This window comes from Tenrec ecaudatus, chromosome 14, assembly GCF_050624435.1.
Source record: "Tenrec ecaudatus isolate mTenEca1 chromosome 14, mTenEca1.hap1, whole genome shotgun sequence".
NCBI classification, from domain to species: Eukaryota; Metazoa; Chordata; class Mammalia; order Afrosoricida; family Tenrecidae; genus Tenrec; species Tenrec ecaudatus.
In genome coordinates this window covers 80,324,883-80,396,971 of record NC_134543.1, presented here as the reverse complement: position 1 = coordinate 80,396,971, position 72,089 = coordinate 80,324,883, and positions in this window count along the sequence as shown.

The window sequence follows — 72,089 nt, the reverse complement described above, 5'->3', positions numbered from 1 at the left end:
ATGTTCCCCTTGCATAGTCCGATCCCAGGAGTTCAACTGGAAGTCACAACTACCGTGTCTGTAAGAACCATATGAAGTATTTCATTGCACTCCAAATGGTCATACTGCATGCTTCTAGAAGGACTCAGTAACATCACCAAGCAGAAACCAAGTCCCCCCACCCACTATTATGACCCCAATTCTACATTACAAGTCTGGCTAGATCAGAGCACGTACACTGGTACAGATAAGATAAGAGCTGGAAACACAGGGAATAGAGGACAGGTAAACCCCTCAGGACCTATGTTGAGAGTTATCATAGCAAGAGGGTAGGGGGAAGGTGGGGAGCAAGATGGGGAACCAATCACAATGATCTATCTATAACCCCTTCCCAGGGGGACGGATAACAGAAAAGTGGGTGAAGGGAGACATTGGTCAGTGTAAGACATGAACAAATAATTTATAAATTATCAAAGGTTTATGAGGGAAGGAGGGTGGCAGAGGGAAGGGGAAAATGAGAAGCTGATACCAAGAGCTCAAATAGAAAGAAAATGTTCTGAAAATGATGATGACAACAAATGTGCAAATGTGCCTGACACGATGGATGGATAAATGGATTGTGATAAGAGTTGTATGAGCTCCCAACAAAATGATTTAAAAATATATATATATTGGATTCTGCCTCATGAGGTAAGTGGATAATATATATTCAGATTTAAAACCCAAGTTTGAGTTCTGGGATGGCAGTGGATTTTAAATTCTCTTCCTCATCATGGAGACAAGCCTCTGCTTTTCTCTTGCTCCAGTGGGTGGATTTTGCCTCCTTTTAAGTGAAGTCGTGCAAGGGTCATGGCTTTTTCATTGGGATTTCATCAGTAAATATTTAGGATGAAAGCACCCATTGCTTTATCTCTCACCCTCAAGTGAGGGGAAGCCAAAGCTTCTAGTTCTCTTCTAAGAATCCGAATTCCTCTTTCAGCCTCTCTGGACTCCAGTGTTCCTGAGGGTTAAGATACACTCCTGTCCATAAGAGTGATGCTTGTTGTTGTTGTTGTCGTTAGGGACCATAAAGTCAGTTCCAACTCATAGTGACCCTGGGAAGAGCAGCATGACACAGAGCCCACACCTGTGCCATCGTCCTCATCGTTCCTATGTTTGAGCGCATTGTTGCAGCCACCATGTCCATCCACATCACTCAGGGGCTTCCTCTTTGCCGCTGCCCCTCTGCTAACTAAGCACGATGTCCTTCTCCAGGAACTGGTCTCCCCTGACAACGTGTCCAACGTACGTGAGATGAAGTCTTGCCATCTTTGATTGGTGGGGGATACATTTTGTTCATATAGGGCACAGATACTTACAAAAATGCCTAAGACAGTGACTTGCACTCAGTAATGGGCTCAGAATCCATTTGGAGATCGTGTTAAAATGTAAGTCCTGCTTCAGGACGTGAATCATTTGTTACCAATGGATACTTGCAGCTATATTTAGGGTGAGGACCGTATTAGGCCACCAAAATACTAATTTATTTCTTTAATAGCATTGTCTAGTTCTTTCTTGGATATGTTGATGTTGTTTTCATATTATTTTATATCTTAAATACTTAATTCGAGTTAGCAATGTTGCTTTTTCATTGATCTTCTCTATGCCTTATTTCCCCAAAATTCTGTGTTAAGTAAAATTTTAATTTTGAAGTAACCATATCATTCCTGGGTTATAATTGCTGATTTATGGATAACTCCTACTTGCCCTTTAATATTATGTAAATTTGACTTCACTTTGAAATAATTGAAACAAGTCATATTCACTGCATATCACTATAAAAATTTTGTTTACCACAATTTGCTGCAAAAGCAGTTTTAAGACTAAATAAGAACCAAAAACTTCAGGTCCCAGCTATCTACAAAAATCTGAAAGTTGTGCATTTTTCTGTAAGCCGGGGACTGCTTATAGCTCTGATTTTCCATCCTTAGCATTGCATACTCACTCAGTGCCCACTTTCTGGTTTTGAGAAATGAGAAAATGTACATAATTCAGAGAAGGAATTACTGCCCTTGACTTTGTTCTACAGTTTTATGAAAAGAGAATTGCTTACCACCAGAAGACTAGTTCCAATCCATTAACTCTGCTGAGTACTTTAAAAATGAGGTAGAGTCCAGAGCGTAGGCATTGTGGGGAGTGATTCTGCCCTCCTCACACATTGTCTGTCGGAAAGTCTTCAACGTGAAATCCATTGCCTGACCAAATCCACACGGATCAAATTGCTTCTGACTCAAAGCTACTCTTAAGGATAGAGTAAAGTGGCCAGAGAGATTCTAAAGATGCAAATACATGCAGAAACAGAAAGCTACCTGGTTCCCCTATAGAGTGGCTGGTGGGTCTAAACAATGATACTTTCATTTAGCAGCTGAGAACTCTCATCACTGCTTCCCCGGCTCTTCTCCGTGTTCCTGCAGGGAAGCATAAGAACGGGCTTGGCTAGCTGAGATGCTGTATAAGGATGAAGTGCCTATGTCGACTACTTTTGCTCTTCTCCAATCTGGTTGAAAGAGACCTCAAAATGGATTGTATGGGAGTCCCTCTGCTCTTTTATATACTGTCAGGTATGTTACTGCCTCTACTGGAAAGTATAACATTAGAACAACGTTCAGTACACCCAGCTGCACGTGGGCTCCTGCAAATAACTTGTGTGCTCATACTAACAGTAGGTGAATGGTATCTCACCCTCTAACTCCAAGCTCAATTTATACTGCCAGGTTCTTGAAGGTTACACACAGAGACATTCATGCACACACATTTTGTGTGGATATCACATGAAAACATATGTATTCATATGAGTATCTTCAAATATGTTCATGTTTGGATACGTGAGTACAGAGAACAAGTCAGAGAATGAGAGAGATAAAGATAGAGATACAGAGAAGAGGATGACTTTAAATAAATTAATCATGGTTCTCATTTATTTTAATTCCTCCTCTGCATGTATGAAAAAATGCCTGTAACACACACACACAATCACACACACTAAAAGAGCCCATCTAATTTAACCTGCACACACAGACAATATCAAGCTACATGCTACATGGGGTCTAGTGTAACTAACAAAGTAAGCAGGTGTTGGAGAAGTTAGAATGGGCTTCTCTTCATTCCGATAGACACAGGGCCCACCCAGCAGGAGTGTTCACCTCTTGATTAATGTCCTAGTACATCATTACCTCTCTCTTCCAGGTACACTTTCCATCAAAGCATAAAGGACTGTGGCCACCCTGTTTCCCAGGGAGGGAGTCTGAGAGGATGTCACTTACCAAGGAGCACTTTGGGCTATACTGGAAAAGTATCCCATAAGCAAATTCTACTTAAAGATATTTGATTTTTACTTAACAATCCAAGAGTGTGTTATCATGAAGGACTACTTTTTCTTAATCTAGTCAGCATTCCAAACATCATGATTACTTCTCCTTTACTGTAGTTGTACTTATGGGCTATAAAACTTTTTCTTCTCAAAACCAAAGTTCAAAGAAGGGGAAACTCCAATCGGCACATTATTTTTCACGTTGAAGTGCCCTGAATAAAGCTAGCAAAGAACACCGGGTCTTAGAACCAAGAGTTAACCTACTAACCTTTGATGGCTTCATTTTTCACAGACTGCCAATTCCATGTGCCTGGAGCAGGAAGAAAATGGAGCATTGGCATATGGACAATTCCCAAATCCCATTTGAGTCAATAGTTCCTACCCAAGTCTTCAACAGAAGAAAGCCGAAGTGACTGATGGAATGTAATCTCTTCCCCATCCCACCATATGGTGGAAATCTTGGGAGAGTAGAACTTCCCAGAGGTGGGCAGCCCCCCAAATGAGAGATCTGGACATGCAGAGAGAACAAATGACTCCCATCTTCACAAGAACAGACTGAACTCCGTGTGTAGCGTAGTCTGGAGTCTTGGAATCCTTCAGTCTACGAACGAGCCCATTTAGCAGAAAGCTCAGTAGAAACAACTTCCCTGGACTGTGTGCTCCAGAGGACAGGAATGGGTGTGCTTTGTTTCACTGCACTGCCTGGCCTCATATAGAGTTGAAATGGTTACACACTTAACGACTAACAGAAACGTGTGCAGTTCGTATGCACCCAGAGGCAACTTGGAAAACAAGCCTAACAATCTACTTTCAAATGGTCCCAGCCTTGAAAACCAGTTCTACTCTGCATGCATGGCTCTGCCGTAAGTCAGAATCGGCTGGAGAGCAACAAACAGCAACCTCGCCCCATGTCTATCACAGGATCGGCACTCGGTAATCAGTGCCACTTTCCAGAAGGAGGGAAAGAAAAGAAGATCTTAGACATACGGGGCTGACTAGACATAATGTTTTGTTGCTTCTAATTGATGGAAACAGTGTGGTGACCTCTATTTTTAATTTCACAAAGCTGCTGGCATTTATTGAACATTACAATGTACTCTTGACTGATCCTTTATCACCATATGCCCCAGTCACCCATTGAGGTCGGAATTGGCAGTTACTCAGTGTGCCCCAAGTATAACTTTGTGTCCACAGGAGCCAGTGTTTTCTGTAATTATGCTCTTGGGCTGTGGAGTCTGCTCCCCATTGAGATTGAGAGAGGAAGCATCTGTTACAGAAATTGGGATAAAGTAAAGGCGGTGTGTGTATTTATTGACATCTTTAGTCTTTATATTGTTTCCATTTGATTTTTAGTCCCATGTTAGAGTGATAATACTTATAGCGATTAACATTACCTAATTTGACTGAGTACCAATGTTTAATCCTCACATAAACTCTATAGAAGGCAGTCTAAACAGCTTCATGTTATAGATACACACTGAGGAAGAGAAAGCTTAAGTCACTTCTTCATGTTCACAGAGTTCTTTAGACTCACAGTCCAGTTAGTCTTTAAGTCCAACGATAAACGCATTTTCACTATATAAATTTGTATTGTGCATAAACATGTATGAGTATATATATATATATATATACATGTTTAATAATGTTTTCTCTTTATTTGGAAACCGCTGTGATTTTGGACAATGATTTAGGGCACTAGAGACTAGATTTTATAGCAATATATAAGCAATTATACAGACACCACACTGTCTCTTTATATACACTGCCTTAAAGATACAAGGCAAAGTAAAAAAGTATTATTATTTGGGTCCCAGTTCTTAAATGTATTTCTCAGAAATGCGCTAGTCTTCATTAAGTTGTTATCATCAGAAAAAAAGGGGGCGGTTCCAATCAAGCGAGTGACTTCTTGGGGGATTTGCTTGGTCAGTTAAATTCAAAGCAGAGGAGTTAGCCAGGAAGGTCATGGCCACTCTTTAGGGGGATCCCAAATGGAAAATCCGGACATATATATTTCTAAGGATGCAGGACAATAATGGAGACTTATTGGGACAAAGCTGCAAGACAATTTAAAACTGCATTGATGTGCAAAATACCAGGAAAGTTATGTTGAGGAATTTTTCCCATCACAGCAATATAACCTGCGCATTCTTTGAGGGTGGTAAGGGGTATCTATGAGAATTAGTTTGGCAAAATTTTCATTGGAAAACCCCATCCACCCTACAGCCTTGATATGCCCTTTCAGATTGAAAGGGCTTTAAAAAGGAAGATGATTCAAGACCTTGCAGGGTCCCCAAACTGCCATCTTGAAGTAGTATAAATAGAAGAGCACAGAATACCTTGAAGAAAGATTAAAGAGATATAAACACCATTTTCCGAAGTACTGAGACCCAGACAGACCGCTCAACTGGCATCTATGTGTCTCTATAAGGAGCCCTGGGAGAAGCCAAGGGCCGGTTTATGGAGAGAAACAGCATCTGTGTTTGAATGTACTTGGCATATCTGCCAGTCCCCAACTTAATTTAACATGCCAGAGAATCTTTGTGTTTGTGTTTGAGTCTGCACTTCCTTTCAGCCAATCCAAGTGGCATCAGATAGAAGGAACAAATGTTGTAAGGCCCTGACTGGTGGGAATATTTGATTAATCAGGAAAAGGAGCCCATAAAACCATCACCACAATCAAGATAATAGACATAATAATCAATCGCACAACTTTCCAGACAATGTAATATACAATCACTGCTTTCTCTCACTAGTGATTGGGTTGTGTTTACCATAAATTTATAAATGGAATCATACAAATTGTACACTTTTGGTCAGATTTTCATTCAGTATTATGATTTTTAGAGCCATCCATTTTGTAGAATGTACTGATAGCTCATTCTTCATTAAAGGTATGCCGTATTCCATTAATTGGATATACTATTTCCTTATTCATTCATTTATGGACATTTGCAATTTTTGCCAGTACTTTGTACATCAAAGCACCATTGAGTCAGTTCCAACGCATGTCACTCTGTTTAGGGTGTTTGAGACTGTAAATATTTATGGCAGCCGATAGCCTCATCTTTCTCCCATACGAAGGCTTGTGATTTTGAACCACTGACCTTGTAGCCCAGACCTAATCCACAGTATTCACTGTTTTTTCTAGAATATATTGGCTATATCATGTTGACTTCATATCTTGCTTTGAGAGTGTTCAGCCAAACTCAATGGAATTCTAATTTTCTTATGAATTATTATTACCCGAGAAACTCAAATGACTGAGATATTACTCTTGGAAATGGATTCCCTTTTATCAGAATCCCATTAAAGTTCACCACTGGAGGGCAAGTTTTAAGAATCCTACCATTAACTCATGCCACAGCCTGAAATAGTGCTAACCGAATCAGTTACCTCTGCTACAGGGTAGAACTGCTTCACCCCATTCTTCTCTTTAACAGTTTCATTGGCATGCCACCCACATATCATGCAATTCAATAGTTCAAGCATATCAAGAAGAGTCGTACAATCATTTACACAATTAATTTAGAACATTTCATCTTCTTGTACTCATTTTTTGTGTGCAACCATTGTTTTAATTGTGGCAAAAAATATACACAGCAAAGCATACTCTAATTCAACAACTTCTACATATATAATTCAGTGCCATTGTTTATATTCTTCGTGTTTCACGACCATTTTTGATATCTATTTTGGAATTAGTCCACCACCATTAACATACACTCCAGGCTCCGTGAGCAAATACTCTTCCTCCTTCACCCATGGTGACCATAGGTCAAGTTCGGTTTCTTCTTTGGGTTGTCACTTTCATGGAAGTAGATCCCTAGGTGTTTCTTCTGTGATGCTGCTCTATGGGTTCAATCCACCACCCTTTAGGTTAGTAACCAATTACAAACCATCTACACAGCCCTACTGACCACAAATCAAGTGTACCTATTGCAAATGTTTGACCTCACCCCCAAATCACACTTTTAAATAAAATCATAGCACCACACCTGTCACCAGTTATCTTGAAACAGGATGGAGAGGAAGCAGATTCTGAGATGGAGATTCATATGCAGGAAATTTACTAAGTGATGATCTTTGGGACAATAACCACGGGAATTAGTGGAGCAGGACTGGACACAGGGAGATAGGAGCTGAGAAACATTCTCAAATTAATATCTAATCTAATCATCTACAGAATTGCTTTTCATAATTTTATTGAATTGAGGCAATGTGGATGGACCTTTGTTTCTTTTAAAAAACAACAACAATGAGAGAGGGAAAAAAAACCGTTCACAGGCTATAGGCTGCCCTTGGGGAAGGAGAGTGTAACCTTGAGTCAGGCAGCTCCCTTTTGCAGAGGTCAATTCCCAGGAAATTATTTACTTGTGAACAACACATGACTGACATTCCTATCAGCCCAGGAAATGAGGCTTGGGTCTTGAAGGGAAGTACTGGCTAGCAGCAAAGCATGAACTCTCATTTATCATTTCGTATTCTTTTTTAGTGTTTCCTGAATTTCTGATACATCTTCTCCCTTCCATTCTCCACCCCTCACCCTAATTGTTGCAGTTCCAACTACCAGCATCTGTTTCGTGGGAACATTGTGATGTTTTGCTCTTTCTGGCGTTTACCTCTACTGTCTTCAGTGTGGTGTCCACGTTTCCACCATGAGGCGCCTTCTAAAGTGGATTCCTGCAAACACTGCATAAGTCATGTTTGTTCATTAATAGTCCCGCTGCCTACGAATGCCAAATGAGTCAATAAGACATGAAAAATTCATTTAGGTCCTAACTACCTTTATTAATTCATTCCCAAAGATTCTCTCAAACTTGCTCTGAGGTTTTAGCCAAATCTAAAGCACCTAGTATTTCACCACGCTTTCACAATGCTTGAGATATTTCACCTGGTAAGCTTTCTATGGCAGTCCTGGTGATGCAGTTGTAAAGCACTCCACCAGTGGTTTAAATCCACCAGCTGCCTCACAGAGAGCGATGAGGCATTTGTCCCTGTAATGATCATAGCCTTGAAAACTCAACAAGAGAGCTTTATTCTGCCATATAGTGCTGCTATGAGTGAGAATCGACTCAATGTCAATAGGTAGTTGTGTTAGTCTGGGTACAAAAGAGAAACAAAGCCACAGAAACTCATGTATGAGAGAGTTTTATATAAAGGCTAAGCGCACATCAAGAAAACCTCCAAACCCAGTGCTGCCCAAGCCCACAAGTTCAACATTAACCCATATGTCTGACACCAATTCACAAAGTCCAACTCACAAAACACACGCAATGAGACTGACTGAAGAAAGGAAGCCAAATCACTGAGGGTATAAGCATCTCAGCGCCTCAGGGGTCTCCACCCGGCTGCTCCAGAGCCCAGGGCTGCATCAGGGTAGCTCCATGTGGCTTCTCCTCAGGGATGTCTTGCAGGAAAGTGAACCTTGCCAGTTGAAGCAGGGAACTGGAGAAGGCAGCTGCATCCTGGTCCGACCATCACAAAGCAAGAGACCCAGAACTAGCAAGATGAGGCTTACTGAACCATTTATCCCTCTTCCCTTTAATTAACCCCACATGTGTTTTTAGGCCAGGTTGGCATAATAAACTAACTACCTCAGTAGTTTTGTTGTTATTGTTTTTAAAATCTCTGCAAGAAATGACTTTCTTCCTATCCTCCATTGGGTGAAAATCTGCTAATTGCTCAAGACCCAGATCAAATGTATGACATATTTATGCAGCGTGAATGTAACCCACCAGCCACTTCATGGAAAAATTCTTGGCAGTCTGCTTCCAAGTAGATTATTGTGTTAGCACCCCTATGGCACAGGTCTACTGTGTTCTAGAAAACAAGCACACACACAAACTTACTGCCACGATTTATAGCCCTCCAGTAGGACAGGGCAGAACTGCATCCGTGGGTTTCCAAGACTGTGGCTCTTTAGAGAATTAAAAAGCCTCATCTTTCTTCCTTAGAGTGACTGGTGGTTTCAAACTGCTGCCATTTCTGATTGCTGCCCAATGCATAACCAGTAAACTACCACAGCTCTAGCGTATTCTAGAAGGTCGTTATGTTAGAAATGACTCAACCAAAGGTTTGGGAATTTCCAACCATGAGTTAGTTTCTAGAAAGTCAGGGACCATATCTTATTCTTTGATAACTCCAAATCCCTGTCATTATTTGGTGCTTGGAAATGTTTCTTGCATAAATACATTAGTAAGTGAATTGGTGAATGAATGTGACTTCCTTCCTCTTTGTGCTAGTCTGAGAAACTAGAGAAACAAGTCCATGGACACACATATGTGTATAAGAAAGATTTATATACAAGAGCATATGAAAATTGAGAAAACATCCCAGCCCAGTCCATAAGTCTTATACTAGCCCATATGTCCGATAGCAATCTATAAAGTCCTCTTTAGACTCATGAAATGCATGCAATGACACCAAATGTGGACAATCACAGGCCAGTGGAAACATCTCAGCACTAGCAGGGGGTCTCTGCATCAGGGTGGATCCATGTGTCTTGTCAGCTGCTATATCTCCCAGGGTGTGAGCACAGAGTCTCCCACCTCCAAGAGGAAGTGCTGGATTTCCCAGAATTCTCAGGAGAAGGTCATGCCCACATAGAGAACTCATTTGCTATGATCTGGTTGACAAGCTAGACTCCACCCCTACACTCTTAATCCTCAAATTGATAAATGATTATATATGTATATACCACACTTTTCTTGGTATATAATTGTACTCTTTATGTCTCTTGGCATTTTTATATAAATAAGACCAGCCTTATAGGCAATCAGATACATTGCCTTTCCAGATATTTCTATAAAGACTGTCCTATAGAACCTTCTCCATTTCTTTCCTTCCAGATTCTACTGGCCTTTATAGTGTGTGTGTGTGTGTGTGTGTGTGTGTGTGTGTGTGTGTGTGTCTGTGTGTGTGTTTGTGTGTGTGTGTGAGAGAGAGAGGGAGAGAGAGAGATACAGAGATAACATAAGTAAAGCAGATGAAAATTCATTTTCCAAATGCAGTTCATCATACAAAGATAACCACTATCCCCCCTTAATAGGATTTCTTCCAGTCTTTGAATGTACTCACATATATTTATTTCTGTGAAGTGTGGACCATATTCTGCATACTGTTCTATATCCTACTTTACTTATCATTTTATCATGACCATTTCATTTCATTCCAAACACGAATTTTAATGGATACATAATTTTTCTTTATGGATTCTGTGTAATCAATTCTTGATTTTCTAAGCTAGTGGAGTCAAATCCTAGTGAGAACCAGATGGATATCTAAGAGCAGGAAAACTCATATCTGTCAAGTCTTTCCTGCAATTTAAGGAGCTGAAAGGCAAAGAGAAATGTTGAATCTAAACACACAATAGTTGAGGGGTTTTCTCCCACAGAAAGGATTTATTGCTTAGATATTCTTTGATATTAAATAATGAAGACTACATTAGCAAGTTACCTAAAGGTCTTAACTTGAGTTGATTGATTAATATTTCTATGTCACTTTCCCCCATTCCACTTCATTTCATCAACGTGACACACTTCAGGTCTTTTCTCTTTGGCATCATTACGCACTGACCTTTCCATTGTTCATGCTTCTATTCTGCGCCTGAGCACAGGGAATTTTTCCCCCTCTTTTCAGAGATTACCTGTGAAGAAAATTTACGTGACATTCAAAAGAATTATTTCCAACCTACCCTTTCAAATGCCTTACTGACATCTAATGATGTCATTGAGCTACATTAATTTTGGAGAACATCTAGATATGCATAATAAAAATTTTAATTGTCATGTTCCAAAAGTATGCAGTGCTTCAAAATTAATGCAGTATTTTCTGCAAAAGTGACTAAAGTATATTTAGCTTTGTGACTCTATTACAGTACATTTCACATCTCATTATTCTTATCAAATTTCAGTGTATGTCAATATTGTAGGATTCACTCTATCCTGTTACCAATGTGTAACTTTTCTCACTAAGGACATTTAGTAATGTCCAGGGTGCTCAATAGAATATTTTAAATATGAGTTGAATACATAATAGCATTGATAGTCTAAGCCCAAAATTTTCAATATCTATTCTGTATAATTCTAGGTTTGGGGATTATACAAGGGATTATGGGAAATGGGTATTTTTTTACATAGTAATTGAAGGAAATTGGAAAGCTATACGAGCTTACATTGCGGATATCTGGTTTGCAGAAGGCTATGGATAGGAGGGGAAGGGTAACAACATGGATTCAGCCTCCAAAGAACCCTCTCTGATCATAGTTTAGGGTTAGGAATAGCCCTGTTATGAGACAAAGACCATTGTAAGAATAAACATAGTCAAATCGAAATGTAATCGTTTATCATTCTATCAACCTTTCAGCCCATTTTTAATCTGTTTTGGTATTTAGAAAAAAAGTGAAGGGGAAGTCACATGGATAAATCCCATGTGGTCATGGACCAGGGATCTAAATAGCTTGCTAGCATGCAAAATGCATTGGAGAGTGGATACTTGCAGATACAATTAGGGTAAATTTTAATACCCTGTCTTTTGATCTCCCTTATGATCCATTTAGATTTGTTCTGGTTTTTAATAATTTCTGCTTCTTTTATATTGAAGGTTTTTATCTGGCTTACTTTATTCTTCTTATTAGTTTTATTAGCTTGTTGTTTAATGTTTTCCTGTCTATGAAATCCAGGATAGGTAAATCTATAGAGGCAGTAACCAGATGAACGGTTCCTTGGGAGTATGGCAGGGGAGATTGAGGGAGACATGGGCAGCTAATCACCAGGAGTACAAAACTGAAGAAAATGTTCTCACACTGGTTGTGGTGGTGATTGTGTAATTCTTCTTGATGTGATTTAACATTACTCTGTATATTAGTTATATGCAAATAAAACTGGGAAAAATTACATATCACTTTACTGTAGTACTGTTTGGAGAAATTAAAGGAATAATTGACTGACTAGAATAACACTCATGTTTAACCTCAAAGACGATGTGTTGCTTCCTCTTCTCTAGCCGCTGCCCTTCCCATGTGCCATACGGCTCTTATACAAGGTCACTGTGTGTTGGCATCACTTGGATGGCGGTGGCCATACCACTTGAAGCACTTTTTAAATAACTATTTCAAACTACATTGTAATTTGTTCAGTTTGATTTTCAATATCCCAATGAAATATTTAGGGGCCTTGTGAAAGGAGGAAAGAGAAGTAGGTTAATTGAGCCACACCCAAAGTGGATGGCCAAATTTGCATAGAAGAAACATTCATTCTTTAGTATGTCTGAAAAAGACTGTCACCAGCCTATATTCCCCAGGCCATTTGACAAGCCCCTGCCCAGGATTACATTGAGATATTTCCCAGTTTCCAGTAGCTTTAGACTTTAGATTTTCCCTTCTTTGTTTAAAGAATTAACCTTCAACATATATCTGGAATTTGATCATTTCTTTTTACCCAATCACTGCAGTTCTAGACCAAATAATCATTATTTCTCTCTGGACTATGATTGTAGCCTCCTAAAGGGTCTCTAAACTCTATGCTAACCTATGTGGACTATCCCTTAACTTGACCCCAACCTTGTTGTTGCCAGGTGCTGTCTAATCCATTCCGACGGATAATGTAGCCATATGAGACAGAACAAAACACTGCTGGATCTTGAGCCATTCTCACAAGTTTACTTTCACTCAGTTTATTGGCGGTGCTTACAGCTCTTAACACCATTCATACACACATCCATGGTGTGCAACACATTTGTACGTATGTTGCCATCATCATTTTCAAAATATTTTCTTTCTACCTGAGCCCTTGGCATCGGCTCCTCATTTTCCCCCTCCCCCAGCTTCCCTCCCTCATGAACCCTCGATAATTTATAAATTCACCCCTAATCTATATCTCACAGCAACATCTGTCTCCCCTCACCCACTTTTCTGTTCTTCATCTCCCTAGGAAAGGGTTATATGTAGATCATTGTGATAGGTTCCACCTTTCGCCCACCACCTTCCCCTTACATTCTGGTCTCTCTGCTCTCTGAAGGGTTTATCTGTCCTAGATTCCCTGTATTTTCAGCTCTTGTCTTAAGGTCAAATTGTGGTCATGATAGTGGGGGATGAGGAAGCATTAAATAACTAGAGGAAAGTTGTATGTTTTGCCGGTGCTACATTGTGCCCTGAATTGACTCATCTCCTCCTTGTGACCCTTCTGTCAGGGGATATCCAATGGTCTAGAGATGGGCTCTGGGTCTCCACTCCATACTCCCCATCCTCCCATTCACATTAATATGATTTTTTGTTCTGGGTCTTTGATGCCTCATACCTGATCCCATCAATACCTCATGATCATACAGGTTAGAGTCCTTCTTCCATGTGGGTTTTGTTGCTTCTCAGCTATCCGGCCTTCAAGCCTTTAAGACCCCAGACATTATATCTTTTGATAGCCAGTCACCATCAGCTTTCTTCACCACATTTGTGTATGCACCCATTTTGTCTTCAGTGATCATGTTAGGAAGGTGAGCATCATGGAATGCCGGATTATTAGAGCAAAGTGCTTTTTGCATTGAGGGAGTACTTGAGATGAGGCCCAGGGTCCATGTACTACTTTAATAGATAACATATACACTTAAGTACACATATCTATTTCCCTATAGTTATGTATAAATATATTTACATATATACATTCCTGTATTTAGACCTCTATAAATGTCCTTTGCCTCCTAGTTCTTTCCTCTATTTCTTTTGCTTTCCTCTTGTCCCACCATCATGTCTGGCCTTCATTCGGGTTTCAGTAATTCCTCTTGGATCCATTGTCCTTGATCAAGCTGTCTTAGGCATCCTACACCCTCCTTGCATCTATTTCAGATCATTTATTGTTCCCTTGTCCCTGAGTTGGTTGACACCCCCTTCCTTTCTCTCGCCTCTTCCTCTCCCATTTCCCCCAGCATCATAGGTCCCGTTGTTTTCTCCACCAAAGTATTGTTTATCCTGCCTATCTTATCTAGATAGATATGCAGAGATAATAATAAGCACAAAACAAGACAAAGCCAGACAACAAAGAAATATAAAAAAAACAGCAATTACAACAAAAACCAAGGACCAAAAAGGAAAAGCCTATAAATAGTTCCAGGTCTGTATGTTGACCTTTAGAAGTGTTTTCCTGTTGAGTCTCATGGGGTGCACGCCCTGGCCCCAAAGTCAATTTTGGTATTCCTTGGGGACTTCATTGCTTTGCTCCCCTTACTGCTCTGTTGCATGCCCTTAGTGTTTCGCCCTAGTGTGATGGGTGCACTGTGTCCCCTGTGTTGTACCTCGTAGTGCTGTGGTTCAGTAAGTGACATGGTGACGCATGGTGGGGCTGGCCCAATGATCCTCTCTGTACATTGGCTGCTCTGAGAAGGAATATTGTCCTCGGGTCTTGGTGGGCCAGGATGTGTTCCACTCACTCTCTTCCCTCTGAGTTTTCTCCTGGCTCACAAGTATTCTTATGCTTGAGCCTATTGTAGCCCCTGTGTCAATACCTCTTGTCAAGGATCTTCCTCTGTTTTGCTGCCCCATACTTTCCCAAGCATGATGCTCTTTTCCCAGAGCCGCTTCCATCCTGATAGCCTGCCTGAAGTACAAAAAAAATGAAGTCTCACCATTCCTGCCTCTGAGGAGCCTCTGGCTGTACTTCCTTAGAGACAGATTTGGTGGTTCTTTTGGCAGTCTATGTTATTTTTAGTACTCTTTGCCATAATTAAAATGCATATATTCTTCTTCAGTCTTCCTCTTCCTTCAATTTTCATATGCATATGAGGTGAATGAAAATACCATGGCTTGGGTCAGGCACATCTTAATCCTCAAAGTACTGTCCTTGCTTTCAACACTTTAATGAGGTCTTGCACTGCATATTTACCTAATGCAACAATCACTTGATGTCTTGTCTGCTGCTTCCATGAGCCTTAATTATAGATCTGAGCAAGCTGACATTCTTGACCAGCTCAATCTTTCCCCTGCTTAACATGATGCAAGCCATTAACTTAGATGTGAGGACTTTCGTTTTCTTTACATTGTAATCCACAGTGAAGCCGTAATCCTTAATCTTTCTCAACAACTCCGTCTAGTCCTTATTTTTAGCAAGTAAGGCTGTGCTATCTGCACATCCCAGGTTGCTAATAAGCCTCCATCCGATCCCGATGCTACATTCTTCTTCACACAGTCCAGCTTCTCTGATGACTTGCTCAGTAGACAGATGGGAGAAGCATAGTGAACGAATACAACTTTGAGATGCACACACACCTTCCTTGATTTTAAACCAGGTCGTGTTCCTTTTTTTCTGTTTGCATAGCTGTCTCTGGTTCCATGTACAGGTTCCAGGTGAGCACAATAAAGTGTTCTGAAATTCCCATTCATGTCAAGGCTATCTATAGTTTAGGGACCCACGCAGTCGAATGCCTTTGCACAGTCAGTGCAAATAGACATCTTTCTGGTCTTCTCCTCTTGGAGTCAAGATCCCTGTGATGCCAGCAATGATGTCCCTCATTCCACGTGCTCCTTTGAATCTGGCTCGAATCGCTGGTGGCTCTCCCTCAGTGTATTGCAGCAACCTTGGTTGGAAGATCTTCAGAAAACATTTTACTTGCACATTATTTCAATGACATTGTCCTACAGTTTACACATTCTGTTGGCACCCAGGTGAGAGGAGCGTAGGTGGCATAGTTATTAAGAGTTGGGCTGCTAGTTGAAAAGTGGACATTTTGAGACCATTAGCTGCTCCTTTCTACTCGCATAAAGAGTTGCAGTCGCAGAAATCCATGAGGGAAGTTTTACTCTGTCCTACAGCGTCGCTCTTGGTAGGCATGAACTTGAGGGCAGTGAGTTTGATTCTGGTGTCAATTGGCCAAATTTTCTTAGCAATAGATACAGATATGGAGCTCTTCCAGTCATTTGGCCTGGTCTTTCAAATTATTGGTATAGATGAGTGAATGCTTCCAGTGCTTCATTAGCTTGGAGAGACATTTCGATTGGTATCCCCCAATTCCTAGAGCCTCATTGTAGGTAAACACCTTCTGTGCACCATGAACGACTTCCTTCAGCAACACTGCTTCCTGAACCTAGGCTACCTGTTGAAATGGTTGGGCAGTAACTATTTCATTTTTTGTACAATGGCTGTGTGAATTCTTTCCATTTTCTGTTGATGCTTCCTGAGCCAGTCGATATTTTGTCGATAGAATTTTTGAATACTGAAATTGGGGACTCGACTTTTTTTCTGGATTTCTTTCAGGTTAAGACATGCTGAACCTGCTTTGTTCTTCTGTTTCTCTCACTCTAGGTCTTTTCACATTTCTCTACAATTCTTTACTTTCTCATCTCGAGCTGCCCTTTGAAAGTGCATGTGCAGCTCTGTTACTTAATCAATCTTTAATTTGCCTTAGTTACTCTATGATCCCTAACCTTATATCTTGTTAACCCTTCTCAGGATATCCTCCTTATTATGCTTCAATTGCACCCAGCATTGTCCTTGCAGTAAAAAACACAGTGAATTCTCTACCTGCAATATTATCCCCAAAATATCTGACTTGTTTGTTTATACACTTCTTTCAGAGAGCAAATAACTTTTTTTAAGTACAGTTATTTTCCTTAAGATGAATTAACATGTGTAATGGAGTAATCATGGCCAGATGGTTGCTCCTGTAAATGAATTTAAAAACAAGAGAAATGTTCAAAACATGACTACAAAATACTTACGGGAAATTAAGCCAAAGGGAAAACAATAGGAACAGACTATAGGGGCTTGTCTGTTACTGTGGCACAAACTCCTTAAATCATAGGAATCTCCTGCAATAATATCTGACCTGATCCTGCTCCACCTCCAGGATTGCTTGGGGATAAGTTGAGATCCATAGGATTTTCATTGACTGATTTTTTTAAAAATCTAGATCACATTTATTCCTAATCTTAGTCTGGAAGTTGTGTCGAAAATTGTTCAGCATCATGGAGACATGCAGGCCTCTAATGACACCAGCAGTAGTTACCCACGTGGCATGTGGGCCAGGAGTCAAATCCTGACCTCCTGGATGAAAGATGACCATTTTGCACTGAATTAACATGGGAACATCTGCAGCTAGTTAACTTCGAAGGCTAAAATTTCTATTCTCTATGTAGGAGGTTTCCATCTTCAAAAGTTTGTGGAAAACAGAATGATAAGGCAAAAATATAAACTGTGTCTCAGCACCAGCCTCATCAATTTAAAGACTTTTGTAAGCTCTAATACCAGCTATTTCAGCCTCTCTAAAGGAGTGAACTTACTGACCATTTGCTCAAGTCACCGCAGTCTTTTTTACATTTTTACCTAAAGAAAAATCAGTGCCCTGGGAATATTTCTCAAGTTCAGAAACAAAAGAAGTCGAAATGCGCCGAATCAGGTCTAAGGTGGATGCCTAATGATTTCCTATGGAAACTATTGTAAAACTGTCCGTGCATGATAAGAGCATGGCCACGGGTACTTTCCCAGGAGAGAAGGACTCTGGTGAAGCTTTTTGGGGAATTTTTCTGCAAAAGCTTTGGCTAAAACTTTCTCAAAATATTTGCGTATATTTTATCCCCTCCCCCCCTTTTTTTGGTCATCTAGAGAGTCAACACACTAAATAAATTACTCGAGCATCCCCCCAAAAAACATTTCCCATGACCTTTGTTTATCACCAGTTGGCTTTTACTTCAAGTGGACCACTTTCATTTCTTTGTAGCCATTGCTTTATTTTTTTCCCAAGATTAAATTGTTTATTAATTACACATGATAATGGATGATAATAAGTTACAACTCCATCTATAAAATAATACTATCTGCTACCATCCTTCAATTTAGACACATTGGATAGGATATGCCAACAACCATTTTTATAACAAAATAAACTGTGAATTCATTTGCGTGTGTGACCATTTTTAATGGTCAACTCCAGGTTACAAAACAGCCACTGTCAGTTCAACTAACAACCAAGATCTCTCAAAGCAGTGGCTCCTCTGGGCCCAAGTAGTCCTCTCAGGTTCCTTGTAAGTATGTTTCTAATCAACCTGGCATCCCCCTAAAATGATTCAACACCTCACACTCTCAGTGGGCAGTTTATCAAGATGGCTTAAGAGTAGACTAAGTTTACACAGCACAGTTTAAAAAGACATTTGTTTAGTGTCATGATCAGACTCACATTTAGCAATCAACAGCATGGGTGCAAAAAAAAAAAAAGAAAAGAAAGAAAAATTAAAGCTACATTAAAACCTCTTCTTGGAATGCTTTCCCCTTTCCACAGAACAGAAACTAAAATAGCCTGTTATACAATTAGTCATAAGTACATCCATGTGAGTATTGTCCAAAACACTTCTTCATTGCAGCAACTGGGCCCTGCCACCACTGTGCTTGACTGAGTTCACAAAACTGCTGTAACCTGTAGCTTCAGTAACGTCTCTGGCTCCCCCCTCCTGCCAAGCTTTGCTCACTGGTAGTTATTAAAATCTTCTGCCACTTCCGTAGGCACTGCTACTGCTTGAACCCCCCTAGCCACGTAGGCTTCGTTTTGGCAAAGTATTGACCTTCACCACCATAACGACCCGAGCTTCTGCCTCCAAAGCTTCCTGCCTTCATCGGTCCCAAATCAGAAGATTGATTGCTGCAATTGCCAAAATCATTGTAACTTCCACCACCGCCAAAATTGCTTCTCATTACCAAATCCATTATAACCTTCCCCACTGTCCCATATCTACCACCACCACGGCACCACCACCACAGCCGCCACGTCCATGGAAGTTTCCACCCTGACCAAAGTTGTCATCCCCACGAAAACCACCTCCTGGGCCTCCACTGAAGTTTCCAGAACTGCTTTGACCTCTTTGGCTGGAAGAAGCTTCTAGAACTTTTCTTTCTTCTCAGTTGAGGCCATTCACAGCATGGTATTTCTGAAAGGCAATCTTATCTATGGAGTCACGGTCGTCAAAGTCACAAAAGCAAAGTCGCTCTTCTTGCCATGAGTTCAATCACTTCAATTTTCTCACATTTCTCAAAATAATCCCATAGGTGGTACTATCTTTGATGTCCAAAGATCTTTTTCGCAGGTAGCCCTTCCACCCGCCCAGTGTGGCTGTGCACGTGTGGCTGCGTCGAGCCCTACACAGTAGAGGGGGGGCAGACCCAAAGCCCCTGGGGCGCTGGATGCTGAGACCTCCCTGACCACGCAGGCCAGGAGCCCCAGGACTCACAATGGCTCCCCACACTCTCAGCCCTGGTTTCAGAGCTCCGCCTCCTGTGGCGTTTCTGCAGCTGATGGGCTCTTCAGGAGACCCTGACTTAGACATGATGGCAGGAGGGGAGACAAAATAATCCTCACGATGCTGCCTCCACAAGCAGAAAATCTTTAGCCATTGCTTCAATTGTGGGGTATTTAGGGTCATACTGGCAAAGCCATATTTAAAATCCTATGTACAGTTCCTTCACGAAATGCTTCAGGAGCCTGACCCATGTGTTTAGAATTGCCACTGAAAGCTCTTTTCTTGTCTGCAGCTGATTCAGGTGCAAATGGTTCAGTATCCATTAAACACAAAGCTTGTTCAGCTTTATTTTTTCAGTCAGAATGTGTAGGCTGAACTCATTGAGGTGTCTATGGTGCTTGCTCTTGTATCTGTTGCCATAGGTCCTTTTCTATTAGGGGAGAACCAAAAATAATATTTCATCAGAAATTTATGTGAGTGGTCTGCTGCTGAGAGCTTAGCTTCATATTCTTTTTCTTCAAATCTCTTCTCAATCCTATTTTCAATATTCTTCAAATCTCCTATTTCATTGGGGGCATTTTTCTGACGCATTTTCCAAATGCATCAATGATTTCACTAATATTCTACCAGAGCTATATCATAAATTTAATGTTTGTCATTGTTTCAATTTTACCAGATTTCAAGTTACTCTCATAGATGGATCTTTTAAAAGATTTCATGGACAGATCTTTTAAAACTAATATCCTTAATCCCTCAAACTAAATCCTCTTCAGACATGTCATAATAAGTTAGTATTAGTTTATTTTATTAAAAATCATTTTAATCCATCCACGATATTTTCAGGGAATATATTTTTCTGTGATTAAAAATCATTCCTTCTATGTGATAAGCAGAGCTAAATTAAAATGCCATTTGCGTTCCCATATGCCCTTTCTTGAATCTACTGTGGTTTTACTAAAACTGATTTTGTAAACCATATATTGTGATATTTCCATTTTCAAGGTAAATCAATAGGCAAGAGAGTAAATGATTTTATTGCTGTTATTATAAGAAGCATAGGGATACACATTACCTGCTACCCAATTGATATGCTTCCTACTGTCCTATGGGATGTCAATTTTGTGCAATGTGGTAAGAGATCCTGAGAGCTTTTCAATAGCTGTGAGGTCAACACTATATCCCCGGGTAGGGTAGAGATAAAATGAGAATTTCCCTGGATTTCTTTTCGTTGAGCTGAGAAAAAATTCTGTTTAGTTTGGTATTTTCTCTTCTTGAAACTTAAGGAACATCTTCCAAACATGTTTCCAGCTTTGCGTCCTTTTCTAAAAGAAGAATTAAGATCAGGTAGCAGAAGCACAGGGGCTGCTGATGAGGTTCACAGTTGGATCTTGTTTCTGGGACAACATTCTTTATGGAATTTAACCAGCTTGAGTATGAAGTCTGTACTTTCCTCTGGCTAAAAAGACCCAGTCTGGAAGACAACTTTCATGAATAACTTTTAAACATAAAGCAGAAAAGTGTCTTGTGTGGGACTCCTTCAAGCAAAAGATTGAAGAGGAAAAAAAAAAAGAGGACCTGATGCAAGGGGCTTAAGTGGAGAGCAAATGCTTTGAGAATGATTGGGGCAGGGAATGTATGGATGTGCTTTATACAATTGATGTATGTATATGTATGGATTGTGATAAGAGTTGTATGAGTCCCTAATAAAATGTAAAAAAAGAAAAGGGAAAAAAAAGAAAGAAAAGAAAATGATTAGGGCAAAGAATGTACAGATGTGCTTTATACAATTGATGTATGTATATGTATGAATGGTGATAAGAGTTGTATGAGCCCCAATAAATTGTTAAAAAAACAAAAGATTGGTTTGAACACAAGAAAGAAAACGTGTTGTTAGAGCGCAAACACAGTGGATTTTTTTGAACTCTTCTTCTCCCACTGATTTGATACTTCAGCTTTTCAGGGAAGATTCTGAAGTATAGCAGGAAAGGCTCTTTTCTTCTTTTTAAGTTATACTGAGCTTTATCATAAAAAAATAACAAAAGCAATTGTAGGATTACTTTCTCATCCTAAGAATGCTTTCAAGCCTAATACTTGGGCCACTTCTTATGCCACCACAACTAATATAGCACAGAATATAAGCGAAATATGATCCGGAATAAATCAGAACTATTTATAAATAGAAATTCATTTGAAGGCATAGAAATTCTTGTAGAAGAAATTTGGGTGAACTCTAAGCCACCCCCAGAATAAACCCTAAAGAATAATACTAGTTCATTTATGAAAGACCATCGCTGCTTTGATTTTCAATAGTGTATCTCTTTTTCATTTGACTTTTCCAAAGCACTTTTCATGATTATGATATGGATGAATAGATTTTAAAGTAATTTCAGAAGAAACATGATTTATATAGCTCATAGTATTGATAATTTGCACATAAACAGGTTAATTGTATTTCCTAAGTTCTCTATTGCTTTTTCAATAACATGTTCATGGTGGGAAGGGGCATAATTCACCATTATCAACACTTTCATTCATATATCATGTAGCAGCTGCTCATATGGGAATATTAGTTGCAGTTTGGATGAATTGGAACACATCACCCTTACTGTCACCTTAAATTATTTATTTGCTTATAGCTTAAATAGTTCCCTATCAAACCTCACAATTTCTTTTGATTTCTTAAACAGCATTACTGTACTACTATGTTTTCTAATTGCTAGATAAACTTCATTTCACTAGTGGCAATAATTTCTTTCAAAAGAATCAATGCCAAACCAGTCCTGAGGAGAAGGAGATTAAAGATGTCCCAAATATCGAACTCTTCCAAGATGCCATTCTGTTCCATTTCACCGCCCCCTCCACTTCTCTCTTGAACATATTCTTTCACATCCTTGATTTCTGCAGTTTGATGCAACACCCCACAGAAACAGATGAAACTTTGAGTGGCTGTCTCCTGTGGTGATGGGTGATGTTCCATCCCAAATCCAAAGGTCAACCAAACGCAGCATTCAGAGCCAGAAGCCCAAAATGTCCCAAAGTCACAGCAGATCTGCCTGCTTCTAGCAAAGCTCCATCAGGAAATAGAGGTCTGACTAGCCAGGTGAGGTGATGTGTGTTAGAACAGTGTTATCAGTACATATACGCATCCAAGGAAAACAAAGGATGGCGTCTGGAGTCACATCCTCTACTAAGGTAGAGTCTTAAAGGAGACCAAGGGTGTGGTTTGGTTCATACCCTCTCATTCTGTCTTAATGTCACCCTAATATTGTCCATTGAGGAGCCTTGGTGATGTAGTGGTTAGTCTGCTAACCACAAGCTCTGCAACTGGAAGCTATCAGTCCCTCTATGGGTGAAAGTTAATGGCTTTCTACTCCTTTAAGGAGTAGAAAGTACAGTCTTGTTAGGGTTGGAATCCTGTCCATTAGGATCATATAGAATACTCCCCCGCCCCACCCACCCCCAGTTGGGACAGAGCCATAGAAGAAAACACAAAAAACACAAAGTCAATGCCATTGAGTTGATTCTGACTCACAGTAACCCTATAACACAGGGTATATCTGCCCCTGTGAGTTTCTGAGACTGTAACGCTTTATGGGAGTAGAAAGCTCCATCTCTCCAGAGGATTGACTGGTGGTTTCAAACTGAGGGCCATGAGTATCGCACCCCAATTCATAACCATGATGCCATAAGCAGGACTTCAAATACGAGTAGAGAGTACAGAATAATAGTGTATCACATAAGGAGTTATGGCTTGAAGGGTCATGTTAACTGACTATAACATCACTAAACGCGGTACCTTCTTTATTTATTTCTAGTCAATGTAAAGGTCTGCACCCTATAATGTGTGTGTATGTTATTTCAAAGAAAACAGCCCAGAGAAATCCACTGAGTCACTTCAAACGCATATAGACCCCATAGGACAGAGGGGAGCTCTAGGGAGTCCAAGGCTATAACATTCATGAAAGCAGAGTGCCCCACTTTCCTATTTCATTTAGGAGCAACTGCTGGGTCCAAACCACCAAACTTCAAGTTAGCAGCCTACTGCCTCAGCGTGAGTTCCACTCAAAGAGAGTAGGACAATAATATTCTTCCTAGAAGCTCAGAGGCACTAAAGAGACAGGTACCTATCAAGTACCTTGTTTGTCCAGGTAGACTAGAGAAGCAAATTCTTAGACACACCCATATGCGTACAAGAAAGGACAAGTGAATATTGAGAAAAAACATCTCAGCCCAGTTCAGATCAAGTCCATAAGTCGGATATTAGTCTATAAGTTCCTTTTCAGACTGATGCAACACATGCAATGATGCCGAATGCAGGAAGGTCATAGCCCAGTGGGTGGCAAGTCTTGTGGATCCAGTGGTGTTGGAAACATCTCAGTGCTGGCAGGGCTCTCCACGTGGCTCCTCCAGCTCCAGAGTTTCTGGCTCCATCAGCCTCTCTCCATGTGTCTTCTTCACAAGATGTCTGGGAGTGATGTGTGTGTGTGTGTGTGTGTGTGTGTGTGTGTGTGTGTGAGAGAGAGAGAGAGAGAGAGAGAGAGAGAGAGAGAGAGAGAGAGAGAGAGAGAGAGTTTCTTGCCTTCAAGGAGGAATAAGGGAGTTCCCAGACTCCTCAGGAGAAGGTCATGCCCACCCAGAAGCCTCATTGGCTATGACTTAATTGATATCCTAAACTCCACCCCATTCACTCTAAATCCTCAAACTGACACCAGCTTATTTAACTACCACAAACCTCTTCTTTGTAAGTAATTACAAATTTTGTAGAGTTTTACTCACAATATTAGTTGAGAAGCTACTAAGAAAATGGTTGATTGAGTGAGAGGGAACAAATTCATTAATATTTTCATAGTCATTCTTAATTTTAGCATATGGTACTGTTTAGAAATAGGATTCAGAAAATCACTATATCACCATCCAAGAAAGACAAAGTAAAATGCCTGGTGATGGTCCATCAAGAACATATACTATAAAATTTGTGTTCTCATTTCTTACCACCACTGGGTTCTCCTTCTCCCTCATTCCTTGGTCTAGCATGGGCGTTTTCACTTTCCTTAAAAAGGGGGAAGAAAAAGTTTGTCTCATTTCTTTCCTTTCCAATTGAGCAATGAAGGTCATGCCATGTATTGGATCGTGGGTACCAAAAACATATATTGTAAGTCCTAACATCTGTAGCTGTGGCTGTAATCCCTAAGAGTAGGCGTTGTTTTCCCGAACAACCTATTCACAATTAATGAAGCATGATGACTCAAGGATTTACCTTATGTCAATGTCTATCTCCCCCTTTTTAAAGTATCCAAAATCTGAACCCCAAACTCGCTGTCACAGAGGCAAGTTCTGACTCCCAGGGACCAGATGGGGCATGGAAGAACTGCCCCTGAGGGTTTCCAAGATTCATTACTTCAGTGGAAAGCCTCCTCTTTCTCCACAGGAGTGGCTGGTAGTTTTGAACTGCTGACCTTGTGGTTAGCAGTCCAACATGTAACCACTCAGTCACCAGATATTCATTTTTAACTTTTTATTGTGATTTGTGTGAAAGTTTACCGATACATTTATTTTCTAGTCAATAGTTCATACGAATTTTATTTTATAACACTGATTGTTGTCCCAATTTAACAGCACTCTTCTTGTTTGCGCTTAGTATTCCTGCTCATCCTTCTTCCCAATCTCTTCCTGTCTTGTAAGGACCACCCACCGGCTAAAGAATGGCCTTTTGATCACCCGTGGTTGATTGTTCCAAGGAGTGTGCATTCCTCGCTGGTTTTATTGTTCACTCTGTAAGTTGAACCTTGGTCATAAGTTCAGTTCCAGGCCTGAAGAGTAACCAAGAGCTGTAGTCTCCTGGGTTCCACCAACCCACCAGTCTCCATCATACTAGTTAGCCAGTCATGTTTATAATTTTTTTGTTTTATTAATCATTTTAATGGGTGCTCCTACAGATATTATAACAATTCATACTGCAACTAGATCAAACATAATTGTACAAATTGCTGCCACCATCCAGTTTCATATACATGTTCTTTCTTCTCGAATTCCTTGCTATCAGCTCCTCTTTATCAACCCCCACCCGGAACCCCATTTATAATATTATATGTCATTGTGACTATTTATTTATTTGCCGTATCTTACATAATCCAATGTATCCTTTCATCTGCACTTCCGTTGTTCATTCCCCTCATGTGGGGCTATGTCTTCTTGGTGCTATCAGTTCCTTCTTCCAACCCTCCTCTTCCTGTACCCTCAGGAAATCATTGTTCCTGTTACCATTGCTGATGGGTAAACTGTCTTGGCTTTCTAGCATCAAACAACTTGAATTATACAAGTGGGCGTATGCATGTCTTGTTTATTATTTTGGTTTTTGCTCCAGGAGACCTTTTATTATGTGATATAAAGACATTTAAAGCAAAATGGAGGACATATATGGAGGAAGAATGGGGGCAAGCTATATGTACATAACCCAGGAACAGAATTTTGACAAATAAAGACCTTCCTCTAGAGAAAGAAAGTCTTCCCTTTGAGCTAGTACTTAAATTTGGATTTCCAGCCTCCTAAACAGTGAGAAAATTTCTGTTTGTTAAAGCCACCTGTTTAAGGGATTTCAGTTACAGAAGCACTAAAACAAAACAAAACAAAAACACCCCAGAAGGTCACAAAGAAATGTCAAAATAATATTTCTTGGAAATATTGGGGGCTATAAAAATATCTCATAACTCCTGCAGGTTCTACCAGTTTCATCGCACATTTTAGAAGGTTAACTAAAATATATATTATTATTATAAAGCTGTAGATATTAAGCAAAAAATATAAAATGTGAATTATACTTTCCATCTGGAGAGATACAGTCTTGAAGGTGGTGCTTTCATCTCTGTTAACCTTCACAAAGTCAAAAATGACAGTTTTGGAATCCTCAAGGGACCCCAGCACCTTTAAATGTTCTTTGAGTTTGGGGAATTAAAGAAAAATCTGGAGGGGCAATATCAGAAGTGAATGGTGAATGGGGCAAGTTTTCCATACATTTCTACAGGGGAGCCCTTGCTACCTTAAAGAATAAGCAGGTAAAGTGTCATAATTGGGGGACATTTTATCCTTGCCACAGGACTTCTGGACTTCTCACCAATGCAGTTTTCAATTGATAAATAAAAATCTTCCCAATAAGGCCTCTTGATTGGTCTGTGTCTATATATATATATATTTTATCAAAATTACCCTTTGGGAGTCCTACATAATTGTCAACATAACTTACTGAGTTAACCACTCTGCCTTGAATTTAATATTCAGATGGCCCCACAGATTCTCTCAGAAACCACTGTTTTGATTGGATCTCATTAGAATGCATTATAATTGGATGAAAATAAAGGTTATAACTGAGAAAATTTGTCTGCCATCATCCATTGATCACACAAACAGGTTTAAACACACCTTTTGGAATAAAGCTATATATATATAAATGAGCTAGAATTGTAGTAGAAACACTTTTGACTTACCCTTGTATTTTATTATCATACACACACACACAAAAATAAATTAGTTCCCCTTTTTACCTTTTTGGACAAGGGGAATTTTTTGTGTGTGTGCCAGAGAGCAGAAATGGGTTCTCAATGGTGTTGGTGAGGATTCTGCAGGGACTGTGAACATTGACACTTGATCATCTATTTCAGTTACCTGATCGAATTCAGAGACGGGTCACACAGTTCAAATTGAACCTTCAAAATTAAATCTGAGGGTTGTTCTCATTTCAGCACTTTCTGAGCAGAATCATATTGTATCCCTGATGCACGTTGATCTAGTCAGTCTGTAAAGCTGCTTCCGTGTCCCCCTGGGACGTCTCCCTCCTGGGAAATGACTGTAGAGTGGAGGTGTGTTCCCTGATCTTTCTCTCTCACCCTTGAAACCCATCTCTTGGCTTCTGATCTGCGGACAGGCACACATCATAGGGTGAGGTTAGAGTGAAGCTTTGGAACATCTTCCCCAAAGATCTGGAAATTCTCAAACTTTAGTACAAATAGGTGTTTAATTTCTGGTTTCTTAAGCTCACCATCTGGACAGCTTTTAATGTTTGTCCTCTACTGTGAGTGTAGAACAGAAAGAATTTAGGTGTCATCTTTGTTCTTGCTTAGTTTTGGTTTTGTTTGTTATACTCATCCAAAGGTCTTACTATCTTCATTTCTCGCTCGTGTTCCCTATTTTATCCCCTTCCGGTGACACAAAAGATAAATGCTGTTGGCAGTCCCATGGCATCATGGCTGAATTGGGGTGGGTTGTCATATGCCAATTAAATCTAAATGGTCATTTCATAGGTCAAGAGGGTAGGCATAGGAGCAAAAAGAAAGAATTTTTAGGTTTCTATTATGCTATGCACTATGCCCCTGTATTATACATGAAGGAATTACATTTTATCTTTACAGTAACTCCTATAGTTAGACAATCCTTGCCTTATAAGTAATGGCATTTAGGTCACACATGTTTGTGTCATCTTGAAATTCAAATCATTACATCATGGTTGAGAATACATAAAATAGATTATCTTGCCTTTTTTAATATTTGCATTTCCTTGAGAGAGATTGGAAATAATCCAAGAGATTGCCATTCTGTGTCCCAAAATATAGAAAATAGTAGACAGTATCTAAAAAATATGGGAGGAAGATGTAGTTTGTATCATGTCTTTAAATTTATTGGTTTGCTGCCTAGAAATCAAGAGAAATCCTCAGTGACCAAAAATCTGAAAGTCGAATTGAGAAAGGTGTGTGAATGTTGGAGCAGGCATATAATCTTGGGCACCTGTAGGCCTAAAAATGAATTTTAACTGACCAAAATAGCAGGTGTATTTGAGTTGCCTAGGCCCACCTAAGGAGGAAGATCAGAATCTCAAAAATAAAGTTAAAGCCTTAACAATAAAACAGTTAGTACACTAAAGAAAAAATAGTGGGGTAAGTGTGGAATATGAGGAACGTAAAGATAGTTACCTATCGTAACCTGATCTTTGACTCCACGCTATTTCTTGCATGGTCCAAAGAGTTAAGCCCCTGGCTGCTAACCCAGAGACTGGCAGGACAGGATTACTGCCAACACTTGGAACACTGTTCTTCTCTGACCTCCGAACCAAACTCCAAACTCGCTGCCCTTGAGTCAACGCTGACTCAAAGCAACCTCCTGTGGATTTCCAAGACTGTAACTGTTTACGGGAGTAGAAAGTCCTATCTTTCTCGTATGGAGTTCCAGGTGGTTTCAATCTGTTGACCTTTCGGGTCACAGCCCAGTCTATACCTATCATACCACCAGGGCTCCTTCTAACCTAAGAAGGTGAGTAAAAAAATATTGTTTTCAGGGACCAAGTTCATACATGCCCAGTTTTCTTCCAAAGACAACATAGATAAACGTTGCACAACAACTAGTCTATGAAACAAACAAAAGGAAGTCCAATTAAATGAGTGGCTTTGAAGCAGATTTCTGGGCCAGTAAAAAAATCAAGGCCAAGAGGTTAGTTCTTTGTCATTCCAAGGGTTAATCTTGATAGGTTGGTTTTTTTGTTTTTGCTTTTTTCTTTGTTTTGTTTGTTTCTTGAGGGACACAGGACAATCACAGGGGCTTATTATGAAGTTTAAAGAATGGAAAACTGTGTTAGTGAGAAGAGGCCAGGAAAGTTACACTTAGAAATTTTAATTTTTTTCCATCAAGACAATGTACCTTCGCATTTCTCAAGAGTAGCTAGGGATGTCCAGAGAGAATTAGGTAGGAAAACTTACACTGTCCACCCTGCAATCCTGATTCCCCTTTCAGAGTTCCTTTCGCTTTCCAAACTCAAGGACATTTAATAGAACATGGTTTAAGTCCATGCGGAGTGCCAAAACTGACCCTCTGACTTGGTGTAAATCAAACAGCCCAGAAATATTTGTGGAGGAGTTAGAGATGAAAACACTCTCTTCATAACGATATAGACCTAGATGGAGAAATAATAGCACCACATTTTGATATTTTTGTTTAATAAAGTCTTCTATGACTGGATCAATACCTTGGGATTGACTGTCATACCTACGCTCCCCAGGTGTTAAAATCCCACTGCATGTCAACTGCTTTTGGTTATGTTTTGAGCATTGGTTTAGAGGGAAATGGGAAAACATTCTTATTAGGAATCCTGAAGATAAACCTGTTCAGATGTGGGCCAGAAATCTTATTACCTACGTCGTCTATACTGTCCCTCTCTTGAACAGAAGCATAAACTGGGAATTTACTTTAAAGTGGTTTTGAGTCAAGCTTTAGTCTGCTCCCGTGGCAGTTACCATGGTTCTCGGTGTCAACATTTGGTAAGCTGACAGAAAGACGGAGCCACGCTGAGTGTCTGAAAGACTAAGAGTAAGGGAAAGGTAGAACGGAAGTAAAACAGAATGTGTTCTCAGTGATGTTCAGATGCTTTCAGCTCCCTCCTTTAGTTTCTTCTCACATCCTCCTGTGAGAAAATATCGTCCTCTCCAACAATTTGAAGAAGAAATCACTGAAATTTAGGGAGCCGAGGGAGATAACGGACTGGAGTCCCTGAATGGTGCAAAAGGTTGCTGACTCAGAAGTTGGAGAATCAAGTCTACTCACAGGTCCCTTGGAAGGAAAGCCTAATGATCTTAACAGCAACAACACAAACCAGCCATTGAAGCCTCCATGGGCTTTAGTCTTCTCTAAACATACAGGCGATAAGCAACTGCACAGCATCTGGAGGTAACCAGGGAAGGCTGCCCCAGCAGAGGCGTGAGAAGGTCCGTTTGGGCCAGTTCCGTGGCTTCAAAGCCCTTTGCCATTTACCGTACAAAGTGCACTCCATACAATCATACCATCTAGACTACAGATTGAGGAAGAGTGTATATTGCAGACGGATATCCTTAAGATGTGAGATTTTGTTTTTATTTTAATACCATCTTGTCCTCGGGCAACCTTGGAAAACACGTTCAGGTGCTCAGAATGCTATCCCTGGGGAAGTTCTTCTCTGCCCCACAGGGTGGCTATGAGTCAGGACAGGCATGATGGCAATACATTTGGTTTGGGTCTGGACATTTAAAAACAAAATAGTTGCAAACCAACTTTTAACAGTTTCTTTGTAAGAATTGACTAATCAAGTACCGTGAATCTAATTGATTATGGGAAAATGTCCCTCTGAGCGGTTGCAGCAACTGTTTGAGAGTTTGTATGATATTCTTTGAATAAATGTCATGACAAACTGTCATTTTTTACTACTGGCAAAAGCTTCCTGGAGAAATGTTGGACAAGGCAGTAATTTAAATTGTTCCTTGAACTAGGATTTCAAAGTGTATAAAAGACATCTCTACACTGTAGCCTTCCTGCTTACAGTTTACCTTGACTTCCACTTTCTGTTTTAGAATTGGATACTTAGAGACTGGATTAATTAAGAGCCATATTAAAGTTGGAGGAAGGCTTATTAACCCTTAATATGAAGATGACACATTGCTGTTTGGTGAAAGTGAGGAGGATTTGACGCATTTCCTGATGAAGATAAAGGATTGAAGCCTGCAGTATGGATTACAACTCAGTGTAAAGAAAACCAAAATCCTCACAACTGGCCTAATGGTAACATCGTGACAAATGGAGAAGAGATTCAAATTGTCAATGATTTTGTCATGGTTGGATCCACAATCAGTGTTCATGTATGTAGAAGTCAAAAGACCAAAAGGTATATTGTATTAGACAAATCTGCTACATGAGATCTCTTTAAAGTGCCAAAAACCAAAGATGCTATTTTGAGGATTAGTGAATACCAGATCGGAGCCATGTTATCATCAATACCCACATACACATGTAAAAGTTCAGCATTAAAAATGAAGAGAAGAATCAAATTTGAATTTTGGCAAAGAATATTGAGAGTATCATGGACTACCAGAAGAGAAAACAGATCTGCCTTGGAAGAAGTGTAGTCTGAATGCTCCTTAGAAGTACAGATGGTGAGACTTCGTCTCTTGTGCTTTAGACATGTTGCCAGGAGAGGTCAGTCTCTGGAGAATGGCATCATGCTTGGTAGTAATTATTAGGTGCCATTGAATTGATATTGACTGTACTGACCGTATGCCCAACAGAATGAAACGCCGCACAGGCCTGCACCGTCCTCACGATTGTCCCTGCGTCTGAGCCCCTTGTCTGAAGCCCCTTTGTCGATCCCTCTCTTTGAGCGCCTTTCTCTTTATCCCTGCCCCTCCACTGTACCAAACTCGGTGAGTCTGTCTCCAGGAACTGGGCTCTCCTGACAATATGGCCAAAGGTGTAAAGCAGACGGACAAAGGAAAGCAGAGTGGAAGCAAAGAAAATTAAATAGAAGGGCAGAAAAAAATAGGAAGTCATCAGGAAGCTGGATCAACACAGAGGCCGCAACCACAATGTCCAACGTAGTAAAAACTGTGAATAATATGTTTTCATAGTTTCCTCTTCAAACCAGGAGAGATGCTAACCTAAAACATAGCTGTTACCAAACATGTTTATTTACGAGATTATATTTCTTGAGGTGAAAAGGGAAGGGGTCCTCAAAGACTAAAGCATAAAAAGAGAAGATGACAAACGGCGGCCGGTCTCTGTCAGGGTGGCATGCAGAGGGGCATTGAGAGCTTTATTTCACCCGTAAGATGGCACAGGAGGCCAACGAAGTTCGAGAAGCTATGGTTTTAAGAGGAGCGTTTTCATCTCTAGACCCCCCTCCCCCTGAAGATTTCTAGGTTCCTTGATTTACACAACATCAATAAAGCAGGAGGATTTTATCAAAGAGCATGGGACACTGTTCTCCCACCCACAGTCATTGGTTATGAAATGTAGAGCCAGGCAAAACAAAATAAATAATAGAAAGACTCAGGAAACTGTAGTTCCACCCGTCTGATATGCACAGCTAGGAAAATCATTCTGAAGTCGACGCTGAGAACCACAAAGCCAAGTGAGTCTCCAGTCAAAGCTGGCAGGTTGTAGATGCCTGGTCCATTTCTGAATGATTAAGTTGAAGGAAGAGGCATGTAATTGTAAACTACCCCAGACCTCCAAATCTAACTCCCAGCCCTTGTGCAACAATGCAATTTCTTACAGAAAGCACCCAAACTACCTAATATACAATTTTGCCACATAATCACCCTGAAAGCATTTATGTAATCAAAGCAACCTCTGGGAATGGAAACTGGAATCTGGAAGTGAAACTCAAGAAAGATTTCATCATTGCACAAACAATTTCAAATTAAGCGCTAATCAGAGGGGAAAATTAGGTTTATTCACAGGGGCCACTCAAAATAACCCTCTTAATAATATAGAAATTGGCTGGAGCGAAAGTCCCACAAGTCTAGACACAAATACATTTAAAATACAGCAAATCCAGTCGATATACAATGTAGCAAATACAAGAAGTCGATGCAAACTATATTTCCCAGATATGAGCAACATGGTTCCAGGATTGTAAGCAAACTGCTCAGGAAAGAAGTCTGTGGTTTAGCAGGATTTCAGGCCTAGAAGAAATGTATTTGCTTCCACTCGTGTCCTGCCACTGAAATGTCTTTTCAGAATTTCGTTTTCTAGCCAGGACAGATGCAGACTAGGCATATTTATTTACCAGTCATACCAGGTTATACTTACTGAGTTGAAAAATTATGGGGACAAAAAAGGCTAAAATATAAAAAGAGATGAGCACAAAATGGCAAACAATTGGTTTTAACTTACATGGGGTTGAATTGAAATAGACTCAGAAGATAGATGGATAGATGATAGATTCAGTTGACTGAGTTACCCCTCCACCCCGGGTCCTCTTTATATCCTGAGCTTCTCCCATTGGTTGCGGATCCCTGTGAAAGCCGTCTTGCAAAAGGAGCTGGTTTCCCAGGCTTAATTCACCAGAGGCCGGCCTACAGCTGAGAACATTGTTACTAAAAGTCACCACTCTTAGCAAGGGCCCTCGGAATCCATCTTCCTCTTTAGGTTTCTTCCTTCCCGTTTCTGAGGGCCTCGTTTTTGTTCACTCCTCCCGTCTCTTCATGTCTCTTCTGATCCCAGCTCCTTGACGCAATACATACATGCAGTCTGTTTCTGCACGTAGTTAAGTGGTTACGACTTTGCCTTAACCCAGGACATTTTCAAACGCACCTGCTTCTATGCTTTGCAAATTACCCTACCTGAGCCTCCCACCATGACAGCACACCCTATTTTCCTGGCTAGGAACTATCTGGTCTAAAGGTAACCCTTAACCCACAGGCACATACTACCCTTAGAAAGGACTGCATGGGCTCCTGCCCTGAACCCCACCCCCTACAATTTAGGGGAGTAGTCTACAAGAGATCAGAACCAAATTTTGTAAGCTGAGCCAACTTTCCTTGATGAAAAGGTTTGTTGTTTGAAAGAAGAGAGTAGCCACAGAGAATAACAATGTTGTCATCAGCACCCGGATAATGCAGACAATATCCAAGAAAAATAACTGGTTTAAAGTCGTTCTGGTCAACTAGGTGCCAGATGACTACTTGTGCTGATTCAAATTAATTTGAATTTAAACAAAGAAATCTATTTCTCTCTTGGACTAGAGGCATTTCAAGTTCTCAGTAGCAAGATGTCTTCAGTCAGTGGCTGCTGCACTAGACTTTGCAAACAGAACATTTTCAGTCATTTAGAGAATTTTATTGGCAGTGCAGGAAACACCTTGAGGGAGAGAGAGAGAGAGAGAGAGAGAGAGAGAGAGAGAGAGAGAGAGAGAGAGAGAGAGAGAGAGAGAGAGAGAGAGAAGAAAGGGGGGACAGAGAAAACAGACAGTAACTGAAATAAACAAAGAGAAGGAGAAATAAAGAGGAATGAAAAAATGAAACAGTAAAAACTGCAAAATCCAGCACCAGCATAACGCAGAAACCTGCAGGAGAAGGAGGACATTAGTATTTTCCTACAACGACCAGTAGAAAAATGGTAAGGCTGCTCCTGATCAAAGGTGTAAAATTTGCCACATCTGGGAAAACAAGGTAGTTCCCTAAGTTCTGGCTATCAGAAACTCTTCCGTAAAAGAAAGAAAACAATAGCGTTGGTTTAGAATTGAGGGTGCCCACCTCCCCCTCAAGCTCAGTCTCTGAGAGTCAAGTAAATAGTAGGTTGAAAGGAACATCCTTCCCTAAGCAGTTGCGTTTAAGAGGCTGTTTGGGGCCTGAGCAAAATGAGTATGGGGACTTACTTATATGGGAGGCGAGAATTCTTGCAGCCAATTAGTTGCTTTGACCTGAATCTCCTCATTTTCATTTAGATGTCTTCTTTACCGCCTACCAGTGAGCATCCTCTATCACGCCCCCACCCACCTCTTCTCTAAATCTGGCAAGAACTTTAGCACTGCGGCTGGAACAGCACACGCATCAGAAGGGAGGAACCCCACTAAGGATTTAGAGACTGCGTCTCTTCGGGAAGAACCCAAGGGAACTTCCAGCAAAGTAATCAGAGTGAGTGGGAGAGGAAAGGATACAGATGTAGAGTGTTCCCTCCAGGAACTTTACTTCAACGGGACCAAGAGCATTTCCCAGAGGGATGTGAGCACAGTCAAACGGACTGCTCACCAGGCTCCTCCAAGGCACCAAACGGGCTTTTCAAGGCACACCGTGCTGGGGGCTCAGAATGGATTCAGAATAGGAACTATAAATTTGTCCTCGGCTTTTCTACATTTGCAAGGCGCAGTCGAGAATGCCAGCGGGGGATCCACATGCGGGGGTGGGGGAAGTTCTGTGTGGCCCGACTGGGAAAGTGTGCTTGTCGTTCAGTGAGAAGTTTCTGAAAGATGGGTTGCTAATACCTCAAAGGTTGCAATTCTTTTCACGCTTCCTCTTTATGTGGTGAACCACAGTACCGACCCCGAGCTCTGATTCAGGCAATCTCTGGCAGAACTCACAGGTGATATTTGTGAAAGAGAGGCTGGCTTGAAGATGAAACAACAATAATAAAGAGAAGCATTTCATTTATAATCTCTCGGAATGAATGAGGGACAAGGAAGGCTGAGTAGCCCAAGTCGCACCCTTCATGAGGGAGACGTGGGTTTGATTCCCAGCCAAGGCACCCCTGTGTAGTCAACATAATTCTTTCACTGGTGTGCTGTGTATTGCCACGCTGCTGAACAGGTTTCAGATTTAGACAGACTAAGGAGAAAGGCTGGGCAATCTACTTCCCCAAATCAAGCAATGAAACCTTAGCGAGCGCAATGCACCCATCTGTGGCCTATATCATAAGATGGAGCAGGACGGAGCAATATTTCATTCTGATGAGAGGGGGGTCCAATAAGCTGAGGGGAGTTAACAATACAGCATCCAGGTTGAGGTTGTCAGGAACTTCATCTTGCTGGGATCAATCAATGATCACGGATGCAGCTGTCGAGAGAGACAGTGACATAAGTCTGCTGCCCAAGACCTGTTCAAAGTGTTCCAAAGCAAGAATGGCACTTTGAGGAATCGGGTACTCCTGCCCCAAGGCGCTTTCTTTTCAATGGTCTCCTTCATATGCATGTGAAAGTTGGGCGTTGAATAAGGAACGCTGATGAGAAATCAACACATTTGAACTATGGTATTGCAAAGAAAAAAAAGTATTAAACTGCCCCCATGAGAAAGTAGAGCTGTTTGGGTAGAAGTACAGTCAGAGACCCCTTGGAGGCAAGGGTGGCGAGAGTTTGTCTCACATACATTCGACATGTTATCAAGAGAGACTAGTTGCTGGAGAATGAGCCCCGGCTTGGTAAAATGGACAGGCAGCAAAAAGAGGGAGACCCTTGGGGCGATGGATGGATGCAGCAGCTGAAAAAATGAGTTCAAACATACAAACGATTGTGAGGATGGAGCAGAACCAAGCAGGTGCCCAAGCAGGACAATAGGATCATTCTGTTGTCCACTGTGAGTCAGGATTGACTGGACAGCACTTAACAATACCAACAGCAACAATAAAATTAATGAGCCCGGCTCTTAGCTATTTATTTCCTCGGGGTCTTGGGAGAGCAGGTCAGGTGGAAATGCTTTAAGAAGACAGAACAGCGCCCCCTCATATACCCCAAGTCTAAGGAAATCTCATCTGAAAGCCCTTCCACTCCACCTCAATACCGCCTCTTCTAAACCCCCATTTTGGCACCAACCTCCTCCTTTCCTATGGCTTCTAAGGAAGAGCTTTGTGATTCCCAGTCACCAATGCGAATCTTTCCCCAGAGATATCCTTCTCCCTGCTACTCCCAGTCAAAATTTTGCCCCTGTGTTTGGAGACCTGATCTCTTATATAGTTAAAGAAAGATTCTTTCAGTGTTGAACATCCGGGCCGGGATGTGCACAATACGTTCTGGTCTTGTACTGCCACTGATCATGTATAACCTGTGCCCAATATTTCATCTGTCTTTCTGGTTCCTCCTCTGTGAAATAAGTTTATGTAGAGCATCATAACAATTATCATTTGTAAAACATTTGAAGTAGCGTCTTGAGATAGAGAGATGATGGAGAGATAGAAAGGAGGGGTGAAGAAGTGAAGGAGGTAGAGAGAGGGAAAGAGAGAGTTGAGGGGGACATATGCCACATCTGGCCCTCATCAATTTTCATTCATTCATTCACCTGCTTTGTAAAACGATAGTTAAGACATAGTCCTTGCACTTAAGCAACTCAAAGTTTAATGGGACACAGACATGTAGAATACATTAGAACGGCTACGGTATAGTCAGATACTAATTGCTTTCGGAGTACAGAGAAAGGAGTAATTAATTCTCCCTGAGGGTTTAGAAAAAGATTCATGGCTGAGCCCTTGTTGCCTCCAGGTTTGAGTGCACATCCAGGAGCCACTGGGGGTGAGGATAGGGAGGGCAAGGGGAGTGAGCCTGGATATGACGTGGCGATGGATCACACTTGTCCTGGTAAAGCCCACCCCCAATGGTGGCCCAGACACAACTAGCCTCCCAAAGGAACTCTTGGCCCTTCCTTTGCTGCTGAAACTTGGGTAGTTAAAGCCGCTCTCTAGGGCTCTTATTGGAAAGCATCTTCATCTTCTATGAAGCACTCAGTCATTAGAGTCACTCACTCAGGTGCTTAAAATATATTATTAATATAGTATCTTATATGAATTTTATAACTAGAAGTATAAACATATTACCTATATTTTGTGTGCACTTGAAGTGGCAGTGAATTATCTAAGGTGGCTCTTCTAGCCCAAATGTCTAATTCCCACAAGACCACCTTTTCCTGCATGAGTTTAGGTAACAAGATGGGGGAAGAGACGGACAGGATTCACCTGTGAATTCGTTTTGATAGCATCCATCCTGATTGCCATCCTGCTGAATATAAAATGCACCCTCTGAGAAGCAGGGAGAGAGATCTCCCTCCAGTGAGAACCAGGAGTGGAGCTTGTCCTCTGGCTCTTTAGACTCCCGAGTTGTGAACTTCCCTGATCCAGAAGACATCTTTGGCATCCGAAGAGTTACAGAGCAGCAGCTGCAGCAGCAGCCAGAGAGTGAGAGTGGTGGACTCTGTCACCTATAAAATTCTCACTGCCATCCAGTCAGTGCTAACTCATAGTGACATGCTGGGGTTTCTGAGACTGTCACTGTTGACAGGAGTAGAAAGTCCAGTCTTCACTGACCATGTGGATTGCAACCCAATTCATAACCACCAGGGCACCTTTCTTCGCCCACAGAACAAGTAAAGCTTAGTAAAGTTGGCGGGTAGGAGGCTCCCTTTTAGAGTCGTGTGCCCCTGGGCACATACTTGGTGGAGCAGAGGGAGATTTACTTGAGTGGAGTGTCTCTGGGGACTTAATTCAAAGTATTTGAGCTTAATGCCTTTGGGCTGAGGCTTATAGCGGAATGGCCTCTCCTTTGGGCATTTATAAGCAGCCCTCAATGAAGTTTGTTACATGTCCTGACTGAACAATTGTATCCCGAGTATTTCTCACCTGTTAATTTCTTAATCATAACTATTGTCCATGGATTCGGTGGGCCCATTTCAATGACTTATAGAACATAGAGGAAAAGTAGAAAATTCGTATAAAACAGAACAATATTATATAATTGAGATCTATATTCTTGTTAGATGCCATTAAGTTGGTTCAGACCCGTGGTGACCCATTGCCCCACAGAATCAAACACTGTCCAGTTCAATGCCATCCTCACTGCTCAAGACCATTGTTGCAGCTACTATGTCAATTCATCTCACAGAGGGATTTCTTCACTTTCATTGGTCCTCCACTTCATCAAGCATAATGTCCTGCTCCAGAGACTGGCCTCTCCTGCAACATATCTAGAATAGAGTCTTGCTCTCCTTGCCCGTAAGGCAGTGGTTCTCAACTTTCCTAATGCTGTGACCCTTTCATACAGTTCCTCCCGTTGTGGTGCCCGCCCCCTCGCAACCATAACATTATTTTCGTTGCTACTTCATAATTGGAATTTTGTTACTGTTATGAATCAGGCGACCCCTGTGAAAGGGTGGTTTGACCCCCAAAGGGGTCACGACCCACAGGTTGAGAACCGCTGCTCTAAGGAGCAATTTGGCTGTACTTCTTCCAAGACAAATTTTTTGTTCTTTAAGCAGTCCATGGCACTTTCAATGTTCTTCTCAAACATGATGATGCATACACATCAACAGTCTTCAGTCCTCTTTAGTCAGTGTTTCTCTTTCACATGTGTTTGGGGCCATTAAAATACTACGTTTTAGTTCAAGCACACCTTAGTGATCAAAGGCATATCCTTGCTTTGCAGTGCTTTAATGAGGTCTTGTACAGCAGATTTACCTAATGAAGAGTGTCTCTGATCTCTTGACTGCAATTTCCATGAGTCTTGATTGCAGAGCCAAGCCAGACAAATTCCTTCGCAACTTCAATTTTTTTCTCCCTTTATCAAAATGTTACCTATTGGTCCAGTAATGAGGATTTGAGTCTTCTTTCAATTGAGTCATAATCCTTACTGATAAAGGATATATTGAAATACCCAGAGTCATAATCTGTACTTATCTATAATATAGAAATATAACTATGAACTCCCTGTGTGCAGCTGTCAATCAAAAGTTTGGCAGTTAATATTCACCCAAAAGTGCCTTGTAAGCAAGTCATGGAAATCTACTTCTGAAAGAGCCATCCACTGAACATCCTACGGAGAACATAGACTTTGACACACTCAGGGTGCGTGTGGATCAAAATTTGTTACTTTTTAGCACAGAAAGGAAACAAGGAAATAGAAAATATTCAGGAATGTATAAACTCAAAAGAGAGGGAATTCACTGAAGATGAGCTACCAAAGCTGAACTTAACAGAGCAGACATATATAAACTACTTGTGAAGGAAAGAGGGACATAATGTTGCTCTTGTTAGGTTCCATGGAGTCACCTTCAACCCAGAGCGACCTGATGCACAACAGAATGAAACCCTGCACAGTCCTGAACTCTCTTCACAACAATGCCTAAGTCAATTGATGCAGCCACTGTGTCAATCCAACTCACCCAGGACATTCCTCTTTATCACCACCCTCCATTTATCAAACACGATGTCCTTCTCCAGGGACCAGTCTCCCCTGATGATGTGTCCAAAGTACATGAGATGAAGTCTTGCCATCCTTGCCTTTAGGAAACACTCTGGCCTTAATTCTTCCAATATGATCTGCTTGTCCTTTTAGCAGTTCATGGTGCTTTCAATATTCTTCTCCAGTACCAAGATTTACACGCATTTATTCTTCTACTGTCTTCTTTAGTCAATGATCAGCTTTTATGTAAATCACTGGAGAATACCATATCTTGTGTTGGGTGTAACTTAGTACCCACAGAAATATCCTTGCTCTTCAATATTCTAAAGAGGTCTTGTGCAGCAGATTTACCTAATGCAATATGTCTTTTGATCTCTTGACTGCTGCTTCTATGAGCATTAATTGTGGATCCAACTAAGACAAAATCCTTCACAACTTCAACTTTTTCTGCAGTTATCAAATAGCTATTGGTACAGTTGTGAGGATTTTGGTCTTGCTTACATTACGTTGAAACTCCTACCAAAGACTATAATACTTGATCTTCATAAGCAGTTGTTTAAATCCATTCTCACTTTCAGCAAGTGAGGTTACCTTATCTACCTACCACAGGTTGTAAAAATGCTTTCCTCCAATCTGGAAGTCCCACTCTTCTTCATATGGTCCAGCCTCACTGATGACTTTATTAGCATGCAGACTAAACAATTACGGTAAGAGGCTATAACCCTGATGCACACCTTTCCTGATTTTAAACTATGCAATATACCTTCTTTCTGTTTGAACCACTGTCTCTTGATCCAAATACTGCATGACACAATGAAGTGTTCTGGAATTTATGTCTTCTCAAGGTTACCCACAGTTTATTATGGTCCACACAGTCAGTAAAACACAAGTAACATCTTTCTGTTATTCTCTGCTTTCAGCCAAGATCCAACTGACATCAGCAATGAGATCCCTTATTCCATGTCCTCTTCTGAGTCTCCCCTGAACTTCTGGCAGTTCAGTGTGAAGGTGCTGCTGTGACCTTTGCTAGATGATCTTAAGCACATTTTTACTTGTGTGCAATTAACAAATACATTGTGCCACAGTTTGAGCATTCTGTTTTGTCTTCTCTCCTTGGAATTGGCACAAATGTGGATCTATTTCCATCAGTTGTCCAAGTAGCTGTCTTTCCTATTTCCTGGCATGGACAAGTGAGTGCTCCCAGTGTTTCTTCAGCTTTCTGAAGTATTTCACTGGGTATCCCATCCATTGCTAGACTCTTAGTTTTGGCTAGTGCATCCAGCGGAGCTCGACTTCTTCCTCCAGCACTATGCATGCTTTCTCATGTGATACCTCCTGAAATGGTGGACTGATGACTAATTGTTTCTGGCACAGTGACTCTGTGTATTCTTTCCATCTTCTCTTGATGCTTCCTGCAGCGTTCGTTATTTTTCCTATGGAATCTTTCAAAATTGCAATTCAAGCTTAGATTTTTTTTCCCCTTGAGTTCCTTCAGTTTCAGATATGCTGAGCATGTTTTTCCCTTTTGGCTTTCTAATTCTAGGTTCTTGGCCATTTCATGATAATATTCGGCTCTGTTTTCTCAAGCTGCCCTTTGACATGTTCCATTAACCTCCTTGACATCGTCTTTCTCCCATTTGCTTTAGCTACTCTGTGATTAATAGCAAGTTTGCGAGTCTCCTTTGACTTCCACTTTGATCTTTTGTTTCTTTCCAGTCTTTTTAATGACCTTGGCTTTCTTCTTGTGTGACGTTCTTCACAGTTCCTCAGGTCTTCTGTCATAAGTGTTCAATTCACCGAATCTGTTCTTGAGATGTTCTCCAAGTTCAGCTGGAATCGATGCAAAGTCATATTTTGACTTCTGTGGATGTGTTTTCATTTTCTTCAGCTTTATCCTGAACTCACAGATGAGCAATTGGTGGGCTGTGCTACACTCTACCCCTGATACGGTGTAAGCTGCTGATATTGAGTTTTCCATCATATCGTCCTATACATGTTGACGATTTGATTTCTGTGTATTTCATCTCAGGAAATGCCAGTGACATAGCTTCCAGCATCAAAGTAACACACAAGCCACCATAGTACTACAAAATGATAGACAAGTGGTGAGAGGGACAAAATCGAAGGATAAGTACTCAATACAGATGTGAAAAGGAACTTGGCCTATGTAGTAGAAGTAAGACAAATACCACGTGCATCTTGCCACCAAGTAACTTTGCAGTCATAACATGTTTGTGCAGTAGTCCAGATCTTATCATTTTCCGAATCCTTGGTTTGTACTTATTTTGGACTTATTTTAATGAGTTTTTGTCCATGTTTAGTGGAATTAGACAATAATTATGAAGTCAATGCCAAGTGTATAGTTTTATTCTATTATAGAGAACAGCCTTATCCTTGGTTAGCAGATAGAATTAGTTTTAAGGATATAAAAGTTAGGCGTATACTTAATTGAACGTATCCTTTGTCACACATTATGCTAGTGGTATGGAAGAAATGTGAGAATGGTAGATGAAGACCTCACCGACTTTGATGAACAGTCTGTGAAGCAGGTAGCTAGTTCTCTCTAATGAGAGAATTTAATGTAAATGCTGTACATTGACTTAGGAGTCTCTATAGAGCAGTGGTTCTCAACCTTCCTAATGCCATGACCCTTTAATGCGGTTCCCCATGTTGTGGTGACCCCCAACCATAAACATTTTTGTTGCTACTTCATAACTGCAATTTTGCTACTGTTATGAATCAGGCGACCCCTGTGAAAGGGTCATTCGAAACCCAAGGAGGTCACGACCCACAGGTTGAGAACCACTGCTCTGGAGTAATTTTACCATGAGATAAAATAATTTTGAGGTAAGGGCAGGAATTAATTTTTTTAAAACCCAATGACCATCTTGCCAAATCATTTAAATTTTGTAACACGTTTATGGGAATGCTACCTCCTATAAAATAACAGTTTCTCTACGTTATTATTGTTAAGTGCTGTGTTAGACAGAGTTCTCTAGAGAAACAAAATCAGAATGATAATAATTATATATACATATATTTATACAGATAGATAGATGTATAACATAAGAAATAAACAGTTAATTAAATTATAAAGCAGTACAAATGGCTCAGTGCAATTCACTCCCCTGAGACAGTTGTGAGACACTGGCAGTCCTTCAAGTCTTGAGGGTCACCAGGTAGTCCTCTGTAGAGCAATTCAGGCTATCCGGGCACAAGCAGCAAACAGCAATGCAGGTCACCAACAGTCAGCCAGATGACAGGGTCCAAGAGTCCCCAGCTCAAGAGATGTACATTCCAATGGTGTGGCGAAGCAGGTCTTGAAGGAACCTCAAATTACAGTGACATATTCCCCAGGTTAGGTGTCTCATGGGTAGTGTAGCTTGTGAACTGAAGCACAGAACAAGCAATACAGCCACACACTGATCTGATGATCAAAGCACAAGAGACAAGGCGAGGCTCGCTGAGCCATTTATCTCTCTGCCCTTCAATTAATCCTACATGTGTTTCTCAGCCAGGTTGGCCCAATTAACTAACTACCTCAAGTGCTTTTAAATTGGTTCTGACTCGTAGTAGCTCTATGGACAACAGCAAACAATCCCTCCCTCTCCTGGACCATTCGCACAGGTGTTCCTTTGTTTAAGCCCATTGGTTCAGCCACTGGGTCAATGTAGCTGTTGACAGTCTTCCTCGAATTTGCTGCTCTTGCACTCTCCCAAACGTGATGCCTTTTTGCAAAGGCTGGTCTCTTCGAATCACGTGTCCAATTGTGAGATGAAGTCTTGCCGTTCTTGCCTTCCAGGCGCTTTCTGACTGTTCTTCATACAAAAGAGTATTGTCCATGTTTGCGGGATTCCATAAGGTTTTCCGTTGACGAATGCATGCTCAGTGGACAGTTTATTCCTGTTTTGAGTCTGGGAGCTCTGCAGAAACCTGATGGCATTTGAAATATCAGAGACACAGCTTCCAATGGCACAGCAACACACGCATCACCATTGTATGACAGACTGCGGCACATGGTAGCATTTCTATACCATTTAAAGGTTTCCAGAGAAGTTGAGTTGACCTCAAAGGCAAGTTTACATTAAAGAGGCCAGCTTCAAAAGGAATGGAGATTGTTTTGGAAGACTCCAAAGGGTTAATCTTGAGGAATTTTCTTGAAGGACATGAGATAATCACAAAGGCGTATTTTGAAGAAAATTTAAAGCTATATTGTTGGGAATAAGCCAGGGAAGTTGCACCATAACATTGTTTTCACCATTCATCTATATTTCTTCAAAAATAACAATGCTGCTCTTGAGAATTTAATTGGGGAGCCTTACCCCCCGATCCACTCGGCATCCCTGATCTGTCCTTTCTTTCCTAATGTCTAGATTCAAAGAACATTGAAAAAGAACACAATGCAAGTCCCTTGAGAATTGTAAAACTGTCCTTTCTGGGGGGCACAAATAAAAAGTGCAGTTTTCTTTGAGGAAGGTGTTGAGGGAGGAATGTGAAACATGGCCTTCAAAAGTTCTGGACCTCAATGGAGGAGATGTTGAAACACTAGATTTCACTTTTGGTATTTTTATTTAATAAAGGTTCCTATTTTTTGTAGCAACACTTGTTAACCTTTCTTGCATTGCTGGGAGTACTTGTCTGCTGAAATCTACTGATTGCAGGCATCTTTAAGCACATTTTGGTTGGCATAAGCCCATTCATGTATGTAGTAGAACCTTAGAATGAAATAAATTGTGTATATATACACACAGAGAAAGAAATTTACTTCTAAGAATTGTATCACATAATTGTGAGGCTAATTCCTCGATTCACAGGTCAGGCTTCTGTGAAAATGCAATGCTTCTGGATTAAGAATCTGAAGACTGTAAAATGGAGAATGTGGAAGGGAATTCTGACAAAAATGTATATTTATGTTCATGAAGCACACCACATACTAATAAAATGATTTTTAAATCATTTTATTGGGGGCTCATACAACTCATCACAATCCATACAAACATCATTTGTGTCAAGCATATTTGTACATTTGTTTGTACATTTGTTGCCATCACATTTTCAAAACATTTTCTTTGTACTTGAGGTCTTGGTATTAGCTCCTCATTCTTTCCCTTCCCTCCCTCACCTACCCTTGATAATTTATAAATTATTATTATTTTTCAGGTCTTACACTGACCAATGTCTTCCTTCACCCACTTTTCTGTTGTCCATTCCTCTTGGCGGGGGTATATATATATATATATATATATATATATATATATATATATATATATATATATATATATATATATATATATATATATATATATATATATATATTTGTGATTGCCTTCCCCTTTCTCCCCCCACATGCTCCTTACCATCCTGCTATCCCTATTCTCTCTATTGGTGCTGAGGGGTTTATCTGTCCTGGATTCCATATGTTTCCAGCTCTTATCTATACCAGCATACATGCTCTGGTCTAGCCAGATTTATGAGGTAGATTTGGCATCATGATAGTGGGGAGGAGGATGTATTAAAGAACTAGAAGAGAGTTGCATGTTTCATTAGTGCTATACTGTAGCCTGACTTTCTTGACTCATCCCCATGACTCTTCTGTAAGGGATGTCCATTTGCCTACAGATGGGTTTTGGGTCTCCACTCCACACTCCCCCACATTCACAATGATATGATATATTGTTCTTTGATGCCTGATATCTGATCCCTTTGATACCTCGTGATTCACACAGGCTGCTGTGCTTCCTCCATGTAGACTTTGTTGCTTCTCAGCTAGATGGCTGCTTGTTTATCTTCAAACCATTAATACCCAAGATGCTAAATATTTTTATAGCTGGGCACCATCAGCTTTATTCACCATATTTGATTTTGCATCTCCTGTGTCTTCAGTGATTGTGTCGGGAAGGTGAGCATCATGGAATGCCAGGTTAATAGAACAAAGTGTTCTTTCATTGAGGGAATACTTGAGTAGAGGCCCAATGTCCATCTGCTACCTTAATACTAAATCTATAAATACATGTACATAGATATATTTCCCCATAATAATATATAAATATATTTATATATGTGCATCCCTGTATTTAGACCTCTACAAATGCCCTTTGCCCCCTAGTTCTTTCCTCTATTTCCTTTTATTTTCTTCTTGTCCCACCATCATGTTCAACCTTCATTTGGGCTTCAGTAATTCCTCTCGGTGACATTGCCATTGATCAAAGCCTACCAGGCCTCCTACACCCTCCTTGCCATTGATTTTATATTACTTGTCGGTCCCTTGTCCCTAGGTTTGTTAACACCCACTTTCTTTCCCCCACCTCTCCCACTCCCTTGTCCTCAGCAACCCCCCCCAACACCAACCATCAGTCCCATTGTTTTCTCCTCCAGATTGTTTATCCCACCTATATTATGTAGATAGACCTGCAGAGATAATAATATACACACAAAAAAAACAAGACAGAGCAAAACAAAGCAACAACAACAACAAAACCCAAAACAACAGCAAAAAACAACAACAAAAAAAGAAAAGCCTATAAATATATAAATAGTTCAAGTCTGTTTGTTGACCTTTATTTAGGAGTATTTTCCAGTCAAGTCTTATGAGGTGCCATGCCCTGGCCCCAAAGTCTATTTTTGGTTCTCCCTGGGGACTTCATTGCTCTGCTCCCCTTGCTGTTCTATTGCACGCCAGTAGTGTTTTGCCTTGATATGGTGGGGGCAGATAGGGTGAAATTCCTGCACTGTGTCTCCAGTGTTGTCCCCTGTAGCACTATGGGTCAGTGAGGGACTTCAAGTCTCATAGAAGGGCCACCCCTATGGTCCTCTCTGTGCATTGGCTGCTCTGAGCAGAAATATCATCCTCGGGCTTGGTGGGCCTTCATTTATCCCTGTGTGCTCTGATCAGACATGTCCCTCTTCTTGAGCTGAAGCTTCAGTGCTGCCCTCTGACGTGAATTTTTCTTGTGGTGGGGTGGGGGTGCTGTCCACGTAGTTGGAATAAGTTTAATTTTTTTTTTACCAAACCAGTAGAATTGAGCCCTAACCAAATTGACTCATAAAATAAACTATCACATAAATATTGCCATAAAATGCAGTGTTCTTTCAGAACAAACAGCAAAATACTCTAGCCTAGTTCCTAGAGGTCAGAGAAGAACTAAAGGATACTACATTTATCTTGAGACATGAAAATGTCAAAGCACAGGATGATGATAGAAAGTGTGTTCTAAGCAGAGAAAACCCAATAAAAGGACTACGTGATTTTGCCCACTTCAAAGAAGTACCTGATAATGTAGTTGGCCACACATTGAGATGTTCACCCCAAGGTCAGTGGTTTCAACCCATCAGTCGCTCCATGGGAGAAAAGTGAGGCTATCTGCTTCATTGACAGCTTAAAGGCTTTGAAATACAAAAGACAGTTCTCCTCTCTCCTATAGGGTTGCTATGAATAACCGAGTCAATGGCAGTAGGATTGAACTTGAAGCTTGATGAAGGTCTTAGAAACTGAAGAAAAATAGGCCATCAAGATTGGAGTGTGGCTAATAAGGAAGATAATTATCTAATCCATGAGTGTTTCACGTGTAGTCAGTGAATCTCTAAGGTCAAAGCTATTTTCATATCATTATAGCAAATACCTTGCCCTTTTTTTATGCTCCATTTACCATGAGAGTTTCCAGAAGCTACATCACATGTACATGTTGTACATGTATGTGACACGCACAACAGATTGAATTTTAAAGCAACTATGAGAATCCAAATGTCCATAATCCCACACATGAAATATATTAAAATATGTATAATAATTCTACTTTCTCATTAATTGGTTTGAGAGGAAAAACCAACTATCTTTATAAATGCCCCTTCTGTATGCGAACCCTGATGTGGCGTGGCAGCACTCAAAGTGTCCATGCCAAGAAATTTGGAGGACAGCTGCCTGGCCAACTGCCTGCAAAGCATCCATTTCTATCCCCACTCCAAAGAAAGGTGAACCAACAGAATAGTGAGATTATCAAACAGCATCATGAATATCACATGCAGTTATTATTTTGCTGAAAACAATTCACAGATAGTGGTAACCATACATCATAGGAAACTGCCAGAAAGTCAAGGCAGATTGAGAAGAGGACATGAAAAGAGTGACGTCATGTCTGATACCAAATGGACCTTGTCTTCTATTGACTATGCAAAAGCACAGCTGATCGTATTCCAAGGAGTGGGAATTCCAGAGTTTTCCGTTGTGCTCATGAGATACCTGGGCGTAGACTCAGAGGAAGTTATCACAACAGGATAAGTGAATACTGCATGGCTTAGAACCAGGAAATGTGTAACGCTCTTTCACTATGCAACATATACACCAAGCACTGGGTTTGCTTCTCTAGAGAACCCAAACGCACACAGTGGGCAGCGCTCTAGAGACAGGAACTGGATTGACCATTATGTAGGGGTTGGAAGGGCAGGCTGAGGGGAGATGGGAAACTAACCGTAAGGAACACGAGAAAAAAATGTTCTGAAATTGATGTGGGTGACGATTTCACAACTCTGTGATACGATTGAATGAATACATTGTGTAATATGTGAAAAAATGCAGTATGGAAGGATACCTCTGACAAAACATGTGTGCGTATTGGGCATTGGGGTCTGCAATGCAATACGTTCCTGAATGGCAGAGAGAAGACTTGTGTGTATGCACTGCACAGTTTGATATTCTTAGGGTGTCATTTCTCTCCAAGTTTAGATACACCTATGTACACAGACACACTCACCCCACATACACTAATCATAATTTTACTTGACCAGATTCTCAATGCATCTCTGTTTAGTAGGGATCCTAGTTTTGCCTGTTTCCTAGCATGCATTCTTAATAGTTTTCCATTGAATTATAAAAAATATGTTGGCTTAATTGATCAGCTATGTTGTCACTCTACCTATTACAATTAATTAAAGGTAACTTTGTCCTATGTCCTTATGGATTTGCTACAAAAAAGAACTGTGGAATATGAAGTTATATGGAGAAATCACTATGAGGAGTCTTGTGGGAGTAAATATGCCTAATCATCATAATTAGAATAGTTGAAAGAAGCAATGAGAAGCTTCTATGTACATTCATTTTATGTTTTTCTTTCATTATCTTTTTGTCTCTAAGAATGGTAATATGAGTTTACACATTTTGGGCATAAGGAGAGCACTGCTAATCCCTGTTTTAGGATCACAAATCGGTAAGTATGCTTTGCATAATCTATAAAGCATAAATCATCAAAACATCTGAATAATAAAATCTTCCCTTTTAAATAACTTCAACCTTTGAGAGAATGTTTAAAGGAATGAATAATTCCTGTGCTGGAAATTAAAGAAGGTCAAAGTATTGACATTTATTATGAAAACTGGAGGAATGTATACAGTCACATAAAAATAGGGTCATTGCTTCCACATTACTTCAAACAATTAAAAAACAAAAACTACCAATAACAAAAAAGAATTTATTAATCTACCAGAAGATATTTTATTTTATATTCTTCTTCTTTTCTCCAAGTTTGAAATAGCTAGCATTTACAGAACAAGGATTCACAAATCTGTAATGAAATACATCTCTCAATTGTACCTGATGATTTTGAGATCAGGTAAGTCTTTTTGGAATATCTGCCAGTAAATCAATTGGACGTCGTTTGAATCGCTTGGTGTATGGTTTTAGAAACAGGAAAAATTGGCATGCAGGGTAAAGGAAACTGCAAACAAAGACAGAGGGGGAAAGGAAATGAAAAAGGAAAAGAGAAAATTGTATCCTTATGGGAGCAAGCACCTCTATTTTGGGGACACTTGATGGGCTTATAGTCAAGGGTTGTGATTCTACTCTAGGCAATTGAACTGACATGATATGAGAATCCTAAATTATGGTGAAAGCACAACTAGAAGTCAGCCCAAGTGGAGCCATTAACAATTTAACACGAGAGAGTGTGGATTCCACTTGTCAAAGAGAATACTTGAGGATTATTTGATATAAAATGCAACTATCACAGCAAAGACCATTAGGTGCCTCAGCTGGGTTCCATTGAACTCACTGTTTCACAAAGTCAAATATAGGCCCATGTGTTTTACAAGAACCATATATTTTGTGCCAAAACAAAGAATTAGAGAAATGGAATGGACTGAAAATTTGAAGGGATATTCATTTGTCAAATAGTTGTGTCACAAACAAGAATTGCAAGGGGATCAATCAGAGGAAAAAGTGGACCAGAGGGTGGGGCGTGGGACAGAAAATTGTATAGCTACAGAAACAGTGTCAAATTCTAATTAGCCTATATCCTGTCCACATACTCTTGATATATTTGTATCCTCTTCAATTCTAAATTCTTTATTTTAAAATTGAAATAACAATAATACCTAATAAGAACTCTATATAAAAAAATAATGAGCATAAAAACACAAAGTGCCTAGCACAGTATCTGGGTGGAATGGGGCTCATTAAAATTGATCTGCCTCTCTTTGCTTTTCACCAAAGTTTAATATTGTAGTCTGTTTTTACCTCCTTCTCTCCTTCTAATGCAGAGGTTTTCAATCTGTGGGTCCTGACCCCTTTGGGAGTCCAATGACCCTTTCACAGGGCTCACCCAATTCATAACAATAGCAAAATGACAGTTATGAAGTAGCAACAAAAATAATTTTATGGTTGGGGGTCACCACCACATGAGGAACTATATTAAAGGGTCGCAGCCTTAGGAAGGTTGAGAACTACTGTTCTAATGCTTCTCTTTCTACTTCTTTTTGTTTTTTTAATGGTATTTTCATCTTGGAATAATTCTCAGAACAGTTGGAAAGATAGAACAGAATTTCCGAGGGGTGATGCAGGGAGAGTGGAGGGTGTGTTGGAAAGGGGGAACTGATTACAAGGATCCACATGTGACCTCCTCCCTGGGAGATGGACGGCAGAGAAGGGGTGGAAGGGAGACTCCGGATAGGGCAAGATATGACAAAATAACAATCTGTGGATTATCAAGGGCTCATGAGGGAGGGGAAAAAAAGAGGACCTGATGCAGAGGGCTTAAGTGGAGAGCAAATGCTTTGAGAGTGATTAGGGCAGAGAATGTACAGATGTGCTTTATACAATTGATGTATGTATATGTGTGGATTGTGATAAGAGTTGTATGAGCCCCTAATAAAATGTAAAAAAAAAAGAAAAAAAAATGATTAGGGAAAAAAAAAGAACAGAATTTCCATATACCCCTCCTCCAGTTTCCCATCCTTTCTTATACAATGTATTTTGAATTGCACTAGAGTGCATGCTTCCGACCACGTTAAACATGATTAGATTATGTTCTAGTACAGCCTCACACCTCTCATCTGAAGTGCATATCCTTCATTTTTTCACTCTATGGTGGATAAAAACTAAAATATTATCTAGAGCTAAAATTATAAAATTACCCAAAAAGTTATAAAATTTCCTGGACCTGAGAATTTTAATGATTTATATTTTCACTGCAGGAAACGTTGGAATGATTTAGTCCTTCCTTGTGAACCTGAGGGCCTCGTGGTATGGGGCCATACAAAGAGAGACAGGGTGTGGAACCTGAATGGCAGTCTCTGGCCATTATTCTGTAGGGCAAGTCAAAATGCACTGGTATTAGGGTTCTAGTTGCATGCATGAATTTATTCCCAACAAAATGTGCTCATAACTCTCTCTGCAAACACTAGAAGGCTGCAGACAAATTCTCGCTATAATGCCTTTCTTAGTCTCTTTCCGTACTCGTAAAACAAAAGTCCGTTCTAAAAAGTGGATTCTAGGGGCATTTGCTCAGATAGTTCAATTCAAAGCAAGGAGATCTGCACAAATGGTTGTTGTGAATATCTTTTGTTGTCATTTTTTGAAGACCCAGGCGGTCATCCTGATTTCCTCCAAGGATCCAAGATGATTACAAACACAGCGGAGTGAGGAGATTAAGAAAATTCAAAACTGTATTGGTGAGGCAAAGGCCAGGAAAGTTGTGCTGAGGGATTTTCTTTTTTCTTTTTGTTGGTCACGACAAAGCACCTGTTCCTTCTTTGCGAGTAGCACGGAACCCTATGGGAATTTCATAGAAAAACCTCATCGCATGCACACTTTGGCATTCACATTGCTCCGTCAGACTTCTTGTTCCCCATCCTAAAGAACACATTGAAAAGAAACGCTAATTGAGTTCACTTGAAGAATCCCAAACTGCCCTTTGACACGATATACTTTGAAGAGCCCAGACTTTTCAGGGGGCAAGGTGGTTGTTGGCAGGTGTCATCACGTCAGTCATGACTCCTCGCTCATGACCTACTGGGTAACAGAATGAAGCTGTGCCCAGTCCTGCGCCATCCTCCAAACAGTCACTAGGCTTGAGCGTATTGTTGCAACCACCGTGTCATTCCATCTCATTGAGATGGGTCCAAAGTACATGAGATGAAGCCTCCCCATTTCTCTTTCAGGAGGATCCCGGCTTGACTTCTTCACGACAGACCTCTTTGCTCCTTTGGCAGTCCCAGCACGTCCAAGATTCTTTGCCAGCACCAAAATTTAAATGCATCTGTTCTTAGGTCTTCCTTAGTTAATGCCCAACTTCATTCGTATCTGAGGCAATTTTTAATACCATGGCTCGAGTCAGGTACACCTCAGTCCTCCAAGTGACAGTCTTGCTCTTTAACACTTTAAAGAGATCTGGGCAGCAGATTTACCCAATGCAATGTGTTATGTGGTTTCTCCACGGCCATTTCCTTGATTATGGACTGGGAATCCAAACACGATACAAACCTTGGAAACGTCAAGCTTTCTCGGCTTACCTTGAAGTTATCTATGGTTCCAATTGTGGAGATTATTGTTTTTGTTTTTTACATTGAGTTGTAATCAATATTGACATTCACCAACATGTGCTCAAAGTCTTCCTCACTTTCAGCAGAGAAGGCTGTGTGATCTTCATGTTGTCAGTTGTTAGCACGTCTTTCTCTAATTCTGATTTCCCATTCTTCTTATAGTCATGTAAGTGTTCTCCTAGTCAAATCCCTCTGCTTGTAGACTTCCGCACATTTTGAAAAATAAGTAATGAAGTGAAATGCTAAAGGCTCAGGCATGAAGGATGATTTGAATGTGCAGACTCACTGAGGAAACAGATTAAAAAGTAGTGACAGAAGCTGATCTCACTCCCCTCATGGTGTCCGGAAACGGTTATATTGCTTATTGTCTCCAGCTGCCAAGGCGCAAGCCCTTATATTGCGGAAGTCGCTGCTCTGTACAAGCGGCAGGATCTGATGGAAGATAAAGCAAATGTGAGGGGAATAGAACCTGGCTGTTTTCCTTTATAGATTCTCACTTTCTTTTCCTGTAAAGAAGATCCCTAGGATAAGTAACTTCTCAGTAAACAATATTATTAACAACAACAACAATAACTTCAATTAGTTCTATAACCAAAATTTTCTTAGAAGGCTCTCAAGAAATCAGAGCCCACGCCCTCAGCACCCCATATGCTCCTTTCCTTGTTTCATCTTCATCGAGATGAGGAGCATGTGCCAAATAATTCTGTGAAGGTCTTACGGACTTGCCCCGTGATCACAATTATTAGTGCATTTGCATAGACGGACAAACAGAAATTATCTTGTGGAGGGAGAAGATTCACCTGATGAGCTACGGAGTTCACAGATAACACACTTGAAATTATATAACAAAACTGTAAACAACAGATAAAATAAATGAGAGTAAAAATACATTCTGAGATATTAAGGAAGAAGGTTCATGCATCAAGTTTAGGTTTCCCTGGAGGCAGGATGAATACATTTGTATGTGAACAGTATAATGTTCCCTTTTCCTCTGATATAACTCTTTACTGGCTTTTAAGATATTCCAGCAGAATGAGGTTTTCACCACGAGGAATTGAGCAGGAAAATGCCTTCTTCTCGCCACTAATAAGCAATGCAAGCAAAGACACCCAGTATTTCTGCAGACTTTTGTGCACGGTCTGTTAGGTCACCCGTGAGTCCATTATTTTGATGGGATTGTGCAAACCAACGCAGTGTTTGTCCAGTCTGAGTAGTACTCTTCCAGGCAGTAGGTATTGCTCCTATTAAACTGCATGTGGAGCAAACGTTTCAGGCTATAATTTGGCTCTTCTATCCAGCACTGCAGGCAAAAAAAACACCATTAGGCAGAGTGAGGAATGAGAAGGAGGCAGGCAGAGAAGCCAGGAGACCTGGTCCAGACTCTGACTTCTGCTCCTGAGGCAAAGTTACTGCCAAATTAGGCTATCACAATTGTTCATTTCCTACAGGATCCCAGTTTTATGCTACAAAAGAAAATGAGAGGAGAATCTGAACAGGTCACAGGACACCATTCCCATGGACCCAACAGTGACAGCTCCATGCCTCGCTCCTGCCTTATCTCAGAGAGGGAGAGGTGCAGGGGAGCATCCTTTGTATCTGAGCCAAATGCTATTTCAAATGCCATATCTGGCATGCGCATCTTTAAATGTGGTTAGATTACTACTAAATGTACTATTGCTTATTCTGTTCATTTCTCTGCCCGATGCCTCCAGTGGACAAGTAGCTGATCTATTTTGACAGAAAAAGGTGAAACCAAATTGACTGCCATAAAAAGGGAACACTGAGCATTGAAGGGTTGAACAAGCGTCCGAAATGCCGGGTTTCCCCCACCCCCTGCCTAGAAGTTGCATGTCTGAACGATTCCTAAGCTGTTAGCGTTACCATGGTAATTGTTACTCTTAAATGACGAGATGTTATTTGTGAAGCTAAAGGCCCAACAAACTTATAGCTGGTATCTCTAAATCCAAACCATCTCTAGTCATATTTTGAGAAGACTGAGCTGTTAGAAGAACTGAATATAAATGGATCTTTCCCAGGTTCTAGAGTGAATTCATTCCCCTGTCTGCACTGACTCTGGCCTCCAGATGAAAACTTCCAGGAGCCTCTTCTATTCTAGTGTCACAGAGCTCTACACAGGTACTCTGGCTGCCTTCCTTCCTGGCCCTCCTTACCGATGGCCAAGAGACCATTGAACATGCTGCCTATTACAAAAAGTCTTTGGTTTTGTTTTGTTTTGTTTTTTAGGTCGCCAACATTCTGTGGGGTCAGGACAAGAGAGAGTGTTTTTTTTTCTCACCCCCACTTTATCGAGGGGCAAGTTGCCTTTGGGTGTGTCTGAAATCAAGATGAAAAGTGAATTGACTGTATTTATTCGGATTTTTGAAGGGAGATGCTGATTTTACTTGGCAATTGGATCTCCAAACAAATTGTCTTCCCTATTTTATGGGGTTATTTTTCACCCAATTTGCAAGAGGCTTTTGGAGAAAGGAAGACTTTCTTGACATTTCTAAGCCACTGGGATGCTTTTTAATTTGTTTCCAGAGTATTTAATCTGGAAGATATACCAGGCTGAATAATTTATGTAACAAAACAATGACAACAAGGTCAAAGCAGAAGTATGACTTTACAGTGGGGAATATTCATGACATGATGCTATTTGAGATATACTTCCTGAATATTAAAGAGTTTTTTCTGTTATGTTCCAATTAAATAAGCACAAAGGTATAAAAAAGAAAATTGGATTCCATTTGAATTGGAGAAATTAAGTGCTAGGATACCAATTATCATATTGCTAATTGAAAAATGTCAGCCACCATACATCCACATAAAGTTTAGGGATAGTAGATGGAAATTTTTTCACTTGTGACCTACTTGCAATATGAAGCTTACAGCCCCAGATAGTCTTCATTAATAGATCAGATACTCATAATCTGATTTATTCGGGGATACATAACCTCAATTATTTATTTTCTGTTACACTTCAACTTAAAAAGAGAAGGTCCAAGCAGCAGAATTTTAGTCAGGTGAATTATAAGATAGCGTAGGGAGGTTCTTACAAGGTCTAACGCTGCTGCTGCTTCTCTGACACAGTAGGGTTTATGCTCTGAAGGGATAAAGGCTTTTTATGAACAATAAACACCAATAGATGACACATTGTACAGTGTAGAAAGGCACTAAACTAGCAATGAAGAGACCCGGGTGGTTGCTGGCATCCTCCATCTATTAATGCTGTGGTGTGCCCTTGTCCACAAGGATATTTAACATTTAGTAAGGGTTCCCTGTATTCATCTGATAGAGGAATTCATTTCTTCAGTTTAGCAAAGGAGCTAAGAATATTAGTGGTTTAACAAAATGTACATTAGTTCCTTGCTCATGTGAGATCAGAATAGATCCATCTTTTTTCCAACTAGTTGCTATGCCATCTTATAGGACCTCAACATTCACCAATGCTTGCCTGCAAGCAGCTGCCAGAATTTTGAGGGAAACCAAACTGAGTCAGGAAAGAAATGTTTGAGTAGGCCAGCCTCAGAGATAACACACCAATCAAACCAAACCTGCCACCATCAAGTCTATTCTGACTCATACCAACTCGATAGGATCAAGCAGAAATCCCCAGGATTTCCAAGACTGAGGGTTAATATGGGAGAAGACAGCCTCATCTTTCTCGTTAGGAGGGAGTGTCTGTGTGCTTCAAACCACTGACCTTCCAGTTAGCAGCACAATGTTTAACTCACTGTGTCACCAGGGATCCTTGCCGGCATGCCAGCCTCTTCATAGTCCTATGGCCAAAACTCAATCACATGGACCTACTGCTTTGAAAACTGCACTGGGGAAAGCCAAGACAGAGAGGCCATAAAGTGTTGAATCATTAACTGAGGTCTATCATGTGCTTTATCTCACTCAGTATTTCCATTAATTCTCACAGTGAGATTTTTTTTTTTACTTTCATTGGGGGCTCTTACATCTCTTATCACATTCCATACACTCATCCCATCCCAGTGTGCCCAGCACATCTACACACATGCCGCCATCATCATTTTCAAGGCGTTCTCTTCCCACTTGAGCCCCTGGTATAAGCTCCCTATTTCCCCCCCTCCCCCACCCACCAAGATTTTAAAAATAAGAGAAAACAAACAAAAATTGAGCACAGAGTGATTAAGTTCATATAGGACTGAACTGATCTCATCATTTTGACTTATTCTGAGCTCTTATTAGTATTACCTTTAAAATTCACAAGGATAAGTTTCCTTAATTTTAACTAAAAGAACAGTGTTTACAATCTCTGTGAAAGCCACTGGAATTTGCGAACATGTCAGAACTTGCCCTCTCTCTGTTACGCAGATGAACTGTCTGGGCACCAATTTATGGCCCACTGCGCTCCTCGCACATCAGATGCCCTCTCTCGCAATTCACCCTTCTCTTTTCTGGTTCATAAAATCCTCTCTCTGTATTGAAACATCCCTGTCAACATGCAAGTCTGCTAGCAAAACTCCCATTTTGAAAAGGAAAACACTTCCTGAGTTCATGTATCAGACTAGCTATTGTGTCCATAATCTATTTCTTGTCATCCAACTCTTTGAATATATGGCTGCTTTGGATAAACTCAATTTCTTAAGTGAAAGTTCTCAGTAAATATCTCATATATTGTTCTTTCCGCCCCCCCCGGGAGTTCTGGTAGCATAGTGGTTATGCATTGGGCTGCAGTCCATAAGGTCAGCAGTTCAAAACCACCAGACACCCCGAGGGAGAAAGACACAGATTTCTACTCTGGCACACAATTACAGTCTGGGGAACTTAAAGGAGCAGTATACTCTGCCCTAAAGAGTAGCTATGAGTCAGCATCAACTCGATGGCAGTGATTTGGGGTTTCTTTTGGATTCGGTCCTCTTTCCAGCTTGGTCATTAGAGCTTATGAAGGATAGACCTATCCGGGCTTGTAGAAGGAGGAGGAGTTAACTCACTGCCTGGTGTTGGTTTCTAGAAATGGTATTGGCTAATGCCTCTGACGAATAGGAAGTAGCTGGTCTAGTACATGAAATACTGTTGCGATCCAAATTCACATCTGATGATAATCAACTCTTACTGTTATTCTTGGATGGGTCAGGTGGTGACACCATGCTAACTTTACCCCTTTCTCTCATTTTGTCATTTCTAAGTCTCTTCTACGTAATTTGTGGGGCACAGGCTAGCCTGTTGACCTGATGTTCTCTGCCACATATTGATTTACCACTGAGCCTCACACAGCACCACAGTAGGCTCAATTGTAGGCCCTCAGACTCCTGACTTAGAATCTACACCACCTAGGTGTCACGTTTGATGCAGGTGGGCACACTGGACTACCTTTCCACTGAAGTTCATGTTCATTTGCGTTTACTGTGCAGGTCTCTGTGAGAAAGCAACCATCTTCCAAAAGTGTCAAATACTGATCAAATGGGGCAAAGCACTTTCTTTCCTTTCCCCAAACCAAAGAAGACTAGAACACGCACCTGCACATTCTTGCTCTTCCCTCTTCATTCCTTTGTTGTCAGGACCAGTTGGCACAGAAAGTAGTTTGGCTGTGTGCTGAGGAAAGGTCGCTGCTGTCACGTTGCTGACTGAGATGGCGTCTGCCTCTTCACATTTGCTGAAACTGAGTTGTATTGTAGCCAGGGAGTGTGGACATAAACGCACATACCAAACATAACACAGGCATTTTTTTAAAATCAGGTGTTTTTTTTAACATCTATCAGATCCAAGATAATGACCCGCTTTTCCTCTTCAAATAATACATGAAAGAACAAGGCAATAAACAAATATTTAAATAACTAAGTAAACAAAATGTCACATGTTTGTCCCTAATTAGGGTTTTCAGTCAGAACAGCTTTGTAGTGTTTTCAGAGTAAGGTTGGTTCATGTGACATGTGTTTACACGGAGAATTATCAGTTGCATGCAGACAAGACTAGTTCATATGAAGATGAATACTCATGAATCTTCCCCTGTGTTACTTTGAAAAACATGGCCCATTCCATATTCCCTATGAATGCTTTTGGGTTTTGGCTAATGACAATAGACTGTATTAATGCTAGATTTCTCCTTTGGAAAACATTGCTAGCAAGGGAGAGAGGCTCTACAGAGAATAGGAATAAACTCACTGGATTATTTTTTAAGTACTTTTTTTTTTAAGTGTCCATCTGGCCCCTGACGTTCTCAATATATGGAATCATCTCCAGGCTGATGGATGGCAGCCCCTGTTGGTCTCCTGGAAGAACAGAAGACAATACATCCATTCTTCTTGTCGCAATAAGATGAATAGCCCCCAGGACAATTGCAAGACCACCGTAGCTTTAAACAAGAAGAACACTGATTAGATGGAAGGTACATGCAGAATGAGAGTCCGAGATTCTGCGACGGAGGCAAAGAACTAAGCAAAACTACAGCTGAGAGCCAGTGGGACTAGACATGATAAGAACAGTGGGAAGAGGGAGAGGGGAAACATAAAAAAGCAGGAGGGAAAAAAGAAAACAATAAAAGGGAGATACATAAAAGGGAATGAAAGTCAATGTAATATGCCAGAATTTTTAACAGCGTGGGGCAGGATCTGAAAGAACTTCTTAAGGAAGTGACTGATGCCCCTCTGGGGCATCCTCGGCAGTAGATATTAACCTAGAGGGATATCAATACAGTCCCAAGTCACACAAAACTAAAGGGCAGAGACAAGTAACAACAGCGCACGTACTACCTTGCACTGCATTGCATGTTTATACTCAGTTGAACTTTATTGCACTGATTTCAAAGCAGTTAGTTGAGAATGCTATATGTTTTAGAAAACATTATCAAAAACTTTGTGAGCTCTTGTTTCTTCCTATGAGTTCTTCATTGTGTTTCTTTGTTATTTGGACATAGCAGACAGGCCCCATATAGTAAGTATGAATTTCATAACCATTTTAAAATGGCATGTGCTCCCCTCTACCCATTTATTTTCTGCTATCCATCTACACTAACTTCCTTTTGACATTAGAAATGTTCATCATTAAACACCTTTATGCCTTTGATTATTGATTCTTCAGAGACCAGTTGCATGTCTTGATTTTGGTGAAAAAGGACAACAAATGTCAGAGAACTAGCGTTCATTTAAATTATGGTTTTCCTTATATTTTGATTTCCCCATCCATGCCCAATCATGTCAATGAGCAGCACTATGGACAGGATAAAATATAGGTGGGTTTTCCATCTCAGGCTCAGGGGTTCACACTTATTCGTGTTGTGTAAAGTCCACTAAGATGTTGGGAAATGTTGGTTCTGCACTGCACTGTGTTCCTGGGCATAATGTCCTGTGATGCTGAACACCACTGAACGACTCCACAACAGAGCCAATCTACTTGTATTCTTCCTCAGTAGATGTAGAGAACATCTTGAATGGGGTATGGCTCCATTTATTTTTAGGAGTTTACTTATTTATTTACTTTAGTGGTAGAGACAGATAAGAACCAACTGAGTTCACACCTCAGTGATGAGCGTATTGGAAAACCCATTAATGCTGGTGACTAAGCTATAGCTCAGACCCACAGGCAGTTCTATTTGGATCTGTGGCAAGACACAGTGATGGATAAGTGTAAGCACTCGTTTGTAAAAAAGTAAATGAATGCTTCCTGTAGAACAAAATAAATTGCAGATAAGCTAATTTGAGACTAATCAAAAACAGTTATTCACCCTGGGTGGGGATAGTGCTGGAAAAAGACCTTTATAATAAGCCATTGATCGTTGGCACATATGCAACATAACCGAGGTAGAGATAAGCATGTTCTTTACCCATAAATTACCCCCTGATGTGATGCTTAATACATTGTGAATTCATTGTGGGGTTTTAGGCAGCTGGAAGACACTAATCAATGCAATAGAAACTTTTCAGTGGTTTCCACTTAGAAGTAAGTATCAATCAAGTCACCACAGTGCCTTAACTCAGATGGTCTGGATAAAACTTGCAAATACAAAGTTCGCTAGAGGGGAAAAAAGTCCTTGTGGAGGAGAGTTTTGTGAAGGAATGTCAAGGCACATTGAGTGAGAACATGATCTCATAGAATAGTTTGCTTTAGTTCAGAGTACCTTGACATTTTCTGGTTCTTACTTCTGAAATCATCTACACACGTTGTGGTGTGGTGTCATCGATTCACTTCTGATTCACAGCTACACATGTAGAACAGAATGACACAGTGCTAGGTCCCAAGTCACCCGCACAATTGTGATGCACAAGCCACGGCATCAACTCTCCTAATCCCTTTGTCACTGCCTCTACTTTCCTTGACCAAGCGGGATGTCCTTTTCCAGGTCTTCTCTGATATCACGTCCAATATGGGAGACAAAATCTAAATACCCTTGCTTCCAAGAAGCATCTGGCTCTACTTCTCCAAGACAGATTTGTTTGTTCTCTGGGAAGTCCCTGGTACTTTCAGTATTCTTTGCCAGCACCATAATTCAAATGTATCTATTCTTCTTTGGTATTTCTTTATTCAGGTCCAACCTTCACATGCATATGAGGTGATTGACAATACTAAGGCTTGAGTCAAGCACACTTTAGTCCTCAAAGTACTCTCCTTGCTTTTCACCGCTTTAAAGTACTGTTATACAGAATTTACCCAAGAAAAGGTATTGTGTGATTTCTTGGCAGCTATGTCCCGAGAATTGGGTTTGGATCCAAGCGAGAAGAAACCATTGACAGCTTTGAGCTTTTCTCCATCTCTCATACTGTTACTTATTGGTCCAGTTGTCAGAATTTTGCTTTCTCTTATTTTCAATATGAGTTTTAATAAATATTGAAGGCAGGCTATTATCCTTGTTCTTCATCAGCAAGTGCTTCAAGTCATCCTCACTTCAACAACCAATGTTTTGTCATCTGCATAGCCCCAATTTTAATGAGTTCCTCCAATCCTAATGCTACATTCTTCTTCATATACTTTATATTCTACAATTATTTGCTCAGCATACAGATTGAACAATTATAGTGAGAGAATACAATCCTCCCTGACACATATCTTTCTTGATTTTGAACCCAGTAGTTTTCCTCTGTTCTTTTTGCACAACTGCATGTACAGGTTTCACACAAAGACCATGAAGCATTCTTGAATTTCTGTCCTTCCCAAGGCTATCTTGCAACGTTTGTTATGGTCCACCACACTTTTTTATGGTCCACAGAGTTGACTGCCTTTGCATCGTTAATAAAACACAAGTACGCATATTTATGGTATACTGTGCTTTCAGATGCGATCCCTTATTGCCTGTCCTCTTCTGAATCAGACTTGAATCTCTGTAAAGTCCCTATCCATGTAGTGCTGACACCAATGTTGATGTATCTTTAGCAAAATTTTACTTGCATGTGATAGAAATTATATTATTCTATAATTTGTGCATGCTGTTGGGTCACCTTTCTTTGGAATAGGTACAAATATGGATCTTTTCGGGTTGGTTGGCTAGGTAGCTGCCTGTCAAATTTCTTGGCATCGTCAAGTGAGTGCCTCTGGTGCTTCATCAACTTGCTGAAACATTTATATCTGTTTTTCATCAATTTCAGGAGCCTGGGTTTTGTCTAATGCTTTCAGTGCAGCTTGGAGTTCCTCCCTCAGTAGGATTAGTACATAATTACATGCTACCTCTTAAAATGGTTGAATGTTGACCAATTGATGTTGGTACTGTGACCCTATATGCTCTTGCCATCTTCTTTTGTTGCTTTCTGTTTTGTGCAGTATTTGGCCCATTGAATCTCCCGAGGTTGCTTCTATATATGTCGGAGCAATTTATGTGGATACAATCTTTCAATACATTGTGACTTTCCAAACATGACTATTTGAATGGACAATGTGGTATTTATTTATACAAATATAAAGAATCATTTAAGGTCTAAATAGTAGGTGGGTGGGCCACCTTGAAATATTAGAGCTGGACAATCCTATCTCCTAGACTTCTTGAAAATTTGTGAAATGTGTAAATATACAGAATGGTATTGCTTAAATATTTTAAAAGTACATTAACTCGTTTTTTACTTATTGAATGCCTATCATGAATTGGACATTGGTCTAGATGCTTACACTACATACTGTACTCTTCTAGATCAGCACAAACTAGGAATTGCAATCATATTAAAATAAATAATGCATGAGAATATGACTAACGCTAGTGAGAAAAAAACATTCAAGCATGGAAAAGGGGTTATGGAGTTTATTGGTTATGAGGGGCAGGTGATCAGAAATGGGTTCCTTTAGTTAAGAAGACCACTGAGAAAACACTTGAAGTGTGTTGGGGAGTTTGCCAACCATGAAGAAGAGTAAGGAGCATGGGACCCAAGGTAAAAGAATGCTTAGCTTATTTTAGGAATAGCGAGGAGGCCATTATGGCTTAGGAAAAGTGAAAAATACATCCAGATGGAAGGTAACACAGACTCGGTCCATGTAGGACATCGTGACAATTGTAGGGGTAACAGCTTTAATATTAATGGAGGAGGAAAGATACTAGAGGCTTAGGGACACAGGAGAGACATATTCTAATTTGTTTGTTCGGGTTACTCTCCTTACTGTGCTGAGAAGAGACTGTACAGGTGGAAGGATGGAAACCAGTAAATTAGGTATTGAAACAAGCCAGGAAAAAATACTGCTGGTTCAGACCAGGGTAATAGCAATGGAGAGGAGGTGTAATAGACATATTATAGACATATTTTGAAGACAGAAGCAACAGAATTTGTTAAATTGGGAGGTGAAAGACAGAATATGGTACGTAAAAGATCATAAGTTATTTTGTCTTGAGCAAACTGATGGAGCTGGCATCTGCTGTGTACTAAAGACTGAAAGGAAGAAGCTTGCTGAGAAACATCAAATGGTAACATGTTGTTATTATTGTTAGGTACCATCGAACTGGTTCTGGTCCAAAGTGACCTTACACACAATTGAATGAAGCCCTACCTGGTGCTGTATCATCCTCGCTAGTTCGTGTGCCAGAAACATTGTTGCCGCTATTGTGTCAATTCATCTCACTGAAAATCCTTCTCTTATTTGCTGCCTCTCTACTTTACCAAGCATGGTGTCCTTTCCCGGGATTGGTCTCTCCTAACAACCTGTCCAAAGTATTTAAAATGAAGTCTCACCACCCTTGCCTCTAGGGAATGCTCTAACCATACTTGGTCCAAGAGAGAATTGTTGGTCTCTTTGGCAGACCATGGTACTTTCAATATTCTCCACTAGCAGCACAATTCAAACACATTGATTAGTCTTCAGTCTTCCTTTTTCAATGTCCTTTTTTATGTCTTCCAGTTTTCTAGAGTCTTACTTCCTATATTAAGGAGGTATCCAAAAAAAAGGAATATATTTTTCAAAGCTATGTATTTATTTTTTTTACAAAACAACGTTATCATCTTCAAAGCCATCTCCATTACACTGAATACCTTGTCAAATCTGCTATTCCATTCCTGGAAATATTTTTCAAACTCATCTGTTTGTATAGCTCACAGCACCTCGCTCATTTTTTCTTTAACTCTTCTACTTATCAAAATGCTGTCTTTTCATATCCATCTTCATTAATGGAACAAAAAGAAGTCACACAGAGCAAGGTCAGGTGGGTAAGGTGTATGGGTTAAGAGAGACAGAGCAAGGTCAGGTGGGTAAGGTGTATGGGTTAAGAGAGACATGCTGGTTTTATGGACAAAAACTGGTATTCTGCGATGGTTGCATCAGCAGGTGCATTTTCATGGTGGGAAAACCAGTCCCCATCTGCCACCGATCAGGCCTTTGTTGTTGCACACCGTTGATGCAATCTTTTCAGCACCTCTAAATAGAAAGCTTGATGAACAGTCTGACCTGGTGGAACGAACTCCAAATGCACTATGCCCCTCACATCAAGAAAACAAATGAGTATCCTCCGGATCTTTGACTTCACTTGACATGCTTCTGTGGGGTGATATGAGGATAGAGTGGAGTCTCCCATTGGCTTGACTGATCATTGCTTTTGAAGTCTTAAGAATAGCACCAGGAATGACCTTGGGGTAAAAAAGTCTGGGTCGCTTAGGAGCTGTTCTTTCAAAGCACAGTATGTTCTTTTTCCTGGTCAGTTTGAACCTGAGAACACAAATTTCACAGTGACCCTTCTCAATCGCAAATCTGAACCAAGCTCCAGCATGGTCCAGATCACTTCCTTGTCTCTTCAATAGTCCATCAGTCTTTGAGACCACGTTAATGAATTTTGTCAACATTTTCATCTGTTCGGGAAATTGACATAAGTTCCGATGAGGTTTGTCTTCAATAGTCTTTTGCCTTTTTTGAAACAAGAAAACCCCCAGTGTACTTGAGTTTTTTCCAAAGCACTGTCACTGTAAGCCATGTTCAATATCATAACAGTTTCTGTAGCATTTTTCTGAGCAGGAACAATTTCACAGCCACATGCTGTTCTCTTAAATTGACCATCACAAAAAACAAGGTGCAAGTGAAACTGCTTTTATGAAAAAATGTACTGTGACCAGAGGGAACCTTCCCAGGCAATGCCACTGGGTGCACTACTCAGTGCAAGTTGTATGATGCTTGCCTAGCGGGAAAATTACATACTACGAAAGTTCCGCCCAGGGGAGCCTTTTCCCCTTTTTTGGTGCCCCTTATATTCCAATTTTCCGATTAGTCATTTCTGATTAGTCATTTCTGCATCTATTTTTCTTATGAAGATCCTGAAGTCCCCACGCTAAGACTTTACTCTATTCACATCACCATGCATGACTCTACTTTGAGAAAGCAGCTTATCAATCACATTTTGAGTACCTTCTGACTTGTGTGGCCTACCTTCAGACAGTGTGCTACTTCCATTCATTAGGCCTTCAGTACTTGACAATGTTTCAAAGCTTTCAGTAAGGCCTTCAGTGACTACTTCCTCTCAAGTGGGCAGCCAAAATCCTTCTTCATTGTCTCGTTTTGGTGTCCTGAAACCTGTTCACTTTGGGTGGCACGATGGTATTTGAAATACAATTGATATAGTTTCCAGCATCACAGTAACACACAAGCCCACCGTATAACAATATGACAGACAATTGATGGTTTAACAGGGTAATCCTTTTTTAAAGAAAAGAAACTTTTCAAATCATGGCTAAAGCATTTAGTAAAAATCAAGAGATTATCAGAGCAACAGTATTATAGCTCAGCTGAAGAAATGACACATTCTTAAGGATTTGAAGCCAAACTTGAGGCAAATCTATAAGTGCTGTTGTTGCTATCAGTCAGTTATGACTCAGAGCAACCCCGTGCATGGCTGAATGAAGCACTGCCTGACCCCGCGCCATCCTCACAAATACGTTTTATAGTTGAGCCCATTGTTGTAGCTATTGTGACAATCCTTCTTATTGAGGGGTTCCTCTTTTCTTTTCTTTTTTTGCTGCCCTTCAACTGTACTGAGCATGATGTCCCTCTCCAAGCAATAGTCTTTCCTAACAACGTGTCCAAAGTCGAAGAGACGCAGTCTCCCCATTCTTATCTGCAAAAATAATACTGGCTGTACTTTCTCTAAAGCAGGTCTGTTGGTTCTCTTGCCAGGCGTAGGTTCTTGTGATATTCTTGGTCAGCACTATAATTCAAACACATTGATTTTTCCTTGGGCTGCCTTTTTCAATGTTGAACTTTCACATCCAAGCAAGGCAATTGAAAACATGGCTACAGTCAGGTGCGCCTTAGTCCTCAAAGGAGCCACTTTGCTTTTCAACACTCTAACAAGATTTATCCGATGCGATGTAACCCTTATCCTCTTGACTTCTGCTTCCACGAGTGTTGATTATGGACTCAAGCGAGACTAAATCCTTGATCACTTCTATCTTTCCTCCACTTATCATGATGTTTCCTATTGGCCCCGCTGTAAGGATTTTGATTTTGTTTTCCTCCAGCTGTGATAATTTGACATTCAATTGTGTGAATAATAGTAACAAACTATGAAGAGGCTTAAGAAGAATGGGAATTCCAGAACACCTTATTGTGCTCATGTGGAACCTCTCCATGGATAGAGAGGCAGTTGTGCAAATAGTGCAAAAGAAGACGGCATGGCTTAAAGTCAGGAAATATGTGTATAAGGGTTGCATATTTTCAACACACTCATTCAATCTGTGTGATTATCAATGAATCAGAGAAACTGGAGTATCTGATGAGGATGGCTTATTAACAGCCTGCGATATGCAGATAACACCACCATACTTTCTGAAAACCCGGAGGACTCTTAGCCAGTAGAATAGGACATGACCTAAAGCAAATGTAAGCCCCTACTGGTTCACTGCCTAATATAGCATTACAACATTGGCAGAATGGAAACTGACTCTTACTGATACATATTTTGAAATGAGAGAAAATACAGTGGAAGGATTCTGCAAATAGCACACCCCAAAGCATATTGTCTGAAAGAACTCTGCATTGTATATATTACATTAGAAACAAATTCTATGCAAGCTGATATATTATTGTATGCAAAATTCACATTCGATGCCATCGTTTTCCATTGAAAATGCATACCAACAAGACAATTTGTTGGTAGGTCTATTTCCAATGGGTAGAAAGACTATGTGACAGAGTAGAACTGTCCCATAGCACTTTCTAGGCTGCAATCTTGACTGGAAAAATAAAAAAGGACATATTTTCTCTCTCATAGAGTAGCTGAGTGCTTTCAAACTCAACTCTTCCATTACCAGCAGATGGCTTAACTATTGTAGAGTCAGGACCCCTTCACAAGGACCATTAAAAAAAATCACTGTCATCCGGTGTGTTCTGATACATAGTGACCCTACAGGACAGAGTAGCTCTGCCTTTGTAAATTTATGAGACTATAAGTCTTTATGGGAGTACTAAGTCTCATCTGTTCTGGTACAGCTGGCTTCAAACACCTGACTCATAAATCATCAGGGCCCTTGACTACACTCTCATTGTAGATTAACTACTCAGTTGTCTCATGTGGTTAGTGGTTACTGTATTTGATGAGACTAAACAGTGTCAAAAATGGTGGTTTTAAACTGAAAACCTGTGGTTAACAACTTAATGCAGTACACCACTAGGAATTCTTCACAAGTGGCATAACCAGTAGCAAATTAAAAGTTCACGTATATAGTCTTGCGATGCCCCACTAGAGTATTATCAAAATGCCAGTGCTGTCAATAACTTATATTTCAACTTGCAGACCTACTCAAATATACCCCAGATGTTTGGAAATTGCCAGAATCTCTTGGGGAAAGCACTTTTCTGACTGTGAGTTCCTTGCCAGCATTAAAAAAAAAACGTATTAACAATCTGTAATATGCAGATGAAATAGTCTTGCTTGCTGAAAATGAGGAGGACTTGAAGCACTTGATGATGAACATCAAGGACTGCAGTTTTCTGTATAGATTACAACTCAGTGTAAAGAAGACCCAGATCTTCATAACTGGACCAATGTGTAACAATCTGACAAATGGAGAAAAGATGAAAATTGTCAAGGATGTTGTCTTCCCTGGATCCACCACAAATGCTCATGGAAGCTGCAGTCAAGAGATCAAATGGTGGATTTCATTGGGTATATCTGCTGCACTAACCTCTTTAAAGTGTTGGAAAGCAAATATGTTACTTTGAGGACTAAGGTGCACCCGACGCACACCATTATATTTTCAAATGTCTCCTGTGCATATGAAAGTTGGATATTGAATAAGGAAAGAGTTGATGCATTTGAACGATGGTACTGATGAAGAAGATTGAAAGTATCATGGACTGCCAGAAGAACAAGTCAATTTGTCTTGGAAGCACGGCCAAAATGTTCCTTAAAAGCCAGGAGAATGTGACTTTGTCTCTTGTGCTTTGCACAAATTATGGCATGGTAGTCCGTGGAAGAGAACGTCATTCTTGGTAAAGAAAAGTAGCAAAGACGAGAAGAAACCTCGATGAGATGCACTGGCACAGTGGCTTCTCTAAGGGACTTCAATAATGGGCTCAAACATAAGAACACGTGTGAGGATGGCTCAGGACCGGGCAGCGCTTAGTCCTGCTGTGTACATGGTCATATGAGTTCAAACTGACTTGACAGTACCTAACAACAACAAGGACAACATTCCAAGATATTTCTTATATTACAGGCACAAAGACCATTTAGGAATTCAAGCTGATCCCTTTTATCTCTAAGTGGAATATGGACACAGATAATAGAAATTCTAGAGAATTTATTAGTGCTTGTGAGCCAGTGTACAGATCAAGGGCTAGTTCAAACAGCACAGAGGAATGTTGAATGTTTTAAAATTAAAAGGGGGGTAAGAATCGCAGGATATCAGCATGCATATTCAATCTTTATGCCAATAAAATAATCTGAGAAATCGGGCTATATGAAGAAGAACAACGCCAGGATTGGGGAGGAAGACGCGATGCATTAATCACCTGCAATACACAGATGGCACAACCTTATTTACTGAAAGTGATGAGGACTTAAAGCTCTCATGAAGACGTGATTGCACTTTGCTGTAAAGAAGCCCAACCTTCTCCCAACTGGATCAATAAGCAACAACATTATCAAACAGAGAAAATATTGAAATTGTCAGGGATTTCGTTTTTCCTGTATCCACAACCAAGGCTCATGAAAGCAGCCGTCAAAAAAATCAAATACATATTTCACTGGACAAACGTGCTTCACAAGACCTCTCTAAGATGTTAAAGAGCAAATAAGTCACTTTGAGGACTAAGGTGGGCCTGACCCAAGACATGATATCGGCACCTGCTTCATAGCCATTTGGTAACTGGGCAATAAAGAAGGCCAAAAGAGAATTGGTATTTTGAATTATAGTATTTGCAAAGAATAGTGATTATATCATATGCTCCCAGAAGAACAACCAAACCTGTGTTGGGAGAAGTAAACTCAGAGTGCTCCCTTGCAGGAAGGGCATGCGTTGGCCATGTAACCGGCAAGGAACAACTTAGAGGACATCATGCGTAGTCAAATAGAGAGTCAAGGAAATATAGGAAGACCATCAAAGAGATTGCTTCACATAGTGGTTTCTACCAGGGACTCCAACATAGCGATGGTGGTGAAGAATGCCACGGAGTACTTTGTTTTGTTGTGCATAGGCTCACTCTGAGTTAGAATGGAAATGATGCCATTTAACAAGAACAATTATTTGACCCTGTAATTTAATGAGCATACTTTGGAAAAGGGTAGAAACAGAGATGAAGAGAAAGTGGAATTCGTGAGCTACTCCTAGAATAATTACATCTTATCTTTAGGAGCCCTGGTAGTATAGTGGTTATGTATTAGTCTGTGACCTGCTGGTTTGGCGGTTTGAAACTACCAGCACCTCCGAGGGAGAAAGAGGGGTTTTCAACTCCCATAGGCATTGATGTTCTCTGGACCCACAGGGGCTACGGTGAGTCAGCATTGACTCCATGTCAGTGGGTTTGGTTTTATGGTCTTTAGTACAACATCCAGATTGGAAGGTTTTGTTTTGATTTTGATACGTAAGCCTAAGCACTCCATTTTAGGGAAATGAATAAAGCTGTAATGTGTCTTGCCATTTGCTTTAATACATAGCAAAATTGAGAACTATATTCTGTGACGTAAAACTGTTTTCTTCCCCCATTTAACCTGTAAAGGAAATTATCGTGTCCATAGTAAGTACTCCCAAATAGATATGATATGAAAGGCTGTATTAGTAAAGCAGTCGCTAACACCAAGTTTACTTTATTTCAAAAAATACTGTTGTGTGAACTACACAACCCTCCCTCTGTTTTAAAATCTATTTTTGGAATGCTGCCATGAATCTGGACTGGAACCCTTTGTGATGAATGCCTAACCTTTAGCTACTCTGAGACCCATGGGTATTCATGAGGGAGCAGAGCTCTAGCTCCACAGCACACTCTCCGCCTCGGGGTAGAGACCATCTCATCCTCTTTGAATTATGGGTCCCAGTTATTTTACTCAGATTTATGAATTCAGACAGCATCATAGGAGGCAGGTACAGAATATAAATCAAACGATACAGGCACATGGGGACAGGCTGCATAATTATTATTGTCCCTTTCCACCCTTCACAATGTCAGAGTAAGGATAGGTGTAATCATTGAAAAGCTTGAAACAGTTAACATAATCCATTAAGTGTCTAGCTTATTATGATGGTTTTATGTAAGCATAAGACAAAGACGTCTGTGTGTGTTCTTTTGATATAATACAATAAAAAATGCATAGCCTAGTGGCTTAATACAACAGGTGAACCAGGTGAGTCTTCTATTTTTTGTTTTAGAAATTGTAATGAACTAGAATTTCTCAAAGATTTCCTCTAGTTCTCAAATTCTACAATTTAATGAGATACTATTTTAAATGTTTGATAGTGATTGCTAGAGTATTCCTGAGGGCATTAAAGACAAATTTTCTCATCAAAAAAGAATAGCATTCAGTGACTCTTCAAACATTATTCAAATCCCACTGTTCGGTGAATAAATAATGCTAAGTGTCAGCAAAGAAAGCTTATGATGACATTAACAGACTTTGAATGATATATGTACAAATAACTACAGAACAGTATCAACGTCTTCTCCACCTGATACTGCTCCTCTCTATGGTCTTGCTGTTTGTAATTAATTGTCCAGATGGTGTTTTCAAGTGTATCTAAGGAATCAGGTGGCTCAACAATGAAGTGCTTTCCTCCTAACCAAAAAGTTGGGGGTTCAAATACTGTTGGGTCTATTTTGTAGCTAATGTGTTATTCAGTGGGTGTAGTTAACGTGGTCAATACAATTGCATTTATGCTACTTCTGCCCCAACAAACCACAACACAAAAATATTGTTTGTTTGTTTTTTAATTTACACTTTGTTAGAGTCTTTCATTTTTATTTCCATAAATCTTAACAGGTGCACACTAGTCAAAAGTAAATAGGTGTATTTCACTGCAATATTAAACTTTTGGCATGATAAATACTCAAGACAAAAAAGTTACTGGAAAGAATGTAAGTTGGATATCAAATGAGAACTTACATAAATAGGATTTTACTAAATTATGCTGATTTCTAAGTGGGGCTCCACATAGACATGGTCTCTCGTTCTCTAAAATTACTGCATTTCCTCCAGGAACTTTCTGTCATCTCAATTAAACCAATTCATCCTTCCCTACTGGCAAATATAAAATCCGGGGTAGCTTTGCCTTTTCCGTTTCTTTTTCTCCTGAAAAAGTGCTAAGTTTTTTTCAAAGTGCGAAGTGTAAGTAGACAAACATTTTGACAACTGTTCGTAGAGACGAGGCCCCTCAATGCTGTGCTAGTTGAGCGAGTGCAGGCGTGCACACCCTCCCTAACCTCCCTCTGAGAAGTACCCTTTCCCAGCTGTCTTA